The sequence below is a fragment of the Diospyros lotus genome, chromosome 1 (assembly GCF_014633365.1).
Source record: "Diospyros lotus cultivar Yz01 chromosome 1, ASM1463336v1, whole genome shotgun sequence".
NCBI classification, from domain to species: Eukaryota; Viridiplantae; Streptophyta; class Magnoliopsida; order Ericales; family Ebenaceae; genus Diospyros; species Diospyros lotus.
In genome coordinates this window covers 28,419,212-28,490,941 of record NC_068338.1, presented here as the reverse complement: position 1 = coordinate 28,490,941, position 71,730 = coordinate 28,419,212, and the positions used below count along the sequence as shown (strand labels likewise).

The 71,730-nt window shown below is 36.0% G+C and overlaps 5 protein-coding genes and 1 pseudogene across 9 annotated transcripts; 3 read left to right on the top strand and 3 right to left on the bottom strand.

Moving 5' to 3' along the window:
- Nucleotides 1–15,403: 15,403 nt before the first annotated feature.
- Nucleotides 15,404–21,316, top strand: LOC127809153 (heat shock cognate 70 kDa protein-like). Of its 2 annotated transcripts, none has more exons than XM_052347881.1 (3): nucleotides 15,404–15,991; nucleotides 18,342–18,557; nucleotides 19,491–21,316. In XM_052347881.1, the coding sequence occupies exons 2-3, from the start codon at nucleotides 18,344–18,346 to the stop codon at nucleotides 21,191–21,193; spliced, it is 1,917 nt and encodes a 638-aa protein (XP_052203841.1). In that variant the 5' UTR covers nucleotides 15,404–15,991; nucleotides 18,342–18,343; the 3' UTR covers nucleotides 21,194–21,316. The 2 variants fall into 2 exon arrangements, with proteins under 2 accessions (XP_052203841.1, XP_052203831.1); XM_052347871.1 differs by having other exon boundaries at nucleotides 18,293–18,557.
- Nucleotides 21,317–24,507: 3,191 nt separating this feature from the next.
- On the bottom strand, nucleotides 24,508–25,968 carry LOC127791743 (WUSCHEL-related homeobox 2-like). The gene is made up of 2 exons (XM_052321726.1): nucleotides 25,462–25,968; nucleotides 24,508–25,013 (listed from the first exon to the last, which is right to left on the bottom strand). Exons 1-2 carry the CDS (start codon nucleotides 25,853–25,855, stop codon nucleotides 24,604–24,606), a joined length of 804 nt encoding a protein of 267 aa, XP_052177686.1. The 5' UTR covers nucleotides 25,856–25,968; the 3' UTR covers nucleotides 24,508–24,603.
- Nucleotides 25,969–34,024: 8,056 nt separating this feature from the next.
- On the top strand, nucleotides 34,025–34,615 carry LOC127786526 (uncharacterized). Its single transcript, XM_052314027.1, has one exon. It carries the CDS (start codon nucleotides 34,025–34,027, stop codon nucleotides 34,613–34,615), a length of 591 nt encoding a protein of 196 aa, XP_052169987.1.
- Nucleotides 34,616–37,064: 2,449 nt separating this feature from the next.
- Nucleotides 37,065–44,473, top strand: LOC127788199 (uncharacterized). Of its 4 annotated transcripts, XM_052316323.1 has the most exons (4): nucleotides 37,117–37,232; nucleotides 42,409–42,477; nucleotides 43,845–44,030; nucleotides 44,193–44,473. In XM_052316323.1, exons 3-4 carry the CDS (start codon nucleotides 43,860–43,862, stop codon nucleotides 44,262–44,264), a joined length of 243 nt encoding a protein of 80 aa, XP_052172283.1. In that variant the 5' UTR covers nucleotides 37,117–37,232; nucleotides 42,409–42,477; nucleotides 43,845–43,859; the 3' UTR covers nucleotides 44,265–44,473. The 4 variants fall into 4 exon arrangements, with proteins under 4 accessions (XP_052172271.1, XP_052172276.1, XP_052172288.1 ...); XM_052316311.1 differs by lacking the exon at nucleotides 42,409–42,477 and having other exon boundaries at nucleotides 37,065–37,232; XM_052316316.1 differs by lacking the exon at nucleotides 42,409–42,477 and having other exon boundaries at nucleotides 37,070–37,232; nucleotides 43,802–44,030.
- A 4,628-nt stretch (nucleotides 44,474–49,101) lies between these two features.
- LOC127788186 (heat shock cognate 70 kDa protein 2-like) lies at nucleotides 49,102–52,705 on the bottom strand. Its single transcript, XM_052316299.1, has 2 exons — nucleotides 52,411–52,705; nucleotides 49,102–50,997 (listed from the first exon to the last, which is right to left on the bottom strand). The coding sequence occupies exons 1-2, from the start codon at nucleotides 52,622–52,624 to the stop codon at nucleotides 49,265–49,267; spliced, it is 1,947 nt and encodes a 648-aa protein (XP_052172259.1). The 5' UTR covers nucleotides 52,625–52,705; the 3' UTR covers nucleotides 49,102–49,264.
- A 16,023-nt stretch (nucleotides 52,706–68,728) lies between these two features.
- Nucleotides 68,729–71,730, bottom strand: part of LOC127788193 (heat shock cognate 70 kDa protein 1-like) — an 11,940-nt pseudogene continuing 8,938 nt past the window's right edge.

The following is a 71,730-nucleotide window of genomic DNA, read 5'->3' as shown; positions in this document are numbered from 1 at the left end:
AGACGGAACAGGTGAGAGACCCAAGTATAGGAGCAGGTCAGAGGTCAGTAAGGGAGGAGGGACAAAATTCCGCTGCCCCTCCCACTGTGGTTACTAGTTTCATCTTGGAAGGTCCGGAAGAACCTAAGACTTCAGAGCCCGTGGATGAGCTCGAGGAAGTCCCACCGGGGGAAGAGCTCGATCGGACAGTGCGAATCAGTGCCAAGTTACAGGAGCCCTTGAGGTCCGAGATCCTTTCACTCCTACGTCGATATCAAGATGTGTTTGCATGGTCTACCCTGGATATGCCGGGGATAGACCCAGCGATCATGACACATCGCTTGGGGCTCTACCCGGATTGTGTGCTGGTAAGACAAAGGAAGATGAAGTTTGCCCCGGAACGGGCTAAAGCTATAGAGGCGGAGGTGGAAAAGCTTATGGAGGCTAATCATATTAGAGAAGTCAACTACCCAGAGTGGTTAGCCAACGTGGTTCTTGTCTCCAAGGGATCGGGAAAATGGAGGCTTTGTATTGATTTTAAAGATCTTAACAAGGCTTGCCCGAAAGACAGTTACCCTCTGCCCAGGATTGATGCGTTGATTGATGGAACAGCGGGGTGTCAGCTAATGAGTTTCCTGGATGCATTCCAGGGGTACCACCAAATCCCACTACACCCTGAAGATCAGGAAAAGACCGCCTTCATCACGGATAAGGCTACCTATTGCTACCGAGTTATGCCCTTCGGGCTGAAGAACGCTGGAGCTACATATCAGAGGTTGGTCAACAAACTGTTCAAAGCCCAACTCGGTCGAAACATGGAGGCTTACGTGGATGACATGTTAGTCAAGAGTCTATTGGCTGAACAGCATCCAGACGACTTGGAGGAGTGCCTCAAAACCTTACGCTAGTATCAAATGAAGCTCAACCCGGCCAAGTGTGCCTTCGGGGTTACAGCTGGTAAATTCTTGGGGTTCATGGTGCATTACCGGGGAATTGAGGCTAACCCCTCGAAGATAAAGGCCATACTCGAGATGCCTCCCCCTCGAAGTATCAAGGAGGTGCAGAGGCTAACCGGGAGAATAGCAGCATTAGGGAGGTTCTTGTCAAGATCTGCGGAAAGACAATTGCCATTCTTTAAGGCCTTGACTCGAGTCCATAATTTTGCATGGACAGAGGAGTGCCAGGAGGCGTTTGAACAGCTGAAACAGTGTCTAGTCTCCCCCCCAGTCCTGGTAAAACCACAGCCGGGAGAGTCACTATATATTTATCTGGCTGCCTCGGATGAGGCTGTCAGTTCGATTTTGGTGCGGGAGGAGGACAAAATTCAAAAGTCGGTCTATTATGTGAGCAAAAGGTTGGCCGGAGCTGAGATTCGTTACACTCCAACAGAAAAGTTGGCCTATGCCCTAGTCATCTCCGCTCGAAAGTTGAGGCCTTACTTTGAGGCACACCACATTATCGTCTTATCAAGTCAGCCGCTGAGGCATGTGCTGGGAAAGCCGGACTTGTCGGGAAGGATGCTCAAATGGGCAATAGAGCTGAGTGCTTTCGACATCGACTATCAACCTCGGCCGGCCATCAAGGCGCAGGCTCTTGCCGACTTCATCGTGGAGGGTACCCTACCAGAGGAAGCAGACGAAGGGATTTCCCAGACTTGGACTCTCTCTATAGATGGCAGCTCCAGTGTCGGAGGCAGTGGCGCTGGATTACTACTGCAGGGCCCCGATGGCCAGGCTTGGCCGTATGCCCTCCACTTCGAGTTCAATGCCTCTAACAATGAGGCCGAGTATGAGGCGCTCATTGCCGGGCTCAGGCTAGCAGAACAGATGGGAGTCAGGGATCTGGAGGTATATTCTGACTCGAATTTAATTGTGCAGCAGGTCACAGGAGAGTTCGAGGCCCGAGAGGACGTCATGGCCCAATACTTGGCGATAGCTAAAGATCTTATGGCATGATTTCGGACAGTGAAGATCAATCATGTCCCACGGGCACAGAATGCAGTGGCGGATGCTCTCTCGAGGATAACTGCTTCTTCCTTCCCTAGGAATTCCCGAGCTGTTTACATGGAGTCGTTGCCCCAGAGGAGCATAGAGACTGAGGCAGAACAGCTTTGCGTGGAAGGGGTTGAAAGTTGGATGGATCCCATCGTAGCACATCTGACCAAGGGATAGCTACCCGAGGAGGAACAGGAAAGTCGAAAACTCAAGCGCCAGGCTGCCAAGTTTCTACTGGTGGGATCAGACCTTTATAAGAAATCCTTCACTCAGCCGCTGCTGAAGTGTGTGGGATCGGTCGAGGCCGACTACATCCTAAGGGAAATCCACGAAGGGATTTGCGGCAGTCACATCGGAGCTCAGTCTCTCTCCCAGAAGGCACTTCGGCAGGGGTATTACTGGCCGACAATGATGAGCGACGCTGGGCATTTGGTCCAGACTTGTGAGAGATGCCAAAAAACTTCCAACCTGGTTCACACCCCGACAGCTGAACTCACCCACCTGGCTTCGCCTTGTCCGTTTTCCAGGTGGGGAGTCGATATCCTCGGGCCTTTTCCACTAGCGGCTGGACAGAACAAATACTTGATAGCAGCCATCGACTACTTCACTAAGTGGGTGGAGGCCGAGCCTGTGGCGACTATTACAGGTCGGAGGGTAAAACAATTCCTTTGGAAATCCATCGTCTGCCGGTTTGGTATTCCAAGGGTGCTAATAACTGACAATGGCACCCAATTCGAAGACCGATCCGTGCAAGAATGGTGCCGAGAGTTGGGGATTAAACAACATTGTACCTCGGTCGCCCATCCTCAAGCTAATGGGCAGGTAGAGCTTACGAACAGGACCATTCTGCAAGGACTCCGAGCTCGGGTTGAGAAGGCGGACGGTCAATGGGTAGATGAGCTCCCCAGTATACTATGGTCTTATCGAACCACACCGCGAACGGCTACAAGAGAATGCCCTTTCACATTGTGTTATGGCTCGGAGGCTCTCATCCCTGTCGAGATTGGGGTGAGGAGCTACCGAGTGGAGCATTTCGATCTTGAGATTAACGAGCAAGGGCTAAGGTGCAACTTGGATTTGATGGATGAGCTCCGAGACCTGGCACGAATTCGACAAGCTGCATATAACCGGCGCATTGCTAGGTACTACAATCGACGAGTCCACGCTAGGAGCTTCATGCCAGGAGATCTTGTTCTACGATGGTTCGACGTGAGTCATCCTCGGGACATGAATAAACTAACTCCGAATTGGGAAGGGCCGTACTGGGTGCTGGAATCCCTAAGTCCGGGGGCATATCGACTAGAAGACATGGAAGGCAAGCCCCTGAAGCATACTTGGAATGTGCAGAACTTAAGGAAGTTTTATCAATGAGCAGGGGAATTCCCTGAATCTCTTTGTATTCTTTTTCTTTACGACTAATGGCAAGGCTTCGTATTCTCTTCATCTAATAGCAATTGTACAAAGGATTATACTTCGTCGAAGAAAAATCCAAGGGTCACGAGCCCTAGGCCGTCCTCATAAGTGGACTAAGGGCCACGGAAAAACTCTAGCCAATACCCTCCTTCGCGTGGGAGTGGCTAAAATTCAAGGGTCACGAGCCCTAGGCCGTCCTAAAAAATGGACTAAGGGCCATGGAAAAACTCTAGCCAACACCCTCCTTCGCGTGGGAGTGGCTAAAATCCAAGGGTCACGAGCCCTAGGTCGTCCTAAAAAATGGACTAAGGGCCACGGAAAAACTCTGGCTAACACCCTCCTTCGCGTAGGAGTGGCTAAAATCCAAGGGTCACGAGCCCTAGGCCGTCCTCAAAAATGGACTAAGGGCCACGGAAAAACTTTGGCTAACACCCTCCTTTGCGTAGGAGTGGCTAAAATCCAAGGGTCACGAGCCCTAGGCTATCCCCAATGGTGTACTGATGGCCACGAAAAGATCCATTCATGGGTCACGAGCCCTCGACTGTCCCCTAAAGGTGGACTAATGGCCAAGAAAAAATTACAACACAGCACCCAACTATGGAAGGGATCGAAGTTCAATTAGTCTCAGACCATATGTTCACAAGCAAAAGATGAACAGTCAAAATGAAATGGCATTGTATAAAAGCGAGATGGTCCAATACATGACAATAGAGGAAGTACAAAAGGCCCCAGCTAGAAAAAGAAGAAAAGCTCAAGTATCAGGAGGCGCATCATCATCGCCGGCCATCTCTGAGTCCTCCATCCCTGCCACAATCTCCACAACAGACCGAACATTAGACATGTCCAAGTCTGGATGAGCTCGTAATACCTCAGTCGCATGAGCTTGGAATCCCTTTGTCCAAGCGTCCTGCAGGTTCTTCTGGAGGAACTCCTCTACCTCAGGAAGCTTGATAGGCTCGGCATACTTGCGCTCGTATTGGCGAATGACTGAGTTCGCCCAGGATAGCTTGGAGCTCGTCCGAGATAGCTCTGCTTCTAGCTCCTGAATACGTAGGTCTGAAACTTGCTGCTGGGAGGACAACTCATCCAAGTCCTTTCTATGGCTCTCCAGTAACTCGTCCCTCTCCTGCAGCTGGGTGTCTAGCTCCAAAGTCTTCTTGGAAGCTTGAGAGAAACGTCCAGAAAAGTCCGAAACGAGTGTGACCACCTGCAATGGGCAAGACAAGTAAGGACAACATAGATGAGACTGGAGGATGTTGATCAAGTATAAGTGATTACCTGGGCCAGATACTTGCACAATACGGCTTCTATGGCCTCCGAGGACTGCTCGGCCAACACCTGACGATCGGCGGGAGTGGCAAAGTGGTGAATCATACGTCTTGCCACCTGAGTGTTCTGGCTGAGATCGCTTGCCTTCACTCCCCAATCGGGAACATGGTCTGGACTGTGGGGAGGAGACTCCGGGGCTGGCATGAGCTCTCTCGGAGGATGGGAAGTCCTCTTCCTCTTAGCACGACTAGGCTCTCCTTCGTCAGCAGGAGAAGCATTCAAAGCAGCCTTTCCCCTCGTGAGAGTTGGGGCGCCCTCGTCCTCCGTGGGTCTCCGTTTGTTCTTCCCCCAGATGAAAGCTGTGCTCATCATCTCAGCTGCAAATGCGAAAACAAGATATTAAGGGCAAGAAAAGCAAGTTAGACAAGTATGAAAATAGTGGGAAAATGACTACCCAAAGTGACATCAGGCTCGAAGCAAGTGTGAGTGGATAAACCCCTCAGGTACAAGGTGCGATCACATATCAGGACCCGAGCGCTGATAGGGTTCAGCTCCCTTAAGATCTGAATATTATGAAGCTCGTCCTGCGTGATCTTGCGACTACGGACTTTTGAGGGCTGGAAAGCCCACTCAACTGGCACCCCGAAGCTGACCCCCCGGTCTTTCAAGCCAGCAAAGAAAAATCTACTCTTCCATCGTTTTACCGATGTGGGGTTATCGACTACGAACTGACGCTGGTTGAGGGGGGAAAAGGCGAATCGAGGTTCAGTTTTGCTAATGGAGATTACCTTGAACATCCTAAAGAAAAGTTGAGCAGTGGGCTCAAGGTCTCGAGCTCGACAGCAGAGAACGAAGGTAGATAGGCACCTCCAGCCATTGGGAGTCAACTGAGAGGGGCATAACCCCACAATAGCGAACACCTCAACTACAGGAGTCGCGAGAGGGAATCTAAGGCCGACAGCCAAGACTTGCTCGTAGACGGTGATACAGCCATAGGGGGCCTGGTGAGCTTTCAGACCTCGGGGTTCACTATACCAATACTCATCATGAATGAGGTGGTATTTTCGGAGGAGGGGAAACAACTCCCTCTCGGTTATGGTAGAATGGTCCGTGGTTAAATCCTCGGGTAAGCTTCCTAAGTTGGGATCACTACTCACATGAGACTCTGAAGTGGGATGAAGTGAAATTCTTTCAGGCCTCCTAAGTTTCCCGGGCCTACGAAGGGGGCCATGGGAGGGGCTGGATAACTCGGTGTGTGATTCCTCACTACTAGAGCTGGTACTAGAGTTTTCGGAATCAGAGGAAGAAGAAGAAGAAGACATGCTAAAAAACGAGCAGAAGTAGTTAAGAGAAGGTCACTGACTAGGAGAGTAAAGGCCGAGGTCAGGAAAAAACAACCACGGCTGGGCTAGAGCCTCAGAGAGCTCAGTAGACGCGATTTAACTTGGGAAAATCTCGAGTCACGCCTACGAAAAAGAAGAGCCAAGGAAACAGGTTAGTGAAGTTAAGCCTTGTTTTAAAGATCGTTTTGTTATTATTAACAAAGGAAAAGCCTAAGGGCTTTGTCAAAGCCCAAGGGTCGGCCATGGCTAACCCAAGGGGATAAAAAAAATATATATATATAATAATAAATAAATAATAAAAAAGGGCAAAAGTCTCAAGGGTCGGCCATGGTTGACCCAAGGACGCCCATGATATATATATATATATATTAAAAAAATTGCAGAAGAAGAAGTAGGAGGGGGGTCGGCCATGGCCGATTCGGCCAGGGCCGAAACCCCCGGCCCTGGCCAACCTCGGCCAGGCCGAGCCAAGCGCTCGGCCGTGGCCGAGATCTGGCGAGGCCGAGCATGGTCGAGCCAGGGCTCGGCCATGGCCGAGAAAGCTCGGCCTCGCCTTGGCGAGGCCAAGCGCGGTCGACCTCGGCCATGGCCGAGGCGGCCTGGCCAGGTCGACCTCGGCCAGGCAGAGGCGCCTGACCGAGGGAAAAATTGATTTTTTTTAAAAAAAAAAAAACAAGCAAAAGGGAAGCAAAGATAAAAAATAAATAAATAACAAATAAGGAAAAATAAAAGCAAAGGAGGATGAGAAAGACTAACCTCAAAGAGATGAATGCTTGTCTTGAAATAATAATTGTGGGGTGGGACCTTAGGGCTTATATAGAGGGGACCCAAAGGAAGAAAAATTCAAAATGACAATGTTTCCCTCCAAACGAATTCTTCACTCCAACCAAAACCCATCCCTATAATTCCAGGGTAGTAAATGAGGTTTTTAAGCATTAATCTCAACTTTAAAAACACTCTCGTGCGTCTTGGTAAAAATCAACAGTCAGGTAACCTACTCCTCGACCCAGCATGATTTTCAGCTCAGCTCAAGGAGTGGGGGGCAAGTGATGTGGCACCAACTGAAATTACTAGAATACCTCTACGCGTTGATAGTCTCACCTGCCACGCGGATCACCTGAGAGATCGACACGTGGCAAGTCAACACTCCGGAGCGGAGCCCGGGAAATCCGGGCCGAACCGCAAGACCCATTCCAACTTGACTGGGATTCTTGGGAGTCGTGCCCGCTCATCTCGGGTACCCCAAAACGGGTTTGCCTATAAAAGACAAGGACTCTCGCCAGGTATATTCAAGCTCTACAACTCTCTCATTTACTCCTACTCGTATTTACTCTACTGATTTGAGCGTCGGAGTCCACCCCGGGGGATCCTAGCCCCGGCCCTCCATTGTCTTGCAGGTTCTACACCCGAGGTCCGACATCCCCAAGTCCGAGGTTCTATTCCCGAGGTCCAGTCGCAGAGGTGGCACGTGGTGGTCGGTCCCGAAAACCATCATCAACATCTAATTAAACATGTTTTAAAATTGATTCAACAAATAAAAATTTATTTTTAAGTTAACAATTATCTAAAATAATAGTCGATTGATATTTTTTCCTTATTTACTTAGTCATTGCTCTAGTTTTATTAGTATTGTGTGTTGTTGATGTTTCTTTTTATCTAAAATAAAATTATCTTTAAACACGATAAGTGTCAACTAAATTATAAATTAGCATAATGAAAACATGAAAATATGTCTTTTGCTTATTTGTGACCAAATCCGTGTGTCATCTAAGTTAACCTCTAGAAGGCCAAAAAGAAGACTTGTCAAATCTCAACTCCATCACATAAAAAATATGTTATGCCTTGTTCACATCTAAAGTAGTGAAATTTATTGACAGACTATAAATAAATTAAGATCCCAAATTGAGAAAATTATGTTATGTCCCATCAAATAATATATTTTGTCGTTTGATCAAGGTATGGAGCTTTTATGACATTAGCAACATGCGATGATGATGGGAAATTTTTTTGTTAAATTTAAATAATTGGGACATAATAAAATTATGACTACGATACATCAAGAACATTTGACTAAGCACAATGTGATGATGTAACTAACTAGCCTTATAAATTGTGTAAACAACGTGGCTCGATGTGAGAAGATCTTTTAAAATAATCGCCAACTCATGGGACATGCCACAAGAAAGCTCATGTCGCAAGTTTCAAAATGTTCCAGAGTTATCCAATTGAAAAAGATGGATTGTAGATGGATATTATAAAGTTGTAGATAATGATCAGTATTGGTATTTCAGACTTTTGCACGCTAACCTTAAAAATTATAAATAATGGGCCTTCCCTCAATTATATTCATTCAATTATTAATAACATTTTTCAGAGCTTTCTCAAAGACCTTTCTTGTTAGTGACGCGTATGAATGGATTAATGAGATTCCCACTGTTCTTGTCTACTATCCAGCGAAACCACAGCTAAGGGAACGGGCTTGGCGGAATCAGCGGGGAAAGAAGACCCCGTTGAGCTTGACTCTAGTCCGACTTTGTGAAATGACTTGAGAGGCGTAGGATAAGTGGGAGTCGGAAATGGCGAAAGTGAAATACCACTACTTTTAACGTTATTTTACTTATTCCTTGAATCGGAAGCGGGGCACCGCCCCTCCTTTTGGACCTAAGGCCCGCCACCCTACGGGTCGATCTGGGCGGAAGACATTGTCAGGTGGGGAGTTTGGCTGGGGCGGCACATCTGTTAAAAGATAACGCAAGTGTCATAAGATGAGCTCAACGAGAACAGAAATCTCGTGTGGAACAGAAGGGTAAAAGCTCGTTTGATTCTGATTTTCAGTACGAATACGAATCGTGAAAGCGTGGCCTAACGATCCTTTAGACCTTTTTTGATGTAACCATCACTAGGAGAGGTATTGTGAGTTAAGCATCAACATTGTCTTAATTGTAATATCCCAAAAATAATAAAAGTGTAAATTAAATTTATTTAATTAATTAAATTGATTAATTTATGTTAAAATTTGAGGCGGTGCGCATGTGTTGGTGTGCTAAACATCAAATGTGTCTCTCATTGAAGTTTCTTGAAGCTTCTAGCCGAATGGAGAAACAGAGGAATGAGGGAGATGGCCGAATCGGCCAAGGCAGCTAGCTGGTGGCCGAGAGATTAGGTGAGAGAGAGAGAGAGAGAGAGAGAGAGATAGAATGAGGAGTGGCTGGCAGCCATGGGAGGCTGGCCGAGCTTTGCTCGGCCATGGCAGCGACGCGACAGCAGCAGCGGGGGCGGAGCGACGTGAGCAGCAGCGGCCAGCAGGTGCGCGGTGGCGCGCGGAGGCAGCAGCGGAGGCCGGCGCTGGTGCGCGCAGGCGTGCGCGCCATGGAGGAGAAGAATGGGGCAGCGACCTCTGGGAGAAAAACAGGGAAGAGGAAGAAAGGAAGAAGAAGAAGAGAAGAAAAGAAAAAAAAAGGAAGAAGAAGGGAAGAAGAAGAAAGAAAAAGAAGAAAAGCGCTGGAGCAGTGGGCACGGAGAAGAAGAAGAAGAAGAAGAAAAAAAGGAGAAGAAAAAGAAGAAAATAAAAGAAGAGGAAAAATATGAAAAATAAAGGGATTTTGGAATTATTTCGACGTGGGAAGTGATCAGGAAATGATTTAATTTGCCTCGGGAGCTTGAGAGAAGTCAGAATCGGCTACTTTCAGGCAAGTTCCTAACCCTTTCCTCGTATTATTCAATTCCCGTGAGAAACCCTGTGATTTCTCGTATTTTATACGCTCTCTTCGTCTATTTCGGCTCGTTTATTAATTATGAAAATTTGAGTCGTTTGATTTAAATTTAATTTATTAAGCTGGTTTCAAGGATTTTATTAGCGTGATTTAATTTAAAATAAATATGAGCCTCGTTGAGATTTTAATTGTGGTGCGCTTACGTGGGATTTTAGACGGCTAAATTAATTATATTACACGGTAGGTTTATTTAATTAAAGCCGCGATTTTATTTATTGCCAGCGAACGTTTTACTTCGCAGCGGGTGGGCAAGAAAAGCAAAGAACGGCCGTGTAGAGGCAAGCTCTTAACCCTCTCTTCCTGACCCCGTGATTTCTTGTATTTTATCACCTCCCTTACTCTAATTCGGCACCTAACCTTATTTGTTAAACTATTATTCATTTGTTTTAATTTAAATTAAAACCGAGACTTCTAGAGTTTTATTTGTTAAGCGCTTACGGGGGTTTGTACCGCCTCCACTTCTTTTGAGAATGATGCTGTACTCACCCGGGGCTAGGTTCTTAGCGGTTCGGGTATTATTACTGGATTTTTGGTTGTTTATTGGCTAGAGCGGTTGTGCAGTAGGGGCAAGGATTGGCTGTTCAGTGACGGTGCGACTGTTGTATGGTCTATCTTAGGTCGTTGGCTGGTTTCTCCTAGTCACAGACTGCTAACCGGTGCCAGGCACTGCTAACTAGCTCTGCCGTTATGTGATTATAGCATGCCTGTTTTTATTTTATTCTTGTTACATGGTTTGATGTGCACATAGGTACGGGCTGCATGTTGGGATTATCATGATTTGGTTATGCTTGGTCACGGACATTCTAGTTTGGTTAGATTGCATCCAGCACGGGCATATGCATCGTGTGTGGTTTACTATATGGGCGGAGCATGGCCTGATGCCTGGATGTATGGGCGCCTTGTATCACGTTGATACTCACTACGCCATTGCATTTTTATGTGCATTGCATGGCTACTTGTAGTTATTAGTTCTCGGACGGGAGTACCGTTCCGAGGGAGCCTATGGCTCGGTTGTCGGGAGTACCGATGGGGACGGACGACGGGAGTACCAGCCCGGGATCGCGCGTGCAGGTTTGTGGAGATATTTGTTGCCTTTCAGGGCAGCGGCAGGTTGGTATGGGACTTGGGTGCCGTGTGTCTTGTGTGGGCCCCAAGGACCGGTATGTGCTTTTATTATGCTCCACTATTGTATTGTAGCGTCTCATGGCTTGTGTGTACATGGGGGTTTATTTTGGGGAGAGTTTTCTGGTTATGTTCAGCCTTCAGTCTTTCTTTTCCTTATGCTTGCTGAGTCTCTCGACTCACTTTACTTTCCATCATTCCAGGTAGTGCCAGCGTGGGTCCGAGCAAGAGAGTCAGCGTTTAGCAGTAAAGTCGGTATGGTGTACAAGCAATCCCGTCAATCCCCTGTCAACTCTGATGTCTGAATAGGATTTACTCTATTATTTTCGTACTGTGCCAAGTCTTTCCTCGAGTCTCGTGTATGCCGGCACAGGAGTTTGTGTTTATTTTATTTATCTTGTGACCGCTGTGTTAGCGGGGTACCCATAGTGCATGCATGTCTTGAGCTTTGCTTCCGCTGTTCTTATTTTTTGTGTATGCATGCCGGGGTGGTCTTTGTCTCGTGTTTCATTATTTTTTCCCTTTCGTAAGTGTTCCCGTTCGGATAGTCTGGGCGGCTGAGATATCCGGGCGGAGGTACTTACATTAATAGTTTTAAATTGTGAGATATAATAGTAACTATCATCGAGAAAGACATTTTTTTCATTTGAATTAACAAATTAAATTCACTTACTCTCATTTTGTATATATAAACAAGTGATCACATATTAAAGGGCTTATTCGGATTTTGATTATACCCCCTAAAAATTTTGGCTATTGTTTTCACCAAAAGGTAATTTGCCCATCTAATATTTTATAGTCAATGCCTTTATGAAATTTTCTTATTTTAAGAGATTTCCCTAAAATAATATTTCTCTACATCTTATTTTTCAAAAATCTCTCTCTCATCTACAAATTCATGAGAACCATATATCTTTGGGGTGGATCAATTGTAATCCCTAAGCCTTAAGGTTTATAGACAGGGGTGAAGTGCCATTGGCTTCAGCCTAGGGCAACCCACAACAAAATTTATATTTATAATGTAAATGTTTTGATTTTTTAGTAGTAGTTCAGCTTAAATTTAGTCTAGTCTACCCTCAATTTTGCCCAACCCACCTACCTGAATTCACCCTTTTTTATAGACATCATTCTTCTATTTTCATAATTTGTGTTTATTCTCTATTTTCTTCGGACTTGGCTTGTCATTTTTAAGAAAGGTTTATGGACCTTATTATTCTATCTTCACCCTTCGTGCTTATTTTCTATTTTCTTCGTGCTTGACTTGTCATTTATAAGAGAACTTAAACATTAAGACTGTGTTTTCTTTCTTGTTTTCAATTCATTTTTAGTTTTTAATTTTATAAAATACTCAAAGCGCATTTATTTATCTATTTTCAAAAATATATTTTTCAAAACACAAAAAAAAAATTATACACAAAACTCAAAACGTGTAAAACTCGTTTTGGCTATTTTCAGCCAAAACAATCTCCCAAATCCAAAACATGTCCATCCTCACGTGCGTCGACTATTCCTTCTTTACGGCTTCCATCCTTACGTGCGTTCGACTATTCCTTCTTTATTATTTTCTTTTCAAGGCCATCACCACCACCATCACCGTTGCGACCACCATCTCTCTTCTTCCTTTCTTTTCTTTGTTTTGGTCGTTTCCTCCAACCAGCAACCCACATCCGTTGTTCAGCGGTGAGTCTTTCATTTTTTACTCTAGTGGCAAGAGGCTTCAGTGGTAAGAAGCAACAAAGACGGGCTTTAGCGATGAGGTGCGACGATAACATATATATATATATATATAGATAAAAGGTTTGGTTTCAAAAAAGTGAGTGGGTTTCTTTGAGTTTGGGGGATTATGAGTCTTAAGCAAAGAAAGGACTAGATAAGGGAGGGAAGGACGCGCGCGGGGGGCGGGGGGGGGGGGGGGGGGGAATATACATAGATGAAAGGTTCGGTTTCAAAAAGTGAGTGAGTTTCTTGAGTTTGGGGGATAATGAGTCTTAAGTGGAGAAAGGACTAGACATGAGAGGGAAAGACGTGGGGGAGGAGGGGGGGGATATATATAGATGAAAGGTTTGGTTTAAAAAAGTGAGTGGGTTTCTCGAGTTTGGGAGATAATGAGTCTTAAACAGAGAAAGGACTAGACAGGGGAGAGAAAGACGCCGGGGGATATGTATGTATATATTTATATGTTAAATAATAGATATGTTTAGTTTTATTTATTTATCATAAAAAATCAGAGTTTGTAATTTTATTTTATTATTTTAATTCTTAAATTATATTTATTTTTATATTTATATTAAATTTTATAATTATATCTCACTTACTATTAAACTATTTGGTGCAATCTTATCATTCACAATCACATTATGTAATTATCAGTCTACTTCTTTAATTTTTATTTTTATGTTTTTTTTCAAATTAATTTATTTTTATTAATATTTTATTATGTAACGAGAAAAAATATTACAAGATTTATCAACTTTAAAATGTATAATTTTTAATAATATATTAGTATTAAATAATTATAATTTATTAAATAATTAAATTAAATGCTATTAAAAAATTATTCTTAAAATTTCAATTGAACGTATTTTTTAGTTTTCTGTTTTGAAAAATAAATTTTCAAATTGACAAACAAAACATGTTTTCAATTTTTTGAAAACAAACTACCAAAACAAAAAATTAAAAATAAATTTAAATTTTAAAATAAAAAATTAAAACAGAGAATGCAGCCTAATTCTCTAAAACTTGTAAGTTATAATTCTTTTAAATAAATAAATTATTTAGATAATATATGTTTAAAACTGTCAATTTAGTCAAGTGTTTGATAAAATAAAAACTTTTAAGTTGTTAGAAGTTGTAAAATGATCAAAAATGACATACCACTTATTTTTACAAATAAATTTACAAAATTAATTTCTAGATAAAAAATTAATTAATTGTTTTTATGAAATGGTACGACACATATTATGACTTGTTATATAATAAGTTTGATATTTAGTTAATAAATACTATTTAGATGTATGTTTAATTAATAAAAAATATATAAATATATTTTATGTATAGGTACGGAAATCATATATATAAATATACATTGTTAATATATATAACTATGTAAAAATATATTTTTATGTAATTTTATAAAAATATCTTAGCAAAAAAAAAGAGATGTATATATATGTGTATCTATCGTAAAATATATATACAACTATATCATTAACAACTGATGATAGATGGATTATGGAGAGATACTGGCAACCAATAATGATGATTGAGGGAAAGGGGTTGTGTGAGATCTGTAACCAATGTTGAGGGCAAACTAGTCATTTTCTTTTATCAACTTCAGTGTTTTTGAAGAAACTTAAATGTTATAAATTAAAATTTTGATCCCAATAACTTATAAATTGCAGAACGCAATTAAATTTAAAATGATGGTGCCTAATATAACTTATAATCTAAGAGAGTGTTTGGCTAGACTTAAAGTTAGTTAATACTCCTTTTAAAGCTAATCATCGATATTTTTAGAAAATTTGGAGTGTTTGTCTAGGTTTAAGTAGTTAACACGTTAGTTAATTTAAATGTTTTCGTATCAATGATTTTAGAAAACTATAGAGGGCTAATTTTTTATTTTCGAAGCTTAAAACTATACATACAAAAGCTGAAATTGACGAAAAAAAAAACCCTTAAATAGACTAAAAAATTTCAAGTTACCTTAATTTTTTTTGTCAATATTATTTGTTATTATCATTATTATTGTTGTCATCATTGTCATTGCCTGATGTCTTTATTATTGTTATCAGGTGGTGTAAAAGAAACAACTACATTCATTATTATTTTTTTTAAAAAGATAATAATAATTATCTGTTATTATCACATTTTCTCTATCTCTTATCTTTCTCGTCTCTAGTTTTTGGATTCTTGATTTCAATAATCTAAAATCTATCGTCGGTACAAAATTTTCTCCCTTAATAGAATCTATTGATTATGGGTTTCGATGAATTATTTGCCAACAACGAAATTGATCTCAATCATCGATGAATCTTAAGTTATTTATTTATTTATTAATTATTATATATATAAATATATAAACATATATTTCTTTATCTAGTAGGTTTTTTAGATAAATATATAATAATTTATATAAAGTTTATACAAATATATAAATTCAGTCTATATAAATATATTATTTGATGTATAAAAAATTATTAATTAAAATATAATATATGTTATTTTTTGTTATAAAATATAATTAATTATGTTTTTATGATAATTACTTGTTAATGAATTTATTTATATAAAGGAAAATGACATTTTTTGGGGTCAATTTTTACTCATAACAACTTTAGACTTTTATTTTATCAAATATATATTTATATAATTAATAATTTTAGGTACATTTTATTTAAATATTTTTATTAATTAACATGCTACATAATTTAAAATTTTAAAACTAAAAATAATTTTAAAACTCTGTTTAAAAGGCCTAGCCAAACGGCTCTAAAATTAACCAGCAGCGGCAAGCGAACACCCCTTGCATCTTCCTGAGAGTTCTACGCGAAGGGGCTTCCGATATCCTTTACCCCGTCTCTCTGTCTCTGAGTTTTATCTGAGACCAACTCTCCAAGCCCTAATTCCCTTCTCTACAGAGAAATTGCAACTTATAAAAACCCTAAACTCCAATTCGACAGTGGCGAGAAGATGACGAAGTCATGCAGCACCGGAGGCGCCACTGCTTTGCGGAGTACTCGGTTGTTGAAGGCGGTGCTACCACACAGCAGGCCCCAGAGAAGTCGCCAGGGTCCCAGATCGGTTCTTCTCTGCCCAACTCCGTCACTCTGCTCGACATCCAGCGGACCGCCTTACCGAAATTGCTGTGACCAATTGGTCCATGCCTGGCGGCGATGAGACTCCTGAAGATGCCGGTTAGTCCATTGGTTGGTGAACGAGATTAAGGAGACGGGGTTACCGGTGAGGGGCAGCCGGAGGCTCGCCCCCTTTAGGGTGTGATTATTTTGGAGGTGAGCCAGTACTGGGAGAATTACCTGTGGCCCAATTTCGACCCTGAGGCGGACGTTGGATGTCGATGACACTCATGATCAATGAAAAGGTAATTTGATTGTTGAGATGGGTTTTCCCTGATGATTTTTTCGATTCTATTTACCGGATCGGGCAATTTTCTGGGAAAGTTTGAGAAATTTAAGGAAAATGAATTTATGTTACACAATGTGATATAGTTGTGCAATGAAAGGGAAACCTTAGGTAAAAGAGATGAATTCATTTGAATTTGGGATCTGCTTTGTGTCATGTACCTAGGGTTTACCTAGCGTTTGAGTAGGATCCTGGAAATTGACTTCTCTGCTGAATGAGAGAATTAGGGCAGAATTAGAGAAAGAGAGTTAAAAGAAGAAGTAGGCGGAAGAAACAGGGAGATCGAGAGGGAGAATAGAGGGAGAATCAGAGAGAATCGGGAGGGAGAAAGAGAATAAGAGAAGCTGAGGGAGAGAAAGAGACAGATCTGAGAGGGAGAGAGAGTTCGGAGAAAGGAAATCAGAAGATTCAATTGATATTTCTCTATAATCCCTTATAACAGTCCTAGTAGCGTTATATAGCTACTTCAACAGCTTAATATAAAATACAAATAGTCAAATAACTATTGCTAACAAGGTAACAGAATTAACAACAACTCCTCAGGAATAATCCGCTACACTCAACCCTACTGTAAGCTACTATACACCCTAAGGTCCTGACACACTGTTATTGAGAGAACTGAATATAATGGGAACGAAGTTTTGGACTCTTATGTTCCATGCAGTTTTGGTTCAACAAAAACACAAAAAATGGAGTATAAAATGGTTTTTAAGAAATCTTGCCTTCTCCTTTGCTTTATTTGATGCCTGAGTGTTGGGAAACAAATTGTGAATTGTTTTAAGCTGTCCCATTCATTAAATGAGATTGCAACCAAACTGCATTGCATGGACTCAATCACTAGTTTGATGATAAATTAAAGAAAAAATATTTTATTTTTACACAAATATATATATATATATCTATATATAAAAACAAAATTGTATGCATATAAACTAAAATAAAAATTATTTAAAATATGTGCAGGTCAGAGGAACTCATACTTGCCTTTGACTCATCTTTGGAAATGTGAACTTTTTTCTCTATTCTATACTCATCCATTAAGAAAACTTTTTCATTTAAATTATTAGCCAAATACCCATTGGGATATGTATGCCCTGGTTAATCCTATAAATTCTTAGATATATTTCATCCAGACTCCTTGTAGTATGAACCTTTTTTTCTTTGCTAGGTAAAAATTAGTTTGGACAATTTTCAAGGAGACCTCTTGTGGTTTGCTTCTTATATTTAAGATCCCCATGCTTTATTTTTTATTGGAGACACCCATTTTATGTGCTTTATTTTTTATTTGAGTTATATTTGCAATTGCTCTCCTTAAGTTGGAAGGGGTGGGTGTCTAAAGCATAAGGCACAGATATGTTGAATGCCAAAAATAAACTACAAGAGATATCCTTAAAACTGACCCAAACTACAAGGAGTTTGAGTGTAATTCACCATAAGTTATTTGAAACAAAAGTGTATCTCATGGGATGATAATTTGTCCTCAAAGTGGCAAAAGATAAATTTTGAGGATCAATGACAGTTGTCATCCAAACCTCCACCCAAACCATCTCTAGATTTTTGAACCACAGGTTGTGCCTCGAAAACTCTCAAAATGTCTAGATTCAAAATCAGGGGCAGAGCATGATAAATATTGTCATGGGGGCCAAAGATTTAATATATAAATATGATTATATGCATTCATATATATTCCCATAGGCTCAATGAAAATATATGCTTAAAGAATAGAAAATATATGTACCTCTTTATTTTTATGAAAGTACTTACTTTTTTCCTTAGTATAAGATATTATTGGGGGGTCATCCTTGCAAAAACTATAAATAAATTCTTAATGTCCCATGAAAAAACATAGTGTATGTGAAAAAAAAAATCTTGAAAAATGGAGGTATGAAAAATTCTTGAACAGTATAAAGGGGGTAAATGAAAAAAATCTTGAAAGATATAGGGGGTAAATGAATGAAAAAAATTCTTGAAAGTAACTGAAAGTTTGGGGGGGGGGGGGGGGTTGGCATGGCCCCCGCCCCAATGAGGCTTCGCCTTTGCTCAAAATAGAATTACAAAGTTCTGTTGGAGTGTGGGAGTTGAACTACTACCAATTATCCACCATATCTCCTACCGCCCAAAAATTTCGATATGACGGCTGTCAGGCCACCACTTGGAACATTCTCGGAATGTAGCTTTTCCTTTCTTATCTAGGCCTCCTTTGCGTACCCTAGATTCTCTGCAAATTTTCCATTTCCAGTAGAGTTTGTTCTTATTTCAGCATCTGCTTTGCGAGATTGATGTGATTGTTTCGTTTGGTTGGAGAGAAGATATGGAAGGAAAAAGTGAAGGCCTAGCGATTGGGATTGACCTTGGAACAACTTACTCCTGTGTTGGTGTGTGGCGACATGGTCATGTTGATATAATTCCCAATGATCAGGGCAATAGGACAACACCATCTTGCATTGCTTTCACCGATACAGAGCGTTTGATTGGTGATGCTGCCAAGAATCAGGTCGCCGGGAATCCTACCAACACTGTGTTAGGTAAGTTCCTCAACTATTTTTTATCTGCTATGCCTTATATATTCCTTTTGTTTAAGTTGCACGCACAACTGAAGAGTTTTGTATATGCATATCTTATCTTAGATCTATTCCGGATGCGATCTTATGCTCACTGAAACAAATGTTCATCAACTGATAAATATGCTAGTTGTTTTCTGTCATTATTGTACGACATAGCTACTAGATATATGCATACGCATGCTGTATTCAGTTCTTCATTCTTCCCCAAATCATTCATTTAATTTGTTGCCTAACTCCTTTTCTCTTCTTCCCAGAAGATTGCTTGGTTAGATTTGAGAAAGTGTAGTACTTTCCAAGTAATCTGCAAGTCATTATCTAATGCGCTCGAAGAAAGTTTGTGTTTCTATCTGAAATTTAGCATTAATCCTAGTATTCCATAGACTTAAAATCCATAAAACGCTTAAAATACGAGTTTGTAAAAATTTTGCTTCACATACCATAGGGTGCATCTGATATAATTTTGGGAGTAGCTACTATGTAAGTCCTTTTTTGGTATAAATTCTAATGGCGCTTCTATAAATTCTACTTTCATTGAAGAGATGATGGAAACTTTATCTTGTTTATGAATATATAGGAGTTAGAGCTAGGATTTATTTAATGTCTTCTTTCCTTAATGATGCCTCAATAGATTATCTTAGGGATGTTTTCCTAAATTCATATGTGTAGGATTGACCAATTTGGATCCAAACACGTGTTGCTTTGAGGCTTAAATTGGTTTCTAATCATGGCATGCTTTGTTTTATCTGTCAATTGCCTGTTATCACTAAATAATTGAAAATATGTGTTAAGAACACTGCTCCTAGTGGATAGTATTTCATTCAGTAGCCCGTTTCAGAAGTATGTATAAACGTTTGTGCTTTGTCTCCTAAATGGGGTTTGAAATTGGGTTTTCAGATGCTAAGCGTTTGGTTGGAAGAAGATACGGTGATCCCTCAGTGCAGAGTGATATCAGGATGTGGCCTTTCAAGGTTATAGCTGATCCTAGTGACAAGCCAATGATTGTTGTCTCGTACAAGGGTGAAGAGAAGCAGTTTGCTGCTGAGGAGATCTCTTCGATGATCCTCACAAAAATGAAAAAGATTGCAGAGGATTACCTTGGCACCACGGTGAAAAATAATGTTGTTACAGTACCTGCCTGCTTCAACGAATCTCAGAGACAGGCAACAAGAGATGCTAGTGTTATAGCTGGTCTTAATGTCTTGCGTATCATCAAGGAGCCAATTGCTGCTGCCATTGCTTACGGGCTTGATAAGAGAGCTGACAGTGTTGGTGGAAAAAACGTGCTTATCTTTGATCTTGGTGGTGGGACATTTGATGTTTGTCTCCTAAACATTGAAGAGGGTATTTTTGAGGTCAAAGCTATTGCCGGTGACGCGCATTTGGGAGGTGAAGACTTCGATAACAGAATGTTGAACCACTTTGTGCAGGAGTTCAAGAGGAAGCACAAGAAAGACATTAGTGGGGACGCAAAAGCACTGAGGAGGTTGAGAACAGCTTGTGAGAGGGCGAAGAGGATTCTCTCGTCGACTACTCAAACTACAGTAGAAATTGATTCTGGGTATGAAGACGTTGATTTTTGTTCAACCATTACTCGAGCTAAGTTTGAGAAGCTGAACATGGGATTATTCAGGAAGTGCATGGAGCCCGTTAAAAAGTGTTTGAGGGATGCGAAAATGGACAAGAGCAGCGTTCATGATGTGGTTCTCGTTGGTGGATCTACTAGAATTCCCAAGGTTCAACAATTGTTGCAGGACTTCTTCGATGGGAAGGAGCTCTGCAAAAGCATTAACCCTGATGAAGCTGTCGCTTATGGTGCCGCTGTTCAGGCTGCCATTTTGAGTGATGAGAACAATGAGAATGTGCGGGATCTGTTGTTGATAGATATCACCCCTTTTTCTCTTGGAGTAGAGACTGACGGAGGAGTAATGACTGTTGTCATTCCAAGAAACAGCACCATTCCTACTTCGAAAGAGATGCTGTTTTCGACGTGCCATGATGACCAGCCTGAAGTGTTGATTCAAGTGTATGAGGGGGAGAGAACCATGGCCAGTGACAACAACTTAATGGGTAGTTTTGTGTTTTCAGGAATTCATTCAGGTCCAAGGGGTGCCCCCAAGGTTAACATTTGTTTCAATATTAATGTCAATGGTATTCTGATCGTCTCTGCTGAGGACAAAACTACAGGGCACAAGAACGAAATCACCATCACCAATTACGTGGGTCGGCTGTCCACTGAGGAGATCCAGAAGATGATTCAAGAGGCTGAGACTTACAAGGCTGAGGATGAGGAGCGGAAGAAGAAGGTGGAGGCAAAGAATGCATTGGAGAGCTACGCCTACAACGCTAGGAGGAAAATCAAGGATGAAGAAAACATTGGCCCCAGACTCTCTGCTCCTGACCAGGAGAAGATTGAAGATGCGGTCCGACGAACAATTCAGTGGGTCGAGGAGAACGAGCTTGCTAAGGCGGATGAATTTGAGAACAAGATGAAAGAACTGGAAAGCATCTGCAATCCCATCACTGCGCAGGTGTATGAGGGTTCTGGCGACAATATTAGAGGAGGTATGGATGTAGATCCACCTTCTGCAGGTGAATGAAGTGGTCTTATTTCTTTCTAAATGATGCCAAGTGTAATGACTTTTTATTTTTATTTTTGATTGGGGATTTCTTATTTTTATTTTTGCCTTTTGAGATATTTTATACATCTTGTCTCACTCTCACTTTCTCTGTCTCCATCTCTTTTGTTACACAGTCTTCGGGGGCACTTTTCTGAAGGGTAGTTCCCCTAAAGAAGGAAAAGCCACTCGAGAGATTGTCTCTCAGAAGGGTCTTCGGGGTGCCCCAAAGACTTGGCTAGGTCTTTCGAGTACCCTTCGAGGACTTATTTTCCCAAAGGCTTGGCCTATCCACCTCACTAGCTATCTGGTCGAGCCATTTTTCAGGAGACCTTTCTCCCACAGCTTGACCTAAGTTGTTTTTCAATAATTTGGTGTGCCCTTATCCTCCAAAGATTGGTCTCTTTTAGTGTTCCGAGTCTAACCTGAGGCACCTGAAGACTTGTGCACCTTCATGCAACGAGTTCTCATGCACGTGTCACATGTCCTAATGTGTCACATATCCCAATTACTCAATGCTTATACATATCTCTTGACCCTACATTTTTGGAGATCATAATCCCAAAACCTTAGATCAAACACTCACACAGTTCAACAACACCTTTTTCAAAGAGTGTTTACTCTTTCAAAGCTTCTTTTCTACATCGCATTAGATCTACATCAACACCTTTTCATGACAGGAGCACCTAATTTAGGCATTGAAAGGCTTGCACAAGAGAGATCTGCGTGCCTTCTGATTGCTTCCTACCTTGTACATTTGAAGACTAAACATTTCTTTTGGACACCTTCTTGGACAGTGGAGACTCTTTCGGAAGGCCTCTTAGAGCTTCTGAACACTTTTTCTAGAGCTTCGCAGCTTTCCCCGAGACCCTTCTCCTAGTGCTAACTTGGAAGACCCTTTGGGTCCTCTCAATTCCAAAGACCCTTCAAGTGGCCCTTTCTCGGGTAATTTTCTTGGGGTGATTCATGAGATGTATCTCTTGCTCTCCCAGACAACGAATTGAGTTTTGCCCTACATATTCTCTTGCTCTCTCAAATAGCCGTATTGAGTCATCTCTTGAGCAGTTCTTAGCCCTTTTCGATGATGCCTTACAGCATAGGCTTTGCACCACCTTCTTGCTAGCCCCTATCAACTTTTTGTCGAGCTTCTCTAAATCTAATAAATCTTGATTGTTATATTTCAGTAACAATACTCTATTTTCTCCCAACTAGAGAGTTTAACAATGGTAAAATCCATATAAACTATAGTGATTTGTGAATGCACTAATCAACTTAGGGAAAGGGAATGATTGAAAAATAGAAAAGAAAATAAAAACATGTCTAACACTCATCCTCAAATGGTGAGAAAGAGAGAAATGTCATTATATATATATATATATATTGATAAAATCATAATTTATATTCCAATGGAACAGCTTTTCATTGCCCCAACTACATAATCTGAAAGCATTATTTGATAAAATCATAATTTGATAAAACTAACCTAAAGGCATTAGTTTAAATTTTGGACAAAGAAAGATTTTAAATTTTTTTAAGAGCTTAAAAATATTTATCACATGTTCGAAATCATGAAGAGCTTATTAGGTTTCCATAAACTTAGTTGATAAAATGGTACTCTACATCTCATGTTTTTGACGGCCATAAATGATCTTAAAAGGGGTTTACGTTGACTAAATAAATGTTCAAATTACCTTCATAAAAAATAAACAATATAGAGAGCTTAATTATAAGCTCCCTATCTTCATATGATCATCTTATCACTATCATCTCAACGGCGCTTTGAGCAATTAAAGTGGGAGTGTCTATGCATTTGGGTAGACTCAAAATCGGGTAAAATTAATAAATACTCATTAAATTTTAAATTGTAACCAGTTATTCACTAAAATTTATTCAAAGTTAACCATTCATCATTTGTTATAATTCCGTTAACTATTATAAACAAAAAATGCTAACGAAATCTGACGTGTCAAAAATTAATTTAACATACATTCACTGAACTTTAAAAATATAACTATTTATTCATTGAATTTTGCTCAACGTCAACCATCCATCACCCCGGTACATTACCGTTTGATCTTGAAATACCCGTTACATCACTGTCTGATTTTGAAACATATTAAAATATTTTTGTATGAATTTGAGATCACTTACTTCTCAAACCAAAAGCCAAAAACTAAACTAATAATTCAAATTAAAAAAATTTATTGATGCAAACTAAAAGTAAAAAAAAAAAATATTTACTTAGATTTTTTTACCTCCATTACAAATAATGAAATTCACAAAAAAATGTATTTAATTTTTTATCTCCATTATAAATAACAAAATTCATAAAAAATGTATTTAATAATGAGACCAAATTGGTCATATCCGGTGACCGACATACTTTCAATTTTTGGTCATATCCGATGACCGACATATTTTCAATTTTTGGCTTTTGGTCTTATTATTGAATATGTTGAATTTTGTTCTTTGTAATGAAGATAAAAAAATCTAAGCAAATATTTTTTTTTTTAACTTTTGGTTTGCATAGTAGTTTTTTTAATTTGAATCATTAATTTAGTTTTTGACTTTTAGTTTGAGAAATAAATGATCTCAATGCATACAAAAATCTTTTAATATATTTCAAGATTAAACGGTGATGTAACGAAGTGATGGATGGTTGACATTGAACAAAATTCAATGAGTAAATAGTTATATTTTTAAAGTTCAATGAGTGTATATTAAATTAATTTTACCCACTCAAAATCGAATCAAGCTTGATTTGATTTTTTAGTAAATTGATTCGATTTTAGGTCCAAAACATTGGATTTAATAAAGATGAAATTGGTTTTATGTCTAGGCCTTCAAATTCATGTACCGGACTTGAACCAATCAATATATATATAAATAAACTAAAAATATGCAATGTTAATGCATAAACATTTAATGTTATTTGACATATTTTATAAATTTCTTAATTGTTTATCGTGAGTTATTTGTCATTATTTAAAATAAATTGCTAATTATTGTATTGTGCTTAGGTCAAATTATTTAGTGAGCATTGTTATTATTTTGGGTTGGGTTGGGTTAGTTCAGTTTTGTATAGAAATTACTTCTATTTTGAGTCTAATTGTATAAATAAATCAAAATAAAATCGATTTGATTATGAGTTAATAATGTCAAATTTGAACCAACGTGACCAAATTGATAAAGTAAAATAATGAGCATCCCCAAAGTAAAATAGGTTAACAAAAAGGCCAAAAACCCCGTACAAATCGCTTCCATCAAAGAGAAAACCTCATCAATCAAAAGCCATATCTACGCCCATCTATTCCATACCAGAAAAAAACCCTAGCTTCCAAAACCAAGCAATGCAATAAACAGCTTTCTTGTCATTCAGTCACTCTAGCTAGCTAGCAAGAACCATTCCCATAGAAGAAATCAAAGAAAGGTCGTCCATAACCAGAACCTTCATCTTCAATGCCCGATGTCTCTGAGGAGCTCGAAGGAGCAGTTGAATTCTCAGCTGAGGTTGAAGCAAGAGGATCAGCTGGCTCCGCCGTCGTTTTCACTTGCAAAATTCCCGTGGGCTCCAGTGGAAAGAGAGGCAACGTTTCGTGTTTAGAGTTGTAGTTATCATCAAACACTCCATGACGATCACTCATCGAACTCATCATTCTGTAACTTATCATCTTCTCCAGTACTGTCTCCGGCGCCGCCGGTCTCCTCTCGGTGCCGCCATGTAAAAGAATCTTCTGGTTCTGGTGTTGTTGGAAGAACCCTAGTTCGTTCTGGGGAAGATGATACAAAGGGCTTCGAACAACTGATCATAAACACAGACTTAAATCAGGACGGCGAAAAAAAGGAAGGCAACTTGAAGAAGAGGAGTCATGACTCATAATGGTTAGCTAATTAATATTATGTGATAAACATGGATATTTTATTATTTGATGATGAGTGATTGTATACAAACAAAAAATCAATCGAACTTTCATCTTCGAATAGAAACATGATCATGATATGACACAACTGAATATAAACAGAAAGATTTACTTTTATATTTATTCAAGTATATATGAAATAAAAATTAATGGAAAATCACATATATAGAAGGTGGCGAAGTTAAAAGAAAGGCTTCTATGGCAAAGACGAACAGTGGTCTTACGTTGGAAACAGAAGAAAACAAACAATATAGAGGCAGAAAATATACTGAATCAGGCCATTCATATATATATATGAAGAAATGAATTAAATTAGAGAGGCCAACGTACCAGTGGGGCAAGGAGGTGGATTAAAGTTGTGGTGAAGATAGCGATTGAAGCAGGCCATTCTTTCTTGCTTCTGCTTCTGCCTTTGCCGGGCCTTGTGGTTCTGAAACCAGTAGAAGACATTCTTGCCTTCAATGTGGCCGAATTCCCCTAGTTTTCCGGCGATCTTCTGTATCTGCTCCGCACTGGGCGTCCTAATCCCTTGCTTGTACAGGCTCTCCAGAATGCCAATCTGCTCCTTGGTCGGATTCCACCGCGAATTCGCTGGAGCACCGCCGCCGGAAGTCGACACCTCCACCACCACCTCCTCCTCCTCCTCCTCCGTCATTTTTGTAACTACTGTCTTTCTGTTTGTCCTCGCATGATGGTTTTTGTAGAGCTTGACGATGATGATCATGACATGCGTATTGTTTTTGGCGATGAATTAGCTCTCTGAAAACATTATGCATGGCGGGGCAGCTGCTGCCAGTGGAAGAGACGAAAGTAGGCTTGAAGAAGGGGCAATTGTCTCGGGAATGACAGAGATGGTGAAGGGTAGAATGGGAATTTCAAGAGGAAGAAGACGAGCGGTTGGGTTGTAAGGTTGTAGGTAGGGGTGAAGAGCTAGGGCTTGGAAATTGAAGTGATTGCAGAGCAGAAGAACACAAACCGCAGAGCGAGAGAGAGAGAGAGAGAGAGAGAGAGTTTTGAACTGTAATTTTTGCAGTTCATCTCCTTTGCGCTAATACCCAATATATAAAACACTATAGCAGTGTCCCTCCCTGATTTAGTGATACTTTTTGTCGGTTTAGGGTTTGGGAATTGAGGAAACCGTGTCCGTCCGTGTTTGCGCTGGGCTTGTTAATGGTAACAAAGAAAGATCAGGCAGGCTGCCAGAGATGGCATTGGCAGCCCCCCCCCCCACCCCCACCCCCCCTGTTTCTTTCATTCTTTCACTTTTGTGTTTTTGTCCACATAACAATTTATAAATAAATCAAATCATTAGATAAATAAATAGACATGATTTTCTTCAGAAAAATTAGAAAAGATGACAAATGATATGATGCGTATGGTCTGGGTACATGTACGTATTGTCCACAAGGGTTTTGTCCCGTACGTGTACTGGTGTTTATCTGCTGGCTTCATTGTTTTTACTTAATTTATTGGCTTACCAAAATCCTATCTCCCATTGGCTCAACTGTTCTTTTTTTAATAATAATAAATTAATTAATTAAAAGCTAATGTTAGGTTAAAGCAATAAATAAATAAGATGTATTTATTGTATCTTATTTTTAATACATAATTGATTAAATAATTTAAAATAGGATGCATTTATTATTAGTCACGAAAATTGTTTGAATGATAAAAAGGAAAATACAATAAATACATTTCTCTAAAATTAAAGTATATTTTTTTATTACTTAACCATTACTCATAAGACATTAATTAACATCAATTATCCCAAATTAAAGGAAACTTAATTAATTACCCAAAATTTAATCTCAAGTACTGAGTCACAAGTCACACGAGATGCATGCATATGGTTGGTAATATTCATGCATAAGCATGTTTTAATTAAGGATGAGTAAATTGGGAAAAGTTTGAGAAATAATTCAATTTTTAAATTTAGTTAGATTTTAATATTTGTTAACTCAATTAAAATGTGACACCTAAATTATTAGTTGAATGAGTTTAGAAACCCAATCATTATCCTAAAAAAATTAATATATAATATTGTTATGAAAAACTTTAACACATGTTTAACCATAGTGTCTTGGATGCCTTTGCATGCAAGGGTTAGACGTGACTAACATTCTACACACAAATCTTGTTCACAGTGGATTAACTAATTAACTAGCATAGTAATAATAATAATAATAAGGTAACCCTAACCTAAATGTAATGGTTAAGTTGTAACAAGTGTATTTGATTTTTAGATTATGTGTATTTATTATATTTTATTTTCAGTTTTATGCATCTTGTCTAAAAATAAAGTATATTTATTACAATTTAACCATGTCCTAATAGTAATAATAATAAATTCATTACATGAGGTTGATTTTCTTTTTTTTTTTCTTCTTGTCATTGCATATAAAGATGCCGAATTAATTAGCTAAGACTGCATTGGGCCCACCACTCTGTGGATTGGGCTAGGCCCAACCTATTTTCAAAAAGGGGGTCTGGGCTGTCTGGCAGCGTCCAAGGGCTTGCCTAGGTCCGAAAACAATTACATACATTAATTTGTATGTTGAAATTACTTAGATTGTGAAAGAATAAAATACAAACAGAAAATTAGTCCCATAATATAGTCTTATTTGTTCTTATTCATATATGTGATATGTGCATGTAAGTGATATAGATCTATCTAGCAGATAGCTCTTATAGATTATCCATAACCTAACGGGAAATTAATACATAAGGGATTAATTGGTGCTCTACAATTATGGGAGGAAGGTCTGTGATGTAGAAAAACTCATAATAATGAAGCAAAGAAAATAATATTTTTGATTTTGAATTCTCCAATTAGGTAATCTAAATTTTCTTGTATGTGTTTGTATACCATACTTCTTCAACAATTTCACAAATTATTTTTATCAATGTTTTTGGAATCGGATCGAATATTGAACGAAAAAAAGGGAGTGGTTCGCGATTCAATGGTCCAATTGGGATTGGATTGTTTTAAATTCTTATAAAATAAATAAATCCATTAAAAATGCATAACTAATGATAATATATTAATAGGCCGAATAGACAATTATAGTAACTTTATATCAAATTTCAATTTTATCCTGATTTGATCTTTACTTCAATTTGGTTATCAAACTTTTAATTTTATTTCAATTTTATTTTTGATTGAACAAGTGTGTGCCCCTTGCTTATGTGACATGTTGAGGTGTCCAATAATAGACACAACAACAAAACGACGTCATTTTGCCTTACTCTTACTATGATGCACAAGGCAAAACGACGTCGTTTTGCTAAAATTAATAATCAAATGCATAAACTCAATAATCAATAATTAAATACAAAAAATTAATAACTAAATACACAAATTAATAATCAAATATATAAAATAATCAGATATATACACACATAATCAATAATCAAATATACAAATCAATAACCAAAATCATAAATCCAAAATTAATAACCAAAAACACAAACCCAAAATCACCAACCCAAGTTGGGTTAACCCAAAGTTCAGCTTGTTGTTAACCGCGTCAATCGGAGAAGATGATCGGAGCAAGTCAACGATGGGTGTTCGATCGAAGCAAGCCGACGGTGGGTGATGTTTGACGAAGACAAACAGTCGTGGGCGTCGTTGACGAGGACAAATTGAGGAAGCCCACTCGATCGACAATGATGGAACGATTACAGTCGGTGGCTGTGGGTAAACCACGAATAGGAAGAAGAAAACGTGAATGATGGAAGAAAATGACCTGGGGTTGGCCGACAGCGACTAGCGGTGGTGTCCACTGTTCGACTTGCTCTGGTCATCTTCTTCGATCGACACTGTTACAACGACCACTTTCGCCGAAGATCGCTGCCTTCTTCTCCTTTTATCGTCGACGAACTCAGCTGCCTTGCCATCAGCCATTGCTGCCGTGGGCGAGTGTCCCGGCCTCCATCAATGGTCAATCATTGAAGCAGCCAACATTTTTTGTTTTAGGTCACCCAGATCTAGTTTTACCCATTGGCCCACTCCAAACCCACTTTAGATTTGTCAACCTAGTTTTAGATGTATTCATTGTCACCCATTACCCATAAACGAGGTCATTTTTGTTAATGTGTCCGTTATTGGACACATTAGTCGCCATCACGTAAGCAGGAGCATACGCTTGCTCAATCGAGGATAAAATTGAAACAAAATTAAAAGTTCGATGACCAAATTGAAGTAAAGGTCAAATTAGGATAAAATTGAAAATTGACTTAAAGTTCAGGCTATATTTGTCTATTTGGCCTAAATGAATATATTATATATTTACATACCGAAGAGGTAAGTGCCAAGTGGTAGTTGGAGATGAATGGAAAAGAAGAAAGTAGAAGATCGACAGTAAGAGATGAATGAAGAAGAATAAGAGGAGTGGAAGAGGAAAAAGAATAAGAGAAAAATGGATAAAAAGAAGTATGATGAAAAAAGGGAGAAGAAGAAACAAAAAAAAAGATAAAAGAAGAAGAATATTAAAAAATCGGAGAGCAAGGAGAAAGAAGAAAGGAACATGGAAGATAAAGAAGAACACTAAAGGATTAAAGAGCATGGGGAAGAGAAGATTAGAAAAGAAGAAGAAATGTGAAAGAACACAAGGGAAGAAGAATAGGGGAACAATGACCAACGGAGAAGCTCGAAATGAAGAATTGTGAAGTGTGTCAGTGGCACTAGGATCTTTATATATATAAAAGTAGGATATTCTTGAAAAAAGAAATTTTCCCCCAAAACTCGCATGAATGATTTGTAATTAATAATTATCCATTAAATAAAATCTTATCTTTGTATAATATAATAATATATAATATCTTTATCTTTATATATATAAAAGTAGAATAGTCTTGAAAAAAGAAATTTTCTCCCAAAACTTGCATTAATGATTTGTAATTAATATTTATTGCATTAATAATTTAAATCTTTCAATTGCTTTGAAATAATAAGTAGTAATAAAATTTCTCCCAAAACTTGCATTAATGATTTGCATTTAGTACAATAATTTACATTTTATAATTTGCATTAATAATTTAAATCTTTCAATTGTTTTGAAATAATATGTATTAATTATTGTAAAATTAATAATAAATTTTAAATACATGAATTTTTCAATGTTAATCATGGGATTTTCAATACATTATTATGTAAATATTAAATATTTAATTAATCCGTCAATCAATCAAAAATAAATACTATTTATGAGGAATATGAATAGAAACTTAAACTATTAATTAAGTTATAGAAAATTGTTCATTTACATAAAATTCTATCTTTATATAATATAATATAAATATTATATATAATATATAATATATAGTAGAATAGTATGTAAATATTTTTTCCCTCCAAAAATTTGCCAAACTATTTTTTACATCTAAAATTTGTATTAAACTTGCATGAATTTTTCAATGCTATTAATTAATTAAAAATAAATATTTTCTGTTAAATCTTCTCATCAATTAATCCGTCAATCAATAAAAAATAAATACTATTTTTGAGAAATATGAATAGACACTTAAAACCTATTAACTAAGTCTTGAAAAATTATTAATTAAATAAAATCTTATCTTTGTATAATATAATAATATATAATACATTATATTAAAGTAGAATAGTTTGTAAATTTTTGTTCCCTCCAAAAATCTGTTAAGCTGTTTTTTGCCTCTAAAATTTGTATTAAATTTGCATGGGTTTTATGAGAAATATTAATAGACAACTTAAACTATTAATTAAGTCATAGAAAATTATTTATTTATGTAAAATATTATTTTTATATCTTTATTCTATATATATTTATATAATATTAAAATATGATACTCAAACAAAGTATTTTGATAAGTGTCAATCAATGGTGGTTTTCTTCCTAAAAAACTTACATTAAATCAAATGTAGTGATTAATTAATTATTAATTACTTTAATAATTATATTATAGTTTTGAAAATGTGATATCTTAACAAATTCATAAAAAATTATTTAAAGTTGTCAAATACTAGGGTTCTTCAATGCTAACTAATATTTAAAGTATCACATTTTTAAGACTATAGAAGAAATTAAAATTTATATTTTTAAAATTTTGTTGTTATTGAAAAAATGTATTTTTACTCATATTTAAGAATTTTAATTTATATTTATAATTATAATATAATAAATTAAAAATAATGAACGTCTTTGAGTGGATATATTATAGATTTTATAATATTTATTTATAAATAAATATAATATAATAAAAAAAATTATAAGTATTTTACAAGTGACCTACATAATATGTTAAAATTATTTAAAATAACAAATTTATTTTTTTATTTTTAAATTAAACTCTCCCGTGTATCACACAGATTCACCACTAGTTATATATATAAAATAGGATAAGTTATCTAAGTATTTTGAGATTTAATAAAAAGATACAAACACCCTAATATTTAAAAAATAAGAAAAACTTTCCTTGAAATTGTTGAAAAACATTTGTTAATTTTATTTAAATGCCAAAATACTTTTTCTCATTTTCTTTTTCTCTCACAGATAATATAAAGAAAAAAAATAGAGAATTAATAATAACGTTTTGATCATTTACCAATTTTTCAAAGTGAACTGATCAAACCATGCCGATTTGTCGGGCTAGTGATTGAATTATAGCTTAGTCAGATTTTGAAAATCACCTTTTTTTTTTTTTTTTCCCTATCCAAACCGAACTGATTTTCCCTCTAACCCATAGTATTTAAAAAATACTGATCTTTATTGTAAAGAAATGATGTTATTTTTTGCACAGTTCAACTAGCCCAAGGCTCAAAGAACTTCAAGAGCATTACGGGCAGTGGCGGAGCCACGTACAGCCAGTTGCGCACCCTGAATTTTTTAAAAAATTATTATATATAATAATTTAATATTTTTTTAATATTCTTTTTTTTTTAAATGCCCATCCTGAATTTTTTTAAAAATTTAGATTTTGGGTATATTAGTCGATGAGGATAAGCGTATCGGGTAATTACCTCTGATTGTCGAAAAATACCAGCCACGGTGGTCGGTCGCAATTGCCAATACATTTACACGCATTGAGTTTGGTCAGAAGTTTAAATTTAGATCTACGAAATTTGGCTATTAGATTTTATTAATTTTTGTGTATGTTGGTCGATGGAAATAAGGGTGTCGAGTGGTTGCCTCTGATCGTAGAAAATCATCGGTCATAGTGGCTTGTGGTGACTGCCAGTGCTTTTTTCAATATTTGTCAAAAATTAAAAATAAGATATCTAAAAATTTGACTTACTTTTCTTTTGTGTATGTTAACCTCCATTGACTATTTCTTTAACTAGATTTTAATTAAAGGGATTAATTTTTTTTATTTTTTTGTTATAAATTTGTCAATTATATATTTAAAATTATGACATAAAATATATTTTTTATCATGAAGTTTGTCAAGATTCGGCTACGTAATTGAATTGAAGATCAATGATTGAATGACAGTCTGTCATGAAATTTATCAAGGCTCGACTGCAGAATCGAATTAAAGATTAATAATTAAATGACAATTTAGTTGTGTATATTGAAAAATAGATATTTAATAAAATTGATAACGATATTATTATACAACGTTATTAAAATATGAAAATACATCAATTATATAATTTATTGATATATATATTTTTAATATTATATTATTTAATTTTAAACAGAATTTAAAGTTTAGGATTTAATCTTTATCTATGCCTAAAATTTATCGCTCCGCCACTGATTGCGGGCTTCATGTTTCTATTTTCCTTTACAGAAATAAAAAAAAAAAAAACTATAGTAATGTAAATCTTAGTGATAAAAAATAATAATACGAATCCGAAGTAATCTATAGAATCATACAGAAGTTGATACCATATATTCACATTGACTGGCAATCTGCACATTTTAGTATCATTACTCTAGCCTTATTGTTTTTCTTTTATTAATTAATCACAGTAGTTGTAGTTATTTATTTATTTGTTTTGAATTGTCCCAGAAATCGAAAAATTAATATAAGAATGGGACCAACATTGAACCACTTAAACCAGAACCGAACTGAGGCCCGCCCGCTTGGTCCTGTTCATGGCCACCACATGCCTGCTGGGTTGGTTTACAAGCCCATCCCCCATGTTGTCGTTAGAATTGATTATAAGAATTAATATTAAATGCCTACCGTGCGATCCAGAATTGGGCACATGTAACCAGCTGTTCACCATCTCATCTCAATCAAACGTTACTCCAGCTAGATCTTTGCCGGTGACCAGTGTAACGCTCCAAACCTGCGTCTACGCGTTGCTTCTAATCCTCGTGTTGTTCTCTTTCATATATAAGTTTAAATATATCATAATAATAATAATAATATTGTGAATACATTGGATTGACATATGTGTCCTATTTTCCCCTCTTCCTTCTTTGCAATTTTGCTCTCGTTTTTGTTCCTTTTCCAAATTAACTAACAGTGGCTGTGCCGGCCCATGTGAGCCAGCCGCAGTTTCCCTGAAAGAATGTTATTTTGGGGAAAATCGAACAGAAAGGAAAAAGAAAAAGGAAAATGGAATCTCTTTGTTTTGGGAATTCACAAAAATAGAGATTAGAGAGAGGCTATCAACAGGAAAGTTGATTTTTATTATTATTATTATTATTATTATTATTATTACTATGATTGCTGTACACGCGGTGGATTTCCTTTCCGCAAAGCAACCCCTTTTCTCGCTGCAAAATGCACAGAAGCCTCATATCTCCCTTTTTATCTCCTCACCTCTTTGCCTTTTGCCTGATGGAGCTTTGAGCGTTTAGCCGTTTTTCTTTCACTCGGAGAAGATACTTCTGGTTTCTTCCAACTTCTTGTAGGGTTTGGAGGATTGTTTTCCAGATTTAGGGGACTATGTTTCCTCTGTTGGATGGAATCTTTTAGCGGTTTAGGCATTGGCTTGAGTTTAGTCTTCGGGTGCGTCCTCTTGGGCTTAGTTGCAGAGCTGTACTACTTGTTGTGGTGGAGAAGGAGAATCGCTAGTGGAGGGATCGAGGCCCGCTACTCCAAAGAGCGGTTCCACATGTTCTGCTGGAAGAAGCCAATTTCTGTGGGCAGAGGCAAGCCCCAACAACAACCCGCCCATCTGGCGACGAACCCATATGCCAGTGGCATTGAACCAGACTTACTCCAAAAGGGCTACGATGAAGAAGCCTTGGACTCGGAGCTCATGAGGCTGCACAATCTCAGTGGCCCCCCGCGGTTTCTCTTCACCATTAACGAAGAAACGAAGGAAGATTTGGAGTCTGATGACGGCAAATCTAGAGCCAGAAGCAGAAGCCTCAGCGACTTTCTCCTTGCCGTTGAGACCCCTAATCTCACCCCTTTGGCTTCGCCAAAATTCAGGAACCACTACGGGTTCAATCCTTTGTTTGAATCATCAGCAGAAGCAGAGCTCAACAGGTTGAGGTCTTCTCCCCCTCCAAAGTTCAAGTTCTTGAGAGAGAGGCTAAGTCTATAGGGGAGAGAGATGATGGGTCTTTTCTGAGAATTCTTTCGACCACTTCACAGGTACTTCCGCTGGCTTCATCTCCTTCTGCATTCAGGCCCATTGGTGGCAAACAACCAGTGCAGAAGTAGCTCTTCAACATCAATTAACGTCAACTTTTTTTTTTTTCCCCTCTCTCTATCTCTATCTCTCTTCTTTTTACTAGATTTAGAGATTGATTACATCTATGTATTTATCCTAAATTCGCAATGGAGTACAGAGCAGCTTGGTTTTAGCTTCTGGGTCCTTATTTCTTTGGATAAAAATGACAATATTTGATCGGTGAAATATTGGGCACCTTGTCTTTTCAAGGCAAATATCAACACATTCTCGGCGATTCAGATTGTGATGCCTGCTTAAAATTCTGGTGGGGTAACCCTGTTTCTCTATTCCCTCTTCAAGGCCTACGTATAACGTATAACTTATCTTGTTGATTATTCTTTTCTTTTCTTTTTTTTTTTTGTGAAGAAACCTGATGTTTTTACAGTAACCAAAGCATTTCTTTCGTCTTTTATGTATAAAATTTGTGTTTCAATCAGCAAGCTTTATTGCTAATGCCTTTAATTTGGCGGTTGGCACGCGATGCTTCGTGCCTCCACAACGAACGAAGTTGGTTGGTATGCACAACCCGATGAAGGCTTGACATCATATCATCAATCATGTATTTGTTTATGTTTCCCACTAAACACGGCATGATGTACAGTAGTACTTGATTGCGTCTCCTATCTCCAAGTAATGTTTGCGATGTTTTTTTCTTCAAACAAAAGAATAAATACCTTATGTTCTTTCTCAATTTTTGTGGGCCGTTCACACTATTATTATAAATAACTCTCAATAAAATAAATTATAAGTAATAGAATTCATCATTAGGTTATTTATCGTTTGTACCTTTGGTTATATATACATATGTTTTTTTTTTTCAACTAAAAATATTATATTTTCTTGTTAACTTCTACTCTTTTTTTTTTTTTTTTACTTATTTAGTTAATTTAGAAGAACTTATAGGCTACTCAACTTATAAATTCTTCTTAAAAAAATTATAATGAACTAAGTAAAAAAATCAAAATACCCTCTTAAAAATCTGAAGTGTAAAATGAAAGTCTTATATAATTTAAGCTAAAGCAAACACGCCGTCAATTGGGCTGCACTAATGAGTAAATCCGAATGGACGTCTTGAATGCCTTGTGGGGATCACCAAAAGGCAAAGGCGAAGGCAAAGGCAAAGGACAATGCAATGCCCTCCTCAAAAAAAGAAAGAAAAGCGGAGGCAGCTAAGCTTTGTTAATTGGAGTTTAGCCGAATGATTAGAGTTGGAGAAGCTTTGTTAGGATTGAGTCTTAAGAGAAGCACATGCATTCATGTGAAGGTAGAGAAGACTGGGAGCGGGTCCACTGCTGCCGCTGGATGTTTGGCAAATTCAATTAGGATTGGGACAGCATTTTGTCTCCATTCTCTCACAGTTTGTAATCTTCCCTTCTTCTTCGCTTTTAAATTTTGAATTTATGACTTTGCAGAGTCCGATCAAAACCCACCTTATTTTTTCTTTTGGGGCTTCGACAAACTCCCAAATTTGGAATCTTTTTTCCCGCGAAACAAACAAGCCGCATGGGCCAATGGTTATTTGGTCGGAGCGGAGTGATTTGATTAATTAAGATTATTTAAAACAATGTTTTTGATGGCAAAAAAAAAATTAAATGCAAAATATTATTCTGATATTTAATTATGTCACTTTTAATGAAATTTATGTTATATATTTACATTAATATAAAACAAAAAAAAAAAACTATATTACAAGTGAATGCCCAAATAAATTTGTAGATTTTAGTGGGAATGGACGATACTTTAGCACTCAGCATAAATTAGTGCGGATTTGCCGGCGAAAAACAAAAGAGATGAACTGGCCAGCTGTTCTGTTGAATATCACTAAAGTGAGTGGGTTTTGGAAGTAGAAATATCAAAACTTTTCCTCTATATTTTGCTTAACGGATGTGAAAATATTGGCTTTTAATTGTGATCTCACTTTTATCCTACCCATTAAAGTGATATTATTTGTTCGAATTATGAACAATATAATGATTACAAAAATACTTTCTATTTTAAATTATAAACTTATCATTATCATATTTTCACAATCTATTTAAGTTGTAATCACAATTATATTCAATATTTTAGTTTAAAGTGAACGGTTGGTGGTTTAGTTTTTCTGGCCTCTGTTATTTATTTAGGGCCGTGAATGGTGCTCGATTCGACTGGGCTCAAAAGACTTGGTCCGATCCCCATTTGGCCCAAACCCTTATCCAAATTCTACACCCCCCCCCCCCCCCCCCCCCTCTCTCTCTGGTATATTTGTTCTGTTTCACGGATTCAGTTTGTTTTCGGATCTTCTTGAATCTTACCCGTAAAATTGGGCTCTTCCCAACTCACACGCGAAAGTTTAGGCCCAAGTCGTAGGCCCGTTTCAAGACAAACGAACTGCTGGTTGATGTAACAATGTCACCGACTGAGAATCGGAGTCTGGAGTATCGGCGCTGAACGGACAGCAAGCAGGCTTGCCCTAGATCGATTCCTTTCCAGCAAGCTCGCCTATTCGGTAATCCTTATGTTTCAGTGTTCATATTTATCTATCGTTCGTAGGAGTATGCATACATCTCAACGACGTGTTGCGTCAAAAACCCTGTCAATCTTCGTATTGTGGGAAGTCTATGCTTTGAAGTGATATGCAGCTTGGAGCACTTAATTCTTAGAATTGTTTGTTCTAAATGCCTGAATTTCGTTACTGCTGCTTGTATGGATTTGTATTTGTTTCTTAATTGGCCTGATTTGTTTGTAAATTAGTGATGCTCTTATGCATATTGAATAACGAGTGCCATGTGTTTGATTTATTGCCCAAGCAGACAGTCATCATCAGTTGAACTAGCAATACGGAAATATATACACTCAATGGTTCAACATATGTGTCTATGGCCTTCTGGGGGGTGGCATGTTGAGAATACTCTTCCCAGGTGTAGGGCATGTGGCCACTCGATCTTTTATTTCTTTTCGTTTATTGATGAATTAGAATTTATGTATTAGGGGCGTTCAAAAAAACTGATAAACCACGAAAACCGACCTAACTGAACTGCACCGCGTGGTTTTTTGGGGGGCCTTCGGCACGGTTTGAGAAATCCTTAAACCGTGCAATTTGAAGATTTCTTGGCTAGGTTCAAAACCGAACCGCCCACAAAGTATTCTAATAATATAAAAAATAAAAAAATAAATTATAAAACATTAAAACAAACCCAAAAACCCTAATCCTTCATTTCTCACACCCACACCCAGCCCCCAAGCATCAATATCGTCATTATCATCAATGTCGATATCATCAATAAGAAAACCTTTAGGCTTGTTATCCAGGAACTTATCAGAAATACCGTAATGAAAGGAACATAGGAGTTTGTCGCTAGGTATTTGACCAAATAGGATCATCCAGTTCCTATAGAACCTATCACCAAAATACCCCTCTCTACCCACCCACACCTGATGGTCCTCTCTACCTAGCCCCCGTCGGCCGCCGCACTCTCGAGACCAACGACATTGTCTCAGAGTTGGAGGAGTCCAAGTGCTATCGGTGTCGGAGGAGATCCCCTTTCGGCCTTTCTCATTTCCCTCCCCCTCTGCGCTATTGTCTCTCATCGACGCTTCACCGGAGACGCCTTCCACAGTGGCGGGAAACTCGAGAGGTTGGAGGTTACTTCTTGACCATTTTGGTTCCCTGAAACTTTCTTTGTTTCTTTGGTTCATGCTTTGGATTTGATAAGGTGGCTTTCTCTGGTTCATGTATTCCTATGAATAAATTACAAGTGTATGAGGTTAGGTAACTTCACGTTCATGGGCTAAATGGATGAAACAACTTTATGAAACCGCGGAAACAGTACCGTGTACATGGGTGGATTAATATTAGGCATGTTTTGGGCAAATCGTGGAAACTGCACTGTCGGTACGGTTTCCACGGACTGAACCAGACCATGCAGTTTACTTTGACAGAAAAACCGTACATGCAGTTTGACGTATTGAAAATGCCAAAAACCGGCTAAATTGCACCGTACACACTCCTATTAGGCATTGTAACTCGAACCTCCTGAAAGAATCAGACCACATGCCACTTGTATGGAAGGGCTTAAAACTGATTCCTGCACTTACTGGAAGTCAATTATTGAATTCAATTTCATTTATGATTTCAGCATGCTGATTCTGTTGTGTACAAGTTGCATTACCAACATATTTTTGTAAACTTTGTATCCCATTGTTTATACTTTATATCCTTGTATTTGGATAAAATTTGGGTTTGCACAAGGCTTTTTGTCTATTGTTGGAGCTGGAAAATAGATCTTTGCATTTCAGTGACAAAAGATTTTGTTTTGCATAGTGTTGAAGTAGGCTATTAAATTAGGAGTGAGCATTATTTGGTTAATACCAAATTTCTAAACAAATTTATTAATTTTGGTTAATTTGGTCCGGTTTGGTTTTATTTGGTATACAAAAATTTCATTAATATTTTGACCAATTTGACCGAAATATATGCTTGTTTTACAAAAATTCCCCTTAGCTTTTTGTTATTTACAGGATTTCTATCAATACAAAAATCTGCCGTTTATCAGTTAGGTTAGGGTTCTCTTCTTTCCAGTTTGAAATCTCTTGCAGGGCTTCTGCACCACTTCAAGTCAGGCTGTGGCACTGTTACAGAGTGAAGCAAACCCCCCTTTCAGTTTCAGTTGCACCCTTTCAACACCACCACAATATAGCACCACCAGCTTGAAGCTCCTTTCAACAAACCCCATTCCAACATCACCGCCCAAACCAATTGATATAAATCAAAGTACATCTTTCTGCATGTTATTTTTTATTTATTTTACCAAGCTGAGAATCATTTCTCAATTATTGAAGAGCTCCGAATAACAATAATTCAAAATGCATCTTTTTGCCTTGCCTTTTTCTATTTATTGCATGAACTAAGCATCACTTGTAAATTACTTCAAGGTCTGAAAGATAAACCTTGCTACCCTCTCATCACATAATGTTCAGCAAAAGTTATAATCTAGCAAACATCTAATTTGAAAATTAATTGTTTCTGCCTTCCCTCTTTGTGATATTTTTATTTTTTAAATCAAAGTTCATTACCAATACAGGAAACAGATTGAAAATTTCAAACTTCACATTTATTTTTCTAACTATAATTAGCCAAGTATCTTTTTTCCTGTTTCCCTTTTCATAGGCGTGGAAGCATCTTTTAAGGGTCTACACACACAATTTCAGGTCAAAGACATTAAGACCAACTGCCCTTGCTATTAAGCGTGCTTATATTTACACAATTTCAGGTTAAAGATTCACAGGCTCCATGAATTAATTTGCATTTTTCATTTTTTTTTGTTTGGTTGATTCGCGCCAAATGATTGATTGCTTCATGCTGGGGGGGGGGGGGGGGGTTGATTGTCTTTTTTATTTATACTAACTTGAGGATTTTATTTGTACCAACTTCGGGATTTTTCTGTTTGTGTTTTTCTGAGCGTGAATAGTAAATAGATACGGAATACATGATTTCTTTTTTTTTTTTCCTTCTTTTTTTTTTTTGGGGGGGGGGGGGGGGGGTTGTTAAATTCAGTGTTTTGAAACACCTACTATTTTGAATAATTCTGTTATTTTGGTAAATTTCAGTTAATATGGTTAAATCTGTTTTTCTAATTTCAGTTCCATTCTGTTTCACAATATAATAATTTGATTAATTTTTTTTGGTCACTAAAATCCTCCATCACCGACTGTATTATCTGAGTTCTCACCCTTATAAAATGCTAGTGGCTTGTAACTCTGACTTGGTGGTTAGCTGTGGTGGTCCAAATGTGGTTGCTGAACCAATTCCATCCACATGCATGTGAAATATATGCTAAAGAATAATATCTTTTAGTTAGTTAGGTTGGACTAGAGCCTCAAAAGGGTGGCTTATTAATTTTTAGTGCAGAAATGCTATTAGGAGATTAGTTTTCACTTTTCTCCTATGTTAGATTTGGTAATACCTCAATTTGGTCCTAAATTGTAACAATCCTTTGTGATGGACTGTGATTGAATATCTCCTTTTGGGGAAATAATAGTGAATTCTTGATAGCCTTATTGTACTTACATTTTGTAGCATTTACATGCTTGCCATTATTTTTTAGCAGAAATAGAATTATTAATCATTCCCTAATTTTCAAATGTTCACTAGGTCTCTGTTTTGGCAATTTTTGCTCTTAGTTTTTTGCTTTAGCCAATTTAATTCATTACTGGGTGAGTTTAGAGAACTGCATTAGGATCCTCTCTTACAAAACAGGTCTTGGTACTGCCCCCCCCCCCAAACACACACACTGTCATGAACCTAGGGCTTAACCTAGGATCAGTTTGGGAATTGGAAGAAACTGATTCAGCTAAGGCCAATAATAGAAGGGAATTAGGGGGGAATTTGAAAGAATGAGGGAGAGCTTAGAAAAAGCGCTAGGGGGATTAGAAGAACAGAAGAGAAGGAGATGAAGATCAAGAAAAGGGAGAGAATTCGGAAGAGGAGAAAACAGATTCAGTTCTTTAATTTCTGGATAAAGAAACAAACCCCTTACAGCAACCTTATATAGGCATATTTGCCTTCTAACAGCCTAGCACATGCTCTTATGTGCTTCTAACCACTTGCTAAAATATCCCTAACAAACTATTATACCCTATTACAATAATACCCCTTTATTACTCATAGGGTCATCACACACACACACACACACAAAGAAAAAAGAAAAGAAAGGGAAAGTTCAACCATGAAGGATAGATCATGGAGATATCCTCAATCCTTTAGAGGAGGAAGAGCCCATGTAGGTCCTTAATTGTTCCTCAAAAGGCTGTAGCACGAAGTCATGCTTGATGATGATTGCTGAGCGGAGGTAATGGAGCATATCAGCCTTGCTAGAGCAACATGTGTACCCATGAAGGATATTTAGATAATGGTATCAGATCGATCAATTCCAAGATTGGTCATTACTTAGCTGCCAAATGAACAGAGCTAAAAGTTAGAGCCTGTTTGAATTTGTGTTAGTTTCCAAATTTTTTTGTTCATTTCCAGAATTTTCAAAATGAAAACTGAAACTATGTTTGATTTTGTGTTTGGTGTTAAAAAAAAAATGAAAATTTTATATATGTTCAATTTTTGTGTTGATTACATTCCATTTCTTCTTCTTCTTCTCACTCTATATGTGCGCGCGCGCGCGTGCGCGTTATATCATAATATTATATATTATAGTATATTATATTACTGTAATTAAATATAAAATAATATATTATATTAAAATAGAACAACTATTAATTATTAGTAATGTTATATTAACAATATAATTATATTAAAAAATTGGACACAAACACAAAAATCAAATGACTGGTTCAGTTTCCATTTTTTCCAATTGAAATTGACCCAAGAAAACCAACAATGATAAAGAACACCAAAAAACTGACAGAATTTTCATATAGTGGCTTCATGAAAAAAAAAATTGAGTTTTTAACTTGCAGGCTCATTTATTATGTTCTAGGATGATCAAATGGGAATCTGATGCAGGCCTTATTTCATTATCTTACTAATCTTTAACCAGAATAGTTCTTACCTAGAACTGTTTCTTCAAGGGTTGGATTGATACTAAATCTCCTGTTTAATGGGAAAAGTTTTTGCCTGCCTAATTGTAATAATAATTGTAGAGATCTTAAAGGTTTTCTTCTTTTTTCCCTAGGCTGCATTTCATCCAAACTGCTGTTGGTGATTTCTTCAGTTAGCTACCATCATTCTCCATATTTTTATAGTAAGATTATATATTAATGCAGAATGCGCATGCTCCTTTTCTTTTTTCACTTTCTTATGTAATTACATACCCTCTTCCCTTTTGCATCAACTAACTTTATCTGTACAATGCACACTTTTGGATGAGACGTTCAAGTTTTGTATGCTCCAATTTCTTAGTATTGGAGGAACTTGTTATGTAGATGGAGGTATTCTCTTTGGGCAAGTGAGTTGATCATTGTTTAATTATCAATAACACATCATGTCTTAATCCCACTATGTGAAGTTGGCTATATGAATTCTAGCTTTCTATTCATGTCTATATATGATTATATCTTTTATACGATCCTTTTAACTCATACCATACCTAAGAGTTCTTTTACTAAGTTTTTCTTGGTATTCCTCTGCCTATTTTGCTGAAGACTTCTATTCCATCTGCACAGATGTCTTCATCAATTTTCTTCTTACATGATCAAATGACTTTAATTGTGTTTCACAGACATTATTTTCATTGAGAGCCACCCCGACTTTATTACAAAATACAAATAACCTTTATATATATATATATATATATATATTATCAAATGTTCATTCTGTTTCTTGAAAACGGTATTAACTACAATGAGATCATGTACCATGTTAAAATACAAAATAACCTATTCTCTCGTTATTTCTTCCTTCACCTCTATGCACATCTTTATGCTTATTTGCTTCTCTACCTATATGACCATTTAAATCACCTCCTATTAAATGATCTTCTCACGGTAAGCCCATCTTCTCACCTCTTTACATCCATTACCTCATCCTTTAAACCTTATCCATAATAAGCCATACTTTCCAATGTTCTAAAGTTACATATGCCAACTTACCAAATATTTTAGTCTTCTCACCAACACCTATCTCATCTCTTTGAGGCAAATAATATTTATTCTTTCCTAATGATCACATCTAACAACTTTCACCCAGGCAGAGTTTATTGTTAATTATCATACGGAAAAAATAGTTGACCATCATTTGACATTGTGGTGTGAAAGTTTGTATTGTTCAATTGACATAAGGTATTGGTGGGATGGATCTAGGGGAATTACATGACAGGAGAATTTCCTTTACTTTCCCCTTTTTGATAAAATTTTAATCTTTAGTTAACTTGGCGAGGCTTGAATTTGATTCCCTCCAATGGTGAATCAAATGTCTAGCTGCTACATCTTCGCGTGTGAGATAAATTTCCATCTATATTCTTTTAACATTATATTATTTTCTTTAGATGTAATTTTGTTGTATTGTGACAATATCTTTCCTTCACATCTTAATGTGTTATCTTGCATCCATTGTATTTTTTTCCCAAGAATTCAAAGTCTCCAACAGATGTCTGCCTTGATATTTAATCAGTGAACCAGGGGGGAGATGGGCCGGAAAGCTGGGCGGCTACATATAAGCCCAAAGAAATTTGGGTCTCTTCAGAAACCTTGCATGAAGGAGATGATAACTTTTCTTAATTGTTTGGCTCTTAACCACAACAGTGATGAGAAATGCGTTAGGCAAAAAGATCTCTTGAATACATGCATGGATGCTCAGGCAACTTCTTAACTCAATTCTTAACCTTCTACTTATCATGCTTTGCTTTTCTCCCTCTTTAACAAGAAAGCCAAAAAATCTAGTACGGAATAATTGATAACCTTTGGTTGACCTCTTAGACGATCTTGTTAAATCTCAGCTTTGCTGTTGATTTTGTTGCAGACTAGCAAAAGCAGGAAGCCCTGGGGAAGCATAAATTATCATCTGCAGCGGCTCAGCAGGGGAAGGAAGTAGGAGAATCCAACCTAGTGTTTGATTTGACTGACTCCGTAAACCCACAATTTGTTCTTAAGTGGTAGTAAGTAATAACGCCAGTTGGTGGTTATGTTTTTGAACAAAAGTTACTGATTTTGGTCCATCAAGAACCACCAGAAATTACTAGATAATTGTCAGAAACATTTTTCGAGCATGCATCCAGGGATTATTGTACTTTTAGAGATGAAGGCCTGTTTGGCTAAGGTTTTTTTTTTTTTTTTTTAAAGGAGCTTTTAAGTTATTTAAAGTTTTTAAGTTAAGTAGTATTTAAACTGATAACGTGTTTAGATAAATGTGTTTTTAAATTATTAATTAATAATTATGTGTTTGATTTGTAAAAATTGATAAATTGTTAAAATTTGTCAAAAATATTAAGATGGACATGTTAAATAATATAAATAAAATTTATTAAAATATTAATTTTTAATAAAAAAATTATAAATTGATGTCTGATACATAGTTATTAAAGGTTTGCTTAGGTGCCTTCGACACCTCAATTGAGTCAAGGTGAGGTGTTTTCCAGGAGGTGCGTGCCTTGCACGGCAAGTTGCTTTGGCGTGAGACACGCTTCATGAAACTTGTTGTCAAGTAGCTAGCTGCCCATTGAAACTAACTGTCATTCTCAATTTCAACCTCTTTTATTTTAAGTTCTAGCTTGCTTTTGTGAATTTTTTATTTGTTTTATTTGATTAGAATTAAAATTAAACAAACTCGATTACAATCGAATTTAATTTTGGCTTCGACCGTATTGCGCGGGGGGGGGGGGGCATCAACGCCCCTCTCTCCCAGCACCCCTCCACGAGAGTAGTGGTGGGCTTTGGCCCAAGTCCTTCACTATCACCACAGCTTCCTTGAAAAATTCACATTTAAGTTTTGTCTCAAATTATCTTGGTTAGGTCAAATAACAGGCTTTATTCTGAAAATTAAGACATATTTTAACCTCTTTATTGATTGTAGATTTGTAATGTTTATTGATTGTGAATTTGTAGTGTTTTTGTGTTTGTTTAGAACTTTGCATAATGATTGATATTTGTTTGAGTTTGAGACTTTAAGTTTAAATTTTGATGATGTTTCTAGTTTAGAATTTGCATGATGAATGAATCAATTTTGATGATGTTAGTTTAGAATTTGAAGATGATGAATAATGAATGATATGCATGTATTATTATTGATAATTTAATAGTTATTTATGATTTTACAAGATTTTGATTTTTCTTAAAAAATGCGTCTCGCTTCGTAAAGATACGCCTTGCACCTCAAGTTCCAGAACCATTTGCGCCTTGGTGGGCCTATCGTCTTTCAAAATTATGGTCTTATAAAATACTTACAATTATAAATTATATATAATTATTAAAAAATATATGAATATAATATTTTGTTTAAATTTAATTTATAAAGTAATTTAATATATAAGTTGGAAGTATTATATAAAATTTTATAATTTTTATATTTTATCAATACATATCAAGTATAAAAAGTAAATAAATATTAATACTTAAATATATATTTGTTTTATTTATAAATGTTGGTTCCTTAAGGTATGGCCACTAAGAGGGGAGATGAATTGAGTATTTAAATTTTTTTTTTAATAAATATTATTGATTAATTATTTTCTCTAAAAATATATATAATTTTTTTTAATTAAATTCTTATTATTTTCTCTAAGAATATGTAAGTTTGAGATTAATAAATTACAAGTCATAAGTATAGCAAGAATAAATAAATGAGGCATAAAACAATTTATTGTGGTTCGGTGTCTCCACATATATCTACTTCACTCTCTCAATGTCTCAACCACCCTTAGGGTTTCACTAAATTCACCAAGATTTTTACACTATTTCATCTTGAAAACTAGATACACTCCTAGATTACAATGGGTTCTAGGAATACCACCAACAACAAGGTTTTCTCCATAGTTTACCTTGGAAACTAAATTCACCTAGATTTTAACAGTTCTAGAAAACTTACACAATCTACAATAGTAATTTAAATGTTACAAATAATTTGTTCACATTTGGACACAAATAAATAATTAAGAACAAATTATACAAGGTAATAATATTTAAATAAATAAATAAACGGTAACCTTAGTTTGAACGAAGAAGATCGGATTCGACTTTACGATATATTTTTCTCCTCTTACCTTGTGACTCTTCGGTAGATGAACAATGAATCTTTGAGAGACTTGAAATGTTTGAAAATTAGCTTAAAAGCTTTTGAGAGATTTGAATGTGCAATATGTGTAATGAATACTCAAAAAATGAGTTTGAGAAGTATTTATAAATATTTTAGCTACTAAAAAAATGGTTAATATGAGATTTGAAATTCAAAAAATGATTAGATTTTTTCAAATAATAAGAAAACATGTCTCACTTTTAATTCAAAATAGATTTACTTTTTGTATGAGAAATCAAGATTTGAAAATTCAAATATAAGTTTTTGAAACATAAATGATTAAAACAATAAAATATGTCTAAAAACAATCTTCTTTAATTTAAAATAAATTTAGTTTTGCATGAGTAAAAGAAAATATGTTTAAAACTAATTCTCTTTAATTCAAAATAAATTTATTTTTTTATGAGAAAGAAAAAACATGTCTAAAAATAATTTTCTTTTAATTTAAAATAAATATACTTTTTGCATAAGTAATAAAAATATTTATCAATAAATAAAAATTCAAGTATAAAATTTTGAGACATAAATGATCAAAATAATGAAACATATTTAAAGACAATCCACCTTTAATTTAAAATAAATTTACTCTTTGTACCCACTTTTAATTCAAAATAAATTTATTTTTTTATATGAGAAATAAATACATTTATATCATAAAAATATTTTTGTTAATTATCAAAACTTAATTAATATGAGCAAGTTGACTCAACAATAAATTTAATATATATTATAAAATTACAAGATTAGATTAGATAATAATTGATAATCAAATAAATTTGTTAATTATGAAATTTAAAATTAGATAACACTATTTAAATTAAAATTCAAGTATTCCATATATATACAAAAAAGGGTTAGTAGAAGCAAGAGATGGTAATGGTGCGATCAAGGAGGAGACTCACAAGGTGATGGTTGATCTAGAGAATGAGGCAACGGGAAATGCGACGACGCTAGGTGGCTTGTGACGATGGATCTGGAAGTAGAGGTAGCGATGGTGCAATCAAGGAGGATACCCGCCAACAAGAGGTGGTTTGCGACGGTTGAGTTGGGCAACAGTGGTAATGGAGAAGGGACAACGACGGTAACGATAGTTATGACAAATGCAAAAGGAAAATGGGAGAAGAAAAAGCAATGAAAGAGAAGAGGTAATGTTATAATAGCAATGATAAGAGGTGTAAATATTGAAAATATTGGAAGGTAAAATAGTAAATAACTTAGTAAAGGCAATAGGCTGGTGATAACGTTTTTGTGAAAGTTAGAAGGTAAAAACTTTAGTTAAACACTGTTGTATTAAAGTTTAAGGTAGATAGCTTTTAAACTATTTAGAGGCTGTTTGGCCTATCATTTTTAATTGTAGCTTTTAAGTTAAATAACGGTTAGCATAAAAGTCGTGTAATGTTTAAGTTGATAACATGTTTGGATAAATGTACTTTTAAGCTGTCAATTAATAGTTATGTGTTTGGTTTGTAAAAGCTGATAAGTTGTCAAAACTAACAAAAAGACTAAAATAGACATAATGTTAAATAATTCAAATAAAATTTATAAAAATACTATTTTTTATAAAAAAATTATAAATTAATTTCTAAATATTAGATAAATTATACATACTTATTAAAAAAATATTAATATAATATAAATACATCTTCTATTATTTTTTAAATATTATTATTAATATATATACAATATATATATACTTACAGCTCTAATATATATATATTGTATATATTCTGCTACGGACGCCATCGACGATGGAGGAGGAGGCCGTGATCGAGGCTGGAGGCGACACCTGATGGTGACGGCGGTAATGGAGGAAGGTCGATGGTGCTCAGCGACGACTGCGACAAATCTGGAACCTAGTTGTAGCGATGGCGCGACCTGGTGTTGCAACAATGGTGCGACCCAGCTGGACTACACGACCATGTCGACGGCGGTATGGAGGAGGGGCAACGGCTGCGGCGTCGGTAATGGTAGAGCAAAACTTGGGAAAAGATGATGGAACCTGGTTGAGATTTGGGAGAAGATGAGGGCATTTTGGTATTTTAATTGGTCAACCAAGCAGCGTTTTTGGGCAAAGCTAGGGGTACCAGCTTTTGAAAAACACTGGTATAATAGCTTTTACGCAGGACAACTTTTACGCTAAAATTTTTTGCCAAACACTTTACCTTCAAAAGTTGTATAGCTTATCCGCGATCAAACCGGTAAGCCAAATAGCCTCTTAGTGTGGTCAAACACTTAAAAAGAAAAAACATTGAATAGCTTATACATAACCAACTTATAAACAGTCAAATGGCTTAGCCAAACAGGTCCTAAAGCTTTTGACTTCTGAGCTTTTAAGCTCCTTTTTTTTCCTCTTCTGACCCAGAATATTGACTGAATTGATGTACGGGACGTTATGTTGATCTAGCAACGGCGGTCATGCTGTTGATAAGATATATATATATATATCTGCATCACGATCTTTCCTGGTTCAACAATTTTCTTATGTATGAGCTTCATCGAGTACCATTTCCCGGAGACCACCGAGAAATATTTCCGCTGTGAATTTCGGGAGGGGTCATTATTCCGAACCACCAAAATCCAATTGGTTAAAATGCTTTTCCAAGTACCATAAGACCAAACAAACAGAGTAACAATGCATAACTAGAAATAAAGCTTAACCGACCTTGAAAAATCAAAATTGATGGCTCCAGATCATAGATGCCATCAAATCCAAGTTCAAAGTTTTCCCCCAATCGGGCAATGCAAAAATACAAAGTACCACCCAGCTAGTAAATAATATAGTTTGAGCACGGAGAGAACACTGCCTAGTCAACTTCCTCAATCTTGGGGCCAGCACCACTTCCACCAGCGGGAGGAGCATCATCATCCACGGGCCCTCCCGCGTCACCACCTGCACCTTGGTACATCTTTGCAATGATAGGGTTGCAGATGCTCTCGAGCTCCTTCATCTTATCCTCGAACTCGTCAGCTTCGGCAAGTTGGTTGCTGTCAAGCCATGAAATTGCCTCATCGATAGCATCTTCGATCTTTTTCTTGTCCGCTGGGCTAAGCTTGGCACTGATCTTCTCGTCCTTCACGGTGTTCCTCATGTTGTAGGCATAGTTCTCCAGTGCGTTCTTCGCCTCCACTTTCTTTTTGTGTTCCTCATCCTCGGACTTGTACTTCTCTGCCTCTTGCACCATCTTCTCTATTTCTTCCTTGGACAGCCTACCCTTGTCGTTGGTGATGGTGATTTTGTTCTTCTGGCCAGTGGTTTTGTCCTCGGCGGAGACATTCAAAATACCATTGGCATCGATATCGAAGCACACATTGATTTGAGGCACGCCTCTAGGGGCAGGAGGGATGCCGGAGAGCTCAAATTTACCCAACAGGTTATTGTCCCTTGTTCTTGCCCTCTCACCCTCGAAGACCTGAATCAGAACTCCAGGCTGGTTGTCAGAGTAGGTTGAGAATACTTGCTCTTTCTTGGTTGGAATGGTGGTGTTTCTTGGGATCAAAACAGTCATCACTCCTCCAGCAGTCTCCAGACCAAGGGACAGAGGGGTGACATCTAACAGAAGCAAATCCTGGACCTTCTCATTGCCTTCTCCACTCAAAATAGCAGCCTGAACAGCAGCACCATAAGCGACTGCCTCATCAGGGTTGATGCTCTTGCAAAGCTCCTTTCCATTAAAGAAATCCTGCAACAACTGCTGCACCTTTGGAATCCTGGTAGATCCACCAACAAGAACGACATCATGGATAGTGCTTTTATCCATCTTGGCATCCCTTAGACATTTCTCCACTGGCTCCATGCATTTCCTAAAAAGATCCATATTCAGCTCTTCAAATCTAGCACGAGTTATAGTGGAATAGAAGTCAACGCCCTCAAACAATGAGTCAATCTCAATGGTAGTCTGAGCAGTGGAGGAAAGAGTTCTCTTTGCCCTCTCACAAGAGGTCCTCAGTCTACGAAGTGCCCTGGGGTTGCCACTGATATCCTTCTTGTGTTTCCTCTTGAACTCCTGAACGAAATGATTCACCATTCTATTATCAAAATCCTCTCCACCAAGATGAGTATCACCAGCTGTGGCTTTCACCTCAAAGATACCTTCTTCAATAGTGAGCAGGGAAACATCAAAAGTACCACCACCAAGATCAAAGATGAGCACATTCTTCTCACCAACACTAGTTGCTTTCTTGTCAAGACCATATGCAATGGCAGCAGCAGTTGGCTCATTGATAATACGCATGACATTGAGCCCGGAAATAACACCAGCATCCTTGGTAGCCTGTCGCTGTGAGTCATTAAAATAAGCAGGGACAGTAACAACAGCGTTCTTCACAGTCGATCCAAGGTATGCCTCAGCAATCTCCTTCATCTTTGTGAGAACCATAGAGGATATCTCTTCTGCAGCAAACTGCTTCTCTTCCCCCTTGTAGTTGACAACTATCATGGGCTTGTCACCAGGACCAGGAACGACTTTAAATGGCCACAGTTTAATGTCACTCTGGACAGTGGTATCGCTGAATCTCCTCCCAATGAGACGTTTTGCATCTGAAAAAAAAATTACGTAAGCAGCAAACTTGAAAAAACACTACTACTTCTAAGGACAAAGATGGAAACCGTAATTAGGTAGGCATACAGCATATTTTGATAGCAAATAATCTTTTATTAAGAAATACGTAACATAAACATTACAAGGTAAGAGATAAAAATCATATCCAACCCAATAAACTTTCATAAAATCATAATTTCTATTGAGTCGAAATCAAACTGTGAGAAAAAGGCTATAAAATCCCAAAACAAAGTGATACCCAGAACTATTGTAATTATGGAGAAGTCCACGTGGAGTGTGGAATGAGTGGAGAAAGCCTTGGAGACAAATCCACATAGGCCTTACAATAGCAAAGTTTCCAAGTGCAACAGAAGCAATACAGAAGGCATAAAGTTTCATTCTTAATCCCATTACAGGAAGCAACAAAGACTATAAACATTAACCTTACTAAATATAATATAATTTAGTAATAAATTGTCTCTGCAAAAAATGAAAAACTAAAAAACCAGCAAAATCAAATTCCTCAAACAAACTAGTTCACTTTCCAAAGAAATGATAGACAACCTAATCTCATACATAGATTAACAAGGAGAAGTCAACCCACCCACGACAAGGATTACAGTGCATATTAATTAGGTTTTATCTAAATAATCTAAAGGATGGTGGTTTTTTAACCGAACGTGCATGCCAACCTTGTGTGCCGACATGGGTGAAACGCCTGTCAGAATTAGAAACAAACAATTTCACCTCCGTCATCTCATGTGCTCAGTACGAGCAATTGTCTCAAAAATCATTATCCTAATCTAAAATAGTAACCCAAAATTATTCAATTAGCCAACTTCCATCACATCACACCCAAAAGGCCAAGCCAGATACGAAACAAGAGCTTAGTCGGTACAATTTCACTAACGTTATGTTTGGCAGGAAAAGAAATGGGGAGTTCCTTTATTTCTGTTTAGATGTTTAAAAAGAGAAAAAGGAAACGATTCTCCTTATTTGAGAGTTTAAAAAAATAAAAATGAATAAAAGGGTTACAATATTAAATTTTTAATATAACTCCTATATTATATTTTATATTCCAATCCATGACAAAAAAAGCAACCAAATAAAAAAAATTAATTGAAAAAGACCCACTTCCCCGCTTAGCTCTTCAAACCTTTTCCTTTCCCCTCCATCACCTCAATCCAAACATAGCCTAAGTCATCCGTCAATTTGGATGATAGAAAAAACAAAACGACCAAGAGATAAAACAAAACTAGATCCAGAACCATTGCAGATCCGACAGAGAAAAAGAGTGCAAATATTCGACCACACAGTAACTGCATCCAGATTTTTATAGATCCATAATCATGCAAAGGGCTCATTCATATACATTTACTGGATTAGAGATCTAATGGAGAAGAGGATCTTACCAAAGACGGTGTTGGTGGGGTTCATAGCGACTTGGTTCTTGGCGGCGTCACCAATGAGACGCTCTGTGTCGGTGAACCCGACGTAGGACGGCGTCGTTCTGTTGCCCTGATCATTGGCTATGATCTCGACCCGATCGTGTTGCCATACTCCAACGCAGGAGTATGTCGTTCCTAGATCGATTCCGATAGCCGGACCTTCTCCTTTCCCAGCCATGTCTCCTTTGCTTGCTTAGCTTCGAAACAGCGCACAGGAGAGGGAAAGTGAAGGCGAGAAAGAGAGAGAGCCAAGATGTATAGAGGGAACACTTTATATAGAAAGAGGGAGAGCAATTAGGGTTAGGAGTAAACAAAATACAGCTGTTTGTAACTTTGCTACTTTCTAGAATGTTCCTTACTGCCGACCAGTCCGATGTTCTCTTTTTCCCATTGGTTCCATTCAATGGATTCAAGATTCCTTGGCCGTGCTGTATGACGACATCCGACGGCCTGGTCCACGAAAACCGAGGAAGCCCAGTCCACTCTGGTGTGATAAAGTTCGGTCTAGCCCAATTGATTGAAATTTTCGATTCAATTTGGTTAATTTTTTTAAGGAGAATCCGATTCTCTTATTTTGAGTTGATTTTTTTATTAGAACTAATCAAATTAATTGAATTTTTAGATTACGTTATTTTTATAATTATAAAACAACATTATTCTTTTATTGTGACACAATTTTTCAACTTATTCCGTCCTTTGTTCGATTTTTCAGCTTGTTTGCTCTATTGATTAGTTCGATTTTTATTTATTTTTTGTGATTGTTTAATTTATTTGATGGGTTCATTTATATAATTTATATTTAATTTTTTAATTATCAATTTATTAGATTTAATCAATCAATTTAATTTGATTTAATTTTCTGATTTAATAACTTTCGATCAATTACACACCCTCGGTCCAATATTGGTGAAGGATGACTGGTGTTCAGCCTTTATAAATACAACCGTCCGATTGGAGCGAATTTAAATGTGTTTTTTAAATTAAATTTTTACTGTTGATTTATTTATTTTTAAATTATAATTAAATCATTTTTGTATATTTGAAATTTGAACTATCACTTAATAATTTTGATATTTTTAACTATAATAATTAATAAAAAATAAAATATACTAACAATAATGATATTTTTTTTTAAATTTGAGATTTGTCAATTAAATTAGCCCACCAAAATTATTAATTTGCATAGTAACAGTTTCAATGTTTTACTCAAAATTATGAATTTATTATTTACCTAACAATCAATTAAAATTCATAATTAAATAAAAAATTCAGACTTTAAAACTTAATTTTATTTGGGATTTGGATGAGTGAATGATTCAATAGTCTACTGAAATTTCAAAACTTAAATTAAATTACTTTAGATAATTTTTAAAATTATAAAACCATAATCAGCTGCTTCTCTTATAGTTTAGCGATTTAGCCATTGGGGTTAGTTTGGTTTGATTGATGTGAATGGTTCAGTTTTTTCTTGCTCGCCCCTAATTGGTAGATTGTGTTAGTATGAATTTTGTATAAACTTGAACCCAAACCAATTATATATATTGGCTTCTTTTGAACTTAGATTTAATCTAATTATAATGTGTATCAAATTGTTTCTAGATTTTATAATCTAAAACTTGTAGCACACAAAAATATTAAGGCTCATAAAACTTATTTTGGTACTTTTTTTAAAAAAAAAAACAACTTGGACAAAACAAAATAGATTTGGCTTAATATAAGTTAGAAAATAAACACAATTTTAGGAAAATAAACTTTATTTTAATTTGATTGGGTTGGGTCAATAGCCTAACTCGCCCTTAACTTTAACCAAGTTTAGAAAATAGAAAAAAGAACAAATGAAAATAAAAGGAAAAAAAAAAAAAACCCTAATTTTATTAACACCCTTATTCAAGTAAGTTTGGATGTCTTTAAAATGGTGAATAGGATGAGTCTGAACTCATGACCCATTTTTTTATAACCATTTGTATCATATATCATATATATGATACGTATATTTAAAAATATAAAAAAATTACCAATAATATTGTAATCCATGTAAGAAATGGTGGACGATAAAGTTTTTAAGATTGAGAGATCAATTTTTTAGAGATATTGTATTCACTATTTTACATGATTTAGAGATATTATAGTCATATCAATTATAAATTTAACATGACAAAATGTTATGATACTTTAACGAGACAAAAAAAATTAATTATCAAGTATCTTACCTTAAGTTTTATATAATCAACATCCTAACATACCCTAATGAATAGGCATTATATTTGTACTTACCTTGTCAGGTAGCAGCCAAAAACCTCAACCTATAAATCATTCTACTTAATTAATTTTAAAGATTTCTTAATAAGTTTATTTTTTATTCTTAGTTGATTTTTTATTTAATTTATAATTTTATTTTCTAGTCAGTTTCCACTTCTTATTATGTAAGAAAACCTTAATTTTAGTAAACAAAGAAAATAATTTATAAATAACAAGGTCGACTTGTTATTCAATATGAGCAAATTATTTGTGAGAGACCAGTAAAATCTAAGAATTATGTGTAATTGAAATTTGGGTTTAGAGAGAAAATATTGAATTTGTAGTTATAAACTTTACTACATAGTGATATTTTACGACAATAATTTGTTTCTTTTAAGAGTTTTCACATAAAAATTTATTATGATTCAATGTGATTAGATTTTTTATTTTTCATCTTATTTTTCAATAAGTGGTATCAATGATTTGGTTATCGGTTACTTAGTACACAATAGATATGTCAAGTATGATGAAGTTTGATTTCAAAATGTTCGATAGGAAGATCAATTTTGGCTTGTGCCAAATACAAGTCAAGAATTGTTTGATTCAATATAGGTTACAAATGTGTTGAAGGCCAAATCAACTTCTAAAGGCTCTAAAAAAAATTGGTATAGTAATATGCTGGAATTGCAAACAATCTAGTCATGTGAAAAATGATTGTCACGTTGATAAAGCAAGTCTAGTAAAAAGCATCAAAGATTGTGATGTTGAAAGTTCGTCTCTCAATTTTGTGAGAGATGAAGATGTTCTCTAAAGAGATTAATACATCCTCATGGAATGCCTTTAGACCAACAAATTTTTCATGAAAGAGGATGTGATACTTCTGTAGGTCCATAAGTTTACACACAGGCATTGACTTGGCGGTGATGCAAGGTGTGTCATGAAAAGAATGTTGATGGCGAGCTCACAAGGAAGCCAAGCATGACTGTTGCACCATAGTTTTTCAATAAGTTGTTGAGATTTTTAGTGAGAAATCATAATTAGTTTTGAAAATTTCCTAATAAGTTTATGTCATACTTCTAGTTGGTTTCTTATTTAGTTTGTAATTTTATTTCTTAGTCAGTTTCACTTTTTGTTAGACAAGAAAACATTAACCTTGTTGAATAAGAAAAATAGTAAATAAATAAGATGCTTAACTTATTATTCAATGTAAACAAATTACTTATGTGAGATCAGTGAGAGATATAAATTAGGTGTAATTCAGATTTGAGTGTAGAGAGAGAATATTAACTTTTGTGATTGTAAATTTACTATATAGTGATATTTTTTTCTATCGTCCTAACGGTCGTGTTTTTTATTTTTTTTTAGGGTTTTTTATTTAAGAATCTCTTGTATTTGAGTGTGATTAGATATTTTATTTTTTATTTTATTTTTTAACACCATTTATGATGGAGTAGTTCATGGGTTTGGATCAAACGGCCGAAAATTTTAGATATACAATTCATCATCAGTTTTTCTTTTTTGAGAAAATTCTGAAGTTTAATTATTTAGGATAATCCAGTTATTTCAAGGCCCAATTCAAATCCATTCTTTACCGATATCTGGCCCTAGAAACAGGGTAGTTAATTACCTTGGGCCGAGACTGGCCCATGACGGAAATAAAAAACTGGTTCTCATTCATTGGGCCAGTGGACTGGACTCAGACTCGCACAAGTTGGCGCAAAAAAAAAAAAAAAAAAAAATCCCCCTTTACCAGTTAATTTTTAATATTTTTAGCAACTACCTTTATTAATTTATGGTATTTAATTGAATATACAATGGTGATATATAGGAAATATATTAATTACAAATTAACTCGTATCCAAACTAAAAAAGATTGAAATACTTTGGTGAGGCCAGTGACATGGCATGCCAAATTTGCATCATCTTGTGAAAAATGTTTACTCTGGATGAGGAAATTAAATAGAAGAGTTGGATGCTCCAAAATGGAATTAGGATTAGGATTCTTTATAGATAATCATTTATCATTTTCCTGGAAAAATTTTTAGATGTCGGAGTTATCCAATTTGTGCTTTTGTGTGGGAACCCCCGCCTCGAATATGAAAAATTTATGCCTTTTAGCCTAAGATATTGTTTTGGGTTCTCGAACTTTTAATGTGTCTTTGCTTATAACACAATAATTGTTCTCTACTATTTCATTTAAGTTTTTCGGACGAAAGAGTAAATTGTGCGTGGCTTACCTTATTTCTTATGATAAGTTATTCTCACATTTTATGAGTTTTTGATTTTTGAACCATTCTCACGCCCTCGTGTTTCAATTTTTAAACCGTTTTCGCACGTATGTGTTTTAGGGTTTTTGAATTGTTCTCGCGCCCTCGTGCTTTAGTTTTCAAATCGTTCTCGCACTTTGCCCTTTGGTGTTTTTGAACTGTTCTCACGCCCTCGTGTTTCGATTTCTAAAGTATTCTCGCATGTCCATGCTTTAGTGTTTCTGAATAGTTCTCATCCTCTTGTGCAACGGCATTGAGACGACGAAAGTGATGGATTGGAAACGACCAGGAGTATGTGAGAGGCAGATTCAACAATGGAGATATGGAGATTTGTATTTGCCCAAGGGAAATAGGCGGGGCATCTCTCGTCAATATTTTTGGTTTTTTTTATTTTTTTGTTAAAATATTTAATTGTTAAATAAAAATAAAATAATTTATAAAATTAAAATTAATAATTATTTAATTGATAAAGATAAAATAATTTAAGATCATGATAACTGATAAAATAATTTAAATTATTGCATTAAATTAATATTTATTTAAAAATATAATTATATTATAAATCTAATAATTATAATTAATTAGTTTGATATATTGTATTCTTTTTAATATGTTCATAATTTTTTAATATATTGTATTATCAATAAATAATTAATGCTCAATTGTAATAGTTTAAAAATTATATTTGTGCATTTACAAGAAAAGACAATTATATTAGGAATTGCTTATATAAGTGTTAGTTAATCTTTTTTATTATTTCATGGTTAGAATTAAAAATTTTAGTCAATAGTGATAGGAAAATAGTTTATTAACGACAACTTATTTAATTTGTCGTTAAAATTTATCTTATAATGATGAAATTTATATTTAATCGTTAATAATACTATATTAATTATCAACATTAAAGCCGTAGTTAGCTTTTAGTTGTTAATATTTTTTTTTACTGTTTTCTAAAGCAGTTGATCCCCAAACAAATTTCACAATCCACGTCAGTGGAGGATCCCATGCAGAGCTTATATGTATATGTAAAAGAAAAAGTATCCTCAACATCCTTAGTGTGTTGTTGATTCGAGAAAAGCATACCATAGACTTGTCCACAGAGAGAGAGAGAGAGAGAGATGAGGAAGGAGTAAAGGCTGCAAGGTTTGCTTCCTTTCCAACCATGCATCTATATGTCCATCTTCAATGGGAGAGAGAGAGAGACAAAGATAGAGAGGGAGAGAGGGAGAAGCTACTTTTTGCCATGAAAATGAGTAAAAAGACACTCTCTCCTCTGACAAACAAAGAAAAGAGAGCTAGCCAGCCAAGGAATTAGATTCCTACACCACCATCAACCTTCATTATTTCCATCAATCTCTCTCTCTATGTATAATACAAAGCTTTCATTATTATAATTTTTTGAATTAAAGATCAATGAAACTCATCAGCTCGATCCACGTTTAGCATGTCCACTGAAAAATATGAGTTTCAGAAACATTTTTGGACAAAAAGTTGACAATTAAGACAAATTTCCATCTATATTGTTTTAACATTATATTATTTTCTTTAGATGTAATTTTGTTGTTGTATTTTGACAATATCTTACCTTCACTTCTTAATGTGTTATCTCGATTCCTTTGTATTTTTTCCCCAAGAATTCATAAAGTCTCCAACAAATGTCTGCTTTGATATTTAATTAATGAACCAGGGGGGAGATGGGCCGGAAAGCTGGACGGCTACATATAAACCCATAGAAATTTGGGTCTCTTCAGAAGCCTTGCATGAAGGAGATAATAACTTTTCTTAATTGTTTAGCTCTTAACCACAACAGTGATGACTGATGAGAAATGCGTTAGGCAAAAAGATCTCTTGAATGCATGCATGGATGCTCAGGCAACTTCTTGACTCAATTCTGAACCTTCTACTTATCATGCTTTGCTTTTCTCCCTCTTTAGCAAGAAAGCCAAGAAAGTCTTGATAATCTTTGGACGATCTTGTTAAACCTCTGCTTTGCTGTTGATTTTGTTGCAGACTAGCAAAAGCAGGAAGCCCTGGGGAAGCATAAATTATCCACCTAGTGTTTGATTTGACTCCTCCATAAACCCTCAATTTGTTCTTAATTAGTAGTAAGTAATCAAGCCAGTTGGTGATATGATAATTATGACTCAGAATCCTAATTCATTTATGGTTGAGTTTTTTAATTTGATCGTGATTATGATGTTGTCAAATTTGATTTTAAGTATAATTTATCTCATTTGAAAGAATATCCTCATGAATCATTTTTTGATCAGAATATGATTTTTTGTATACATCCATAAATAATTTTAGGCCTATATAATAGGTGCCAAAGTCATTAAAATTAGTGTGACAATACCACTTTTTGTTGTAGTAATATTTGCTTAGTGATTTACCCGTGGTTTTTCTTGATTTGAATTTTTCACGTAAAATGTATCTGATTGATAGTTTGATTGTGGTTTATATTTAATCAAATCTCGTAACAAACTGGTATCAGAGCTGTTGGTCAAACTATTAATGTTTGACAAATCTCAACTGTTGGATCTGCATCATCATCATTTTCTTCTTCAATTGGGTTTCAAGTTACCCAACCCTAGCCGTCGCCCCCGTCACCATTATCGACGACCTCTTTCGCCCTTGCCATAGACAGCCTGGACTTTCTTTATTCACAGCCGACCTCACAACCGCCATTAACAATTACTTCTATCTTCTCCAACCTCACTGTTGTTGATTGTCGGCCACTCGTAAGCCGCCTCTGCCATTGCACAAAGCTCCTCTACAAATTGTCGAAGATAGCCGCCTTCGTTTTCGCTTTTGCCGTGTAGTTGGCGCCCTTGTGCAGTCTTTTTTTTCGGCCAGTCGACTATGTCCTTGTTAACTGCCTCGCCTTTGCCGTTGGTCGCTTAAGTCAGCCCTTATAGTCACCAACGACCATCATTCCAACTTTCTTGTCATGGTCCATTGATTAGTGGTTAATTTTGTAAAAATTTTGTTATAATTATACCCTTCTTTTGATCTTAAAAATGGTTTAAATTAGATATTAATATATATTTTATGGTTATATGCAAGTTTAAATTGAAAAATGAATGAAATGAAATTTTAAAGTAAAATTTAATAATAATAATAATAATATATAAAATTATATATAATACATATACATCATTATATGCATGCATGTAATATATATATATAATATAATCTAATATATATATGTGCCATGTGTAATACATATATATAATATATAATTTATTAATAACATTAAATTATTATTATCTTTTTTTTAGGCATGAAGAATTCAAGCCCATGAAGAAATCAAGTCCATGAAGAATTCAAATCCATGAAGAAATCAAATCCATGAAGAAATCAAACCTATGAAGAAATCAAGCCCATGAAAAATTAAAGTCTATGAAGAATTCAAGCCCATGAAGAATTAAGGCCCAATTTGAGCAACCCATGGAAGATATTATTTGGAGAAGGCCCAAGGATTATTTTTAATCCTAATGAAGATTAAAAACCAATTTATAGAAATCTATTTTTATTTTTTATGTGAGAGCTTTATTATGTGTGTTTTTTAGCTAAAATCCATTTAACTATTAGGTGGATATTATAGCTAAAATCCATTTAACTTTATGAGTGCTTTATTAGGTATGTATTTTAGCTAAAATCCATTTAATATTAGGTGTGTATTATAGCTAAAATCCATTTAACTTTAAGTGTGTGAGTGCCCATTAGATATAATTATGTCTAATTGAATAATTGAAATTGTGTGGTTTGTATTGCATCTTGTGGCCTATAAATAGCTCACTTGATTGCATTTGTAAGTGTGATTATTATTCTTGAATAAAAGTTTAGTTGTTTCCTTATAATTCTCTCTTTGAGAATTGTTCTTGTTCTTTCTCATTTTCTTTAGTACTTTCTCTTATAATCTTACTTTTTTCTTTCTTCTTTTAAATTCTTATGTCATTTATTATTACTTTATTATTCACCGCCTAAATGGCCGGTTAATTTGTGCCTTTAAATTTCTGCAATTTTAATTCTTGTCATTTAATTATCCACCGCCTAAATGGCCGGTTAGTTTATGTCTTTAAATTTCTGCAATTTTAATTCTTGTCATTTAATTATCCACCGCCTAAATGGCCGGTTAGTTTATGCCTTTAAATTTCTTGTCATTTAAATTCTGTTATTTAAATTACGTCATTTAAATTTATGTCAATTAACTTTCAAATAAAAATGAGTAGTTAAATCTAATCTTGGGTTAAGGCAAGGACAGTGTCCAACGCCAATGATTCCCAAAGAAAGCTGCGCTTTAAATAAGTAACATTAATTTAAATTTCAGTATGAGTGTGTATTAATTATTAAAAAATCACTAGGTTTGGATTGGAGCGTAAGCCTAACTTAGAGCTTTCATGCCATGTATGAGAGTTACTAGAACTGGAAACGCTATCATACCTAAACCCAGATGATTAATTTAGTTGTTTTGTATATTAATTGCAATTGGATTTATGGTGGTTGCTTAAATTAGAATCTCGCATATCATGTATGGGGATTGCTTAACCTAGAACTATCATCATCTCTAATTGCATTTAATAACAAACCCTCATATCTGAAATTAAATTAATGTTGCTAATTTTTTATGCTAAAATTTGGGAATCAACGGGTTGGTACTGAAATTGTCTTAACTCAAGCACTATCCAAATTCATATTTTTACGTTTAATGTTTATTTCAATTTTTGCCTTACTTTATTTTCTAGTATCTGTTGTCTAAAAACAAAACCATAAAAAATCTTGTTGTCAATTTGTCCAAATGCGTGTGCGTGTGTGTGACATTCTTTTTCTTTTGCCATAAATAAATCTCTCAGTGGACGACCTGGATTCATCCAGAAAATATAAATTTAAATTTGGACTACAACTGCACTCGTACACTGGCGAGTATAAACCTCTCACTAAAATAAAAAAAATATAAAAGTTTTATTATGATTTGTTTTTATTGTGTTTTAATTGCAGGGTGAGAGTGCAGTCATCCATCCCTACCTCTGTCCGCTTCAACCTAACGTGCCAGGATCCGACCCGCTTCAGATCCAATCAACTAAATCCAACATATTCATATCTATTTTTGCCTAGATTGTTGTTTAGATCCAATATTTTAGTCTATTTTCAATTAGATTTCTTATTTATCAATTATTTGATACTATTCAGGGTTATTTAATGGCTATGTTGAAGTACGATATTCCTTTGTTGGATTGGAATATCAGATTTTCGCTATGGCGAGTTAAGATGCGTGCAATTTTAACACAAATGAATTTAGATAATGCGCTTTTAGGCTTTAAAAAATGCCACAATCATGGAGTATTTAGGAAAAATAGCGTAAGGATCGTAAGGCTTTGTCTCAAATATATCTACATTTATCGAATCAAAATTTTCAAAATATTTTGAAAGAAATAAATACGGCCACTTTATGGTTTAAAATTTAAATGATTGTGTATGATGAAGAGCTTAACCAGTAAGTTGCATTTAAAGCAAATGATGTATTCTCATCGACTGGTTGAAGGTACGTCTATTGAAAGCCATTTAACTGTTTTTAAAGAAATTGTTTTTGATTTGAAAAGTATGAAGGTTAAGTATGATGATGAAGATTTGGGTATAATTTTGTTATGTTCTCTATCAGTCTTGTATTCAACTTTTAGAGACACCATACTCTATAATTATGATACTCTCATTCTAAATGAAGTTTATGATATTTTGTTATCGAAAGAGAAAATTGATAAGCAATTATTAGGAAATTTTGAAAATCAGGGAGAGGGTTTGTTGATTAGAGAAAGAACACATAATAGAAATTCTAATGATTAAGGGAAAAGTAGATCCAAGTCCAGAAAAAACTTGTAATTATTATAAAAATAAATGACACATAAAGAAGAAATGTTATAAGCTTCAGAATAAACTTAAGAGACATGAATCTGACCAGAAAAGGGAAACAATCTAAAAATTTTGGTGAAACCAATGTTGTTGAAGATAACAATAATGATGGGAAACTTATGGTAGTTACTAATGAGATTACTAAACCTAGTGAAAATTTGATTCTTGACACAACATGCACATTTCATATGCCTCATAATAGGGATTTGTTTTCGACATATAAAACTTTGACATCTGGTAATGTATGTGTAATAATTCTTTTTGTAAAATTGTTGAAATTGAAACTATTAAAATTAAGATCTTTAATAGTATTATTTGAACTTTAACTAATGTCAGACATGTTCCCGATCTCAAAAGACATCTTATTTCATTGAGTATTCTTGATTTAAATGGGTACAAGTTTATTAGTGAATGTGGGGTTATTAAGGTAAGTAAATGTACTTTTGTTGTGATGAAAGGTATAAAACACTATGGTCGATTGTATGTTCTGCAGGGTCCTACCATTACAGGTGATTCTTCTGTTTCTACTTCTTATTTATTTGATACCGATTGGAAAATTGGAGATCTGTAAACATTGAGTTGGACCCCACCGGGATCCTTTAGGACTGAGTGCTTATCACTGTGCCAAAAGCTTAAGCTATTAATAGAACCGCAACTCTTTATCCCTATCCATATTGTGGGTGCAACCTTCTCCCCAGGCCTCACAAACAGGCAATCCAACAAAGCATTTGCTGGGGTATGGGCTATGGACCAACAATCCCCCCCTCGAATTGCGCTCGGCCATGGGCTATGGATCACCAAAATCCCACCCACTTCCCTAGCAACTACTTTGTGGGACAACCTGTTTGTGAGGCCTGGGGAGAAGGTTGCAACCACAGTATGGATAGGGATAAAGAGTTGCACATTTGCTAACAACTTAAGCTTTTGGCAAGGTAGTAAGCACTCAATCCTGAAGTTTCCTAGTGGGGTCCAACTCATTGCGTCTTCGGTAAGCAAAAACAAGTTAGATAAAGACATTTACAATTTGAAAAATGTAATTGACTATGTCCATTCTAATCTCTGGGGTCCGGTGGCTGCACACTCACCCTGCAATTAAAACACAACAAAATTTATATTAGATTTTTTTTCTTTTATTTTGGTGAGAGGTTTATACTCGCCAGTGTACGAGTGCAGTTTTAGTCCAAATTTAAATTTATATTTTCTGGATGAGTCTAAGTTGTCCACTGAGAGATTTATTTATGGCAAAAGAAAAAGAATGTCACACACAAACACACGCATCTGGATGAATTGGTAACACAACTTTTTTTTTATGAATTTTTAGATAACGGATGCTAGGAAATAAAACAAAACAGAAATTAAAATAAACACTGAATTTGAGAATATAGAATTAGATAAGACTTGAGTTAAGACAAATTCAGCACCAACCCGCTGATCCTCAATTTTTAGCAGAAAAGATTAACAACATTAATTTAACTTCAGATATGAGGGTCTGCTATTAAATGCAATTAGTGATGATGATAGTTCTAGTTTAAGCAATCCTCATATATGATATGCGGGATTTTATAGTTTAAGCTACTACTATAAATTCGATTACAATTAATATACAAAATAACTAAATTAATCATCCGATTTTGGGTATGATAGCGTTTCCAATTCTAGTAACTCTCATGCGTGGCATGAAAACTCTAAGTTAGGTTTATGCTCCAATCCAAACCTAGTGATTTCTTAATAATTAATACACACTCATACTGAAATTTAAATTAATGTCACTTATTTAAAACACAACTTCTTTTGGGAATTATTGGTATTGGATATTGTCTTTGGCTTAACCCAAGATTGGATTTAACTACTTATCTTCATTTGAAAATTAATTGACAGAAATTTAAATGGCGTAATTTAAATGACATGAATTAAAATAACAGAAATTAACCGGTCATTTAGATGGTGGATAATAAGAAGACGTGAATTAAAATTGTAAAGATTTAATGGCATAAATTAACCGGTTATTCAGGTGGTGGATAATAAAGTAACAATAAATGACATGAGAATTTAAAAGAAGAAAGAAAAGAAGTAAGATCACAAGAGAAGACAAGAAAGAGAGAACAAGAGTAATTCTCCAAGAGAAACTCTAAGAATACAACTAAATTTTGATTCAAGTAATAACAACTTTCACAAGTGCACCCAAGTGAGCTATTTATAACCCACAAGATGTAATACAAATCACACAATTTAAAATTATAAAACTAGACATAATTATATCTAATGGGCACTCACAAAATATTCACCTAACTAGTGGAAGAAAAATAGCTAAAAGACACAAAATATAAAAGACTTTAGGTGGTAAAACACTCATAAAAATACAAAACAACGAAAAGTCTTTTACAAGTTGGGCTTTGTTGGGCATTTGGTTGGTCTTAGACCTTTGGTTGGTCTTAGGCATTCTATGTGATTAAAATGATTGGGCCTTCCTTGTGATTAAAATGCTTGGGTCTTCCTTGTGTTGGATTCATTAAATAATTGATCCAAGTGCATTTGAAACATCTTCTAAACTCAATAATTGACCCTTAAATTTTAGTAGCAATAATGAGTCATCAAACGTTTTCGATTTATGCTCCTAATTAATTGTAGAAGTCAACTTCCTCACTTCATCTTGAAAATAATATTTAATACGTATAATTATTTATTTTAAGTATAAATATAAAACCAAAATGGGGATATAATTCATTAAGATTTAGGAAACATTAACCCCTCATCATCTGGCCAGAGTATCTGATGCTTTGCCTTTGATATGGTTTTGATGATAAAAAATAATTGTATTTTGATGATGAAATTATTTTGTTAATAGTTATTAACTTGATACTCTAAATTACTTTTATATGTTTTATTAAGCCAAAAATGAAAATTAATTTCATCATTTAATCCAATACCAAAAATCTTGTGATAAATTTTTTGATGGCATTTGGAATATTATCTTAAAAATGTTGTATAAAAAATCTTTTGAAAGAGCTTGATTCTAAAATAATATAGCCGTTGCTATAGTGATTTTTTAACCATTGCTACAATGATTTTTTGATTATAAATATGGTGTTAAGGGTTATAAGTTATAGGATCCAAAAGAGCCGAAAGTTTTAATTAACAAAGATATTATTTTTGATAAAATTGATATATTTCGTGGTTTGTTTGCAAATTAAAGAATCTAACCCTATAGGTTACCAAAGTTCTGATATTTAGGTAGAGCTTGAAATCAACAAGAGTTAAACATCTAAGCTTTCGTCATCTCAGATTAAGTCAAGCCCCAAGTCAAGTTCGAAAGCAAGTGCTAGTCCATTAGATTATTATATTGCTAAGAATAGACCCAGAAGAAATATTAGACCTCCTCAAAGATATGTTGAAACTGATCTTGTTACATGTGCTTTGAATGTGGTTGATGATAATCCTATAAATATGTTGACCAAGTCCCTACTTATTACAAAGTTCGAGCATTGCATAGATTTGGTTGGTATTCATCAACGATATTGATTCTTCTTGATTTTGTTGGAAGAAAGAATTCTGGATAATTCCCTTTGTGGATTTTGAGTTAAGATGGAAATTTGTGATAATTATGACTTAAAATCCTAATTTATCTGTGATTGGGTTTCCTAATTTGACTATGATTAGAATTTTGAATTTGACTGTGATTAGAATGTTATCAAATTCAATTTTAGGTGAGATTTATCTCATCTGGAGGAATCCTTATAAATCATCTTTCGATCAGGATATAATTTCCTATATACATTTGTAGATTATTTTAATTTTATAAATATATGCCAAGTCATTAGAATTAGTGTGCTAATATCACTTTTATTGTAGCAATATTTGTTTAGTGATATTGAATTCTTTTTGTCTATGATTTTTCTCTATTTGAGTTTTTTTACGTAAAATTCTATATTCGTGTATGTAATTGATGATTTAATCGTGATTTGTATTTAATTCAAATTCATAACAGGTGGTTATGTTTTTGAACAAAAGTTACTAATTTTGGTCCATCAAGAACCACTAGAATTTTCTCCATAATTGTTAGAAACATTTTTCAAGCATGCATTCAGGGATTATTGTTTGGCTTACCCTTTTTTCATCAGCTTTTAAGTTGAGTAAAGTTTAAAAATTGGGTAATGTTTAAATTCATAAGGTATTTAAATAAATATATTTTTAAGCTATTAATTAATAATTATGTGTTTGATTTGAAAAAAATGATAAGTTATCAGAAATTAACAAAAGACAAAAATAAACATGTTATATAATGCAAATAAAATTTATCTTTTTGTTAATTTTTAATAAAAATGTTCAATATATTAATTCAATATAATTAATATATATGTTATAGAGAGAGAGAGAGAACGGAATCGCAAAAGGCGACAACGACGATGAGAGGAGGTGGTGATAGAGGCAACGGTGATGACAGAAGACGACGACAGTGGTGACCAAGGATGAGTCTGATGATGACGAGATTAGAGAAGACAGATGGATGATATGAATTAGAAATGTGTGTTTTGTTTTAGAGTAAATAAATAATTTAATCGGTTAAAACAAAAACCTCCTAGTTGCATTTTTAGAAAAGTTGGCGGGAGCTTTTGCCAAACCCAGTGAAGTAGCTTTTAAGCTTAGTCGCATGTAAACGGTTGAATATTGTTAAACATTTCAAAAAAATAGATTATACAATTTATAAGTTAAAATAATTTATAAGCGGTGAAACCGGCCAAACCTGTCTAAAGCTTTTGACTTCTGAGCTTTTAAGCTCCTTTTTTTCCTCGTCTCACACAGAAATTTGACTGACAATTGATGTACGGCATGTTATGTTGATCTAGCAATGGTGGTAACGCTGTTGATAAGCAATTTTTCGATGTATGAGCTTCATAGAATGTCGTTTCCTAGAGACCACCACGAAGAAAAATTTCCACTATGAATTTCGGGAGGGTCATTATTCTGAACCACCAAAATCCAATTGGTTAAATTTCCTTTCCAAGTACCATTAACCAAACAGAGTAACAATGGATAACTAGAAATAAAGCATAACCGACCTTGAAATATCAAAATTGATGGCTCCAGATCATAAATGCCATCAAATACCAAGTTCAAAGTTGTTGCGTTTTATAGTGTGTCTATGGGTGGTTGTCCCACATTTGTTGTGTAAAGAGGTGAGAGTGGGTATTTATACTCCTCCCTCACACTTGGATTTGGGCCTTGGCAGCGGCGACGCGCACGAGGGCCAAGGGGTTCGCCTGCTCGTGCGCGTCGCCACTGCTGTCCGTCCGGTCGGGCGAGTGGGGCATTGAAGCCTGCGTTCAATGCGAGCTTCAATTCGAAGTTTCTTCGGTGTCTCGACCCAGCCTATAAAAGGCTGGTCGCGCCTCGCTCTTGGATCATCCGAGTTCAGAGTATTCCCTTCTTTCCCAAGTTCCGTCTCACATAGAGAGTGAGTCCCTTGAGTTCTGTCAAATCCGATCGATCGAGGTCGCTGTCCGTTTGGAGTAGACCGTTGTATCCCGTTGGCAGTCGTCGGAGCTTGCGAGTGACTGAAGCAGGGCGTTACTGTCTTCAGGTCAACGCCTTCTGCGTGCCTAGGTCTTCCTATGTCTTCATTGCGGTTGTTGTCTTCGAAAACTGGGTTTGCATCTCTGTTCTCCCAAGCTTGCTGCCATTAGTATATATATTGTTGTTGGTTTTTGACATACTGTTGTTATTTGTTGAGTTCGCGGCAACTGGATTGAAGTAGTTTCACGTTCTGTTACTGTTGTTATTAACTACTTTGGGGCTAGTCGATTGTGTAACTTGCTACACTATTGTATTGTTGTTCTAACAAAAGTTTCCCCCCAATCGGGGCAATGCAAAAATACTATGTACCACCCAGCCAGTAAATAATATAGTTCGCTCAAGGAGAGAACACTGCCTAGTCAACTTCCTCAATCTTGGGGCCAGCACCACTTCCACCAGCGGGAGGAGCATCATCATCCACGGACCCTCCCATGTCACCACCAGCACCTTGGTACATCTTTGCAATGATAGGGTTGTAGCTGCTCCCGAGCTCCTTCATCTTATCCTCGAACTCGTCAGCTTCTGCAAGTTGGTTGCTGTCAAGCCATGAGATTGCCTCGTTGATAGAATCTTCGATCTTTTTCTTGTCCGCTGGGCTAAGCTTGGCACTGACCTTCTCGTCCTTCACGGGTTTCCTCATGTTGTAGGCATAGTTCTCTATTGCGTTCTTCGCCTCCACTTTCTTTTTGTGTTCCTCATCCTCGGCCTTGTAATTCTCTACATCTTGCACCATCTTCTCTATTTCTTCCTTGGAGAGCCTACCCTTTTCATTGGTGATGGTGATCTTGTTCTTCTGGCCAGTGGTTTTGTCCTCAGCGGAGACATTCAAAATACCATTGGCATCGATATCGAAGCACACGTTGATTTGAGGCATGCCTCTAGGGGCAGGAGGGATGCCGGAGAGCTCAAATTTACCGAACAGGTTATTGTGCCTTGTTCTTGCCCTCCCACCCTCAAAGACCTGAATCAGAACTCCAGGCTGGTTGTCAGAGTAGGTTGAGAATACTCTCTCTTTCTTGTTGGGAATGGTGGAGTTTCTTGGGATCAAAATAGTCATCACTCCATCAGTCTCCAGTCCAAGGGAGAGAGGGGTGACATCTAACAGAAGCAAATCCTGGACCTTCTCATTGCCTTCTCCACTCAAAATAGCAGCTTGAACAGCAGCACCATAAGCAACTGCCTTATAGGGATTGATGCTCTTGCAAAGCTCCTTTCCATTAAAGAAATTCTGCAACAACTGCTGCACCTTTGGAATCCTTGTAGATCCACCAACAAGAACGACATCATGGATAGTGCTTTTATCCATCTTGGCATCCCTTAAGACATTTCTCCACCGGCTCCATGCATTTCCTAAAAAGATCCATATTCAACTCCTCGAATCTAGCACGAGTTATAGTGGAATAGAAGTGTTATATTTTGTGAAACATAAAAGAGGCCCAAGTCTGGGGGGCCTCTTATGGCAACCTGGGCTGGCCCTTTAGGCGCCCACTGGAGGGCCGCAAGACGCAGCCAGCTTGGGCCAAGCCCATTTCTCATATCACTTGATCTCTTGTCGTTTTGCCTGCTGCTGCTCCTTTTGCACGATTCAATCTAGTCCATCGGCGCTGCTTTTGCTGAGGCAATCCGAGCCATTCATTTCGTTTATATCTCGCCTCGAGATTGTCGTTTTCTGATCGCATTGAAGACGAGCTTGAATGAGGGGGTGGGGAGAGGGTCGGTCATTTTTCTAGGGTTTCATCTTTTACTCTCTCTCTCGTTCTCTATCTGTAAATGTTGTATAGTTCGTCTTCTGTAAGTGCTTCCTGATTTTGTGTTGTGTAAGGAAAGCTCCTAATCTGTAAGTGATTTTGTGGCTTACTGTTTTAGAAAATCAGGGTTGTTTTGTTATTGTTTTGATGTAATCAGATTGAATCTATTTAGTGGAAGTGAGCTCTTCTCACTGGAGCTCAAGTGGACGTAGCCCTATTTTTGGGGTGAACCATTATAAAATCTTGCGCCTCTTGTTTCTGGTTTATGTTTAAAATACTGTCAATATTGGCTGCGTTTAATTTTTCAGTTCGTGTGAGTTCATCTGTGTGAGATTTTGACGGTGTGTTTGTGTTTGGAGATTTTGCTATCTCTGTTTGTTTGTAACAAGAAGTCAACGCCCTCAAACAGTGAGTCAATCTCAATGGTAGTCTGAGCAGTGGAGGAAAGAGTTCTCTTTCCCCTCTCACAAGAGGTCCTCAGTCTACGAAGTGCCCTGGGGTTGCCACTGATATCCTTCTTGTGCTTCCTCTTGAACTCCTGAACGAAATGATTCACCATTCTGTTATCAAAATCCTCTCCTCCAAGATGAGTATCACCAGCTGTGGCTTTCACCTCAAAGATACCTTTTTCAATAGCGAGCAGGGAAACATCAAAAGTACCACCACCAATACTAGTTGCTTTCTTGTCAAGACCATATGCAATGGCAGCAGCAGTTGGCTCATTGATAATACGCATGACATTGAGCCCGGAAATAACACCAGCATCCTTGGTAGCCTGTCGCTGTGAGTCATTAAAACAAGCAGGGACGGTGACAACAGCGTTCTTCACAGTTGATCCAAGGTATGCCTCGGCAATCTCCTTCATCTTTGTGAGAACCATAGAGGATATCTCTTCTGCAGCAAACTGCTTCTCTTCACCCTTGTAGTTGACAACTATCATGGGCTTGTCACCAGGACCAGCAACGACTTTAAATGGCCACAGTTTAATGTCACGCTGAACAGAGGTATCGCTGAATCTCCTCCCAATGAGACGTTTTGCATCTGAAGAAAAATTAGGTAAGTAAACTTGAAAAAACACAACTACTTCTTATAAGGACAAAGATGGTAGGCATACAGCATATTTTGATAGCAAATAATCTTTTATTAAGAAATACGTAACATAAACATTACAAGATAAGAGAGAAAAATCATATCCAACCCAGTAAACTTTTATATAATCATAATTTCTATTGAGTCGAAATCAAACTGTGAGAAAAAGGCTATAAAATCCCAAAACAAAGTGATACCCAGAACTATTGTAATTATGGAGAAGCCCACGTGGAGTGTGGAATGAGTGGAGAAAGCCTTGGAGACAAATCCGTAAAGGCCTTACAATAACGAAGCAACAGAAGCAATACAGAAGTCATAAATTTTCATTCTTAATCCCATTGCAGGAGGCAACAAAGACTATAAACATTAACCTTACTAAATATAATATGATTTAGTAATAAAATGTCTCTGCAAAAAATAAAAAAACCAGCAAAATCAAATTCCTCAAACAAACTAGTTCACTT

Excerpts from the sequence above, each read along its gene's own strand:
- LOC127788199 (XM_052316311.1), top strand. The coding sequence starts at position 43,860 with ATGGGCCGGAAAGCTGGGCGGCTACATATAAGCCCAAAGAAATTTGGG. Across the intron at positions 44,031-44,192 it reads ATACATGCATGGATGCTCAG|ACTAGCAAAAGCAGGAAGCC; the intron begins GCAACTTCTTAA and ends ATTTTGTTGCAG.
- LOC127788186 (XM_052316299.1), bottom strand. The coding sequence starts at position 52,624 with ATGGCTGGGAAAGGAGAAGGTCCGGCTATCGGAATCGATCTAGGAACG. Across the intron at positions 50,998-52,410 it reads CCCCACCAACACCGTCTTTG|ATGCAAAACGTCTCATTGGG; the intron begins GTAAGATCCTCT and ends TTTTTTTTTCAG.
- LOC127809153 (XM_052347871.1), top strand. The coding sequence starts at position 15,962 with ATGTCGATGACACTCATGATCAATGAAAAG. Across the intron at positions 15,992-18,292 it reads CACTCATGATCAATGAAAAG|CATCTGCTTTGCGAGATTGA; the intron begins GTAATTTGATTG and ends TTCTTATTTCAG. Across the intron at positions 18,558-19,490 it reads TCCTACCAACACTGTGTTAG|ATGCTAAGCGTTTGGTTGGA; the intron begins GTAAGTTCCTCA and ends TTGGGTTTTCAG.
- LOC127791743 (XM_052321726.1), bottom strand. The coding sequence starts at position 25,855 with ATGATCATCATCGTCAAGCTCTACAAAAACCATCATGCGAGGACAAAC. Across the intron at positions 25,014-25,461 it reads TCCACCTCCTTGCCCCACTG|TTGTTCGAAGCCCTTTGTAT; the intron begins GTACGTTGGCCT and ends GTTTATGATCAG.
- LOC127786526 (XM_052314027.1), top strand. The coding sequence starts at position 34,025 with ATGGAATCTTTTAGCGGTTTAGGCATTGGCTTGAGTTTAGTCTTCGGG.